At 35.0% G+C, this 72,089-nt stretch overlaps 1 protein-coding gene and 2 long non-coding RNA genes across 3 annotated transcripts; 2 read left to right on the top strand and 1 right to left on the bottom strand.

Annotated features, from left to right (window-relative positions):
• The first annotated feature begins 11,780 nt into the window (after nt 1–11,780).
• On the top strand, nt 11,781–20,116 carry LOC124441971. Its single transcript, XM_046992453.1, has 3 exons — nt 11,781–11,941; nt 19,496–19,751; nt 19,881–20,116. Exons 1-3 carry the CDS (start codon nt 11,873–11,875, stop codon nt 20,018–20,020), a joined length of 465 nt encoding a protein of 154 aa, XP_046848409.1. The 5' UTR covers nt 11,781–11,872; the 3' UTR covers nt 20,021–20,116.
• Nucleotides 20,117–25,365: 5,249 nt separating this feature from the next.
• On the top strand, nt 25,366–26,915 carry LOC124441089. The gene is made up of 3 exons (XR_006946866.1): nt 25,366–25,391; nt 26,269–26,290; nt 26,830–26,915. It is a non-coding gene; the product is annotated as an uncharacterized LOC124441089 (long non-coding RNA).
• Nucleotides 26,916–58,858: 31,943 nt separating this feature from the next.
• LOC124441911 lies at nt 58,859–60,365 on the bottom strand. The gene is made up of 2 exons (XR_006947032.1): nt 60,325–60,365; nt 58,859–58,964 (listed from the first exon to the last, which is right to left on the bottom strand). It is a non-coding gene; the product is annotated as an uncharacterized LOC124441911 (long non-coding RNA).
• Nucleotides 60,366–72,089: the final 11,724 nt, after the last annotated feature.

Here is a 72,089-nt window from a genome sequence, read left to right as displayed (position 1 = left end):
ATGTATATAGAATAATATTATGGAGAGTTGTTTTTCGTAAGCTTGACGGGTTTTGATTCACATATGGACAACAATTTTAATGCCTTTAAGCAGGATATAAAGGAAATAAGGTAAGAAATAGTTTTGATACAATCTATGTTCGTATTCTAAGGTTTTATAAGTTTCTTTCATTGAATTGTATTGGTTACGAGATCAATGTTTTTACAACGTGTATGATATTGAAGGCAATTTCACAGTAGATTTGTCGTTTAGGACTAATAAAAGTTTTTTTAATGTATTTTGCCTTATTACTTTTCTTTCTATTTTCTACAATAGATTTCCTTAATAGAATGGTCAACAGATTTATTACTTAATAGTTGACATTACACGACCTACTGTTACATGAAGAATGTTTTTGTGATGAAGACGCAGGTATTTTAGAATGTGGATGACTATCTTTATAAAACATTAAAGTACTTCTACGTTTGATGTTTGAACTCAGGTTTTTTGACTTGTTATCTTGCATTGCATCTTTATCATTGTAATTGAAACTTTGTAATTTCATCTTCTTTGTCAAATCTGTATATGTTTACCAATAAAGTTCTTTTTAACTCTTTTTTTTAATAAAAAACTTAGAAAGTTTTCACTGTGTGAATTTGCATGTTTAATTAGTAACCAGGACAACCATTCATTTTGTGATGGAAAGCTATACAGTTATTGCAAGGTTTTTATGTACTACTCTCTGCGTCATTCATACACAAATATTTCATGGCAAAAGAGAACAAACTAAAGGTGGGTCAAGAACTCATTGTGCTGCCATCAACTGCACACACAGCAAACGAACTCGTCTTAATTTAAGTTTTTTTCGTTTTCCAAAGGATCCAGAGAGGTAAGGGTATTTTTTGTTTGCAAGTCTTATGGAAATTTTATGTGATGCTGCTTGCACAATTAAGTTTTTATTTATGCTTTTCTTTGTATTTCAGATAAAAGGAATGGGTAAACAAATTGTCGTAGTGAAGATCTTTTAGGCAAAAGTGCAGAGTATCTACAAGAATTGTAAACTGTGTGCAGATCATTTTGAGGACGGCATGTTCACCAGCATGGAAAAGAAGAGATTAAATCTTCAGAGTAAGCCAACTCTATTCAAAATTCCTAATCCTCCACCCCAAATTGGGAAAAAACGAAGGGCAATTGAATAAAAAGAAATTCAATATGTTCCATCGGGTAAATAAGTAATTTTTCGCATTATATATTCCAATAGATTTCAAGTAAGTTTAAATAAAACAATGAAACACTATTTTTACAAAAAATAAGGAAAAGAATTCTTAAAAATTTTACATATAATTTACTTAGCAAGCTATATAGATTGAAGTAGAAAAAGAAACAGGGAGAACTGAATGATTATAAAAAATTTTGCTTACAGCAAAGAAATCTCGACATGAAGAAATAGCCAATGTTATGGGTTAGTTGGTGACATGCAATACCATGTACATAAAATTGTTGATACTGACTTAATTCAAACATTTTGACGAAATAAGAGAAGAGCAACTTAGCAAAGAGTGCGACAATAAGCATGAAGAAAGTTTTAATACTGATGAGATGGAAGGTTGGAAAGTCTAGCTTTTCCAAATTTTTTATGTGGCATCTAACCCTGTAGCTGCACATTTCTTTATAGAAGAAAATGAAATAACTGAAGGCAACCAAATGTATAATATTCCATGAATCAATCAACTGAAAATAAAGAAGGTAAGGTGTAATGGCTTTGCAACAGCTAGATTACATTAAGACTTTACACATAAGCTAGTTAACAAAGTTTTTCAATGACCACAAATTTTCTTTACACAACGCACCTGAGTGCTCAAAACGAGATTTCAGTGGTCAAACAAACCGATCTCTCTCAAATAACACCCCTAAAAAGAGAAAACAAACAATAAAAATTCAAACTAAGAATAAAAAATACGAAGGCTGAGCAAGAAGATAATAAAATCTGGTGAAAGAGAAGGATATTGAATGCACATTAGAAGCTGCACTAAAAAACCTGCCTGAGCACCTAGCCAGTTCTATAAGGCTACAAATAAAGCTCCACTCAAAAAAGAAACATGGTCAAAGATACTCACCAGAATTACGATCATTACCTGTTTCTTAATGCCATGCTTGTGGAAAAGCATACAAGCTTCTATCAAAGCTTTCTATTCTGCAATCAATGACATCAATAAGAAGATTTGTTTCAAGAATTCCTATGAAAACAGGCATACCACAGGCAACATTAAACCTATTAAAAGAGAAAGTGCTACATATGAGTGAAATGAAAAGACTTGTACATTATGTGTTGATGAGCTATCTTTAAAGACACTCCTTTACTACAATCTCACAGACGACAACATAGTAGGTGTGGAAGACTTTGGTGGTGAGTACAGAACAAACAAATTTGCAACATCTGATCTTGTTCTCATGTTAAGAATTGCTTCTGCAGGGTGGAAACAACCATTAGGTTATGTACTTGTCAACGAGTCCTGTCCTGTTGATGTTTTGGAAAAAATAGTCAAAGAAGTCGTTGATAAATTGAAGAATTGGATTGAATGTCCTTGCCATTATATCTGACATGGGTCCAACTTCTATAGCTTAACTCTTCGCCTAAATGTAAATTGTGACCAACCATGGTTTCTGCAAAATAACAAGAAAGTTTACCTCATGTCTAGCACATCTAATAAAGTGCACAAAAAACAATCTGATGAACTACAATTTCCAATTTGGACAACATGTTGCCAGTTGGAAGGATACAGAGAACTTCTATGCAAAAGACAAAATGTTATCCATCGGAACTGCTCCGAAGTTGACAGATAAACACATCCATCCAACTAACTTCCAAAAAATGAAAGTCAAATATGCTACGCAGATTTTTAGTCATACCGTTGCAGCAGCTATTTGCACATATGTTAGCTTGGGAGGATTATCATCTTGTGCTAGTGGAGCTGCAGAGTTTCTCTTGAAGTTTGATTCCCTCTTTGATTGTGTAAATAGCTCCAATCTAAAAGCAATCAAAGAGGTGAGAAGACCAATCACAACAAAGAGCTCACACAGAACATTTTTGCAAGAATCTTTAAAATTTATTAAAAAATTAAAGTTTTCAATGGCAATAAAGATGTAAAGGCAAGATAAAGTCCCTAAAAGGTTGGTTGGTTACAATTAGTGCCATTATAAACATCTGGAGTACATTGCAAACAGCCCACAACTTTACTTACCTACTTACCAGAAGGCTGAACACCAACCTACTTGAAAACTTTTTTCGGAAGCATACGACAACAAGGAGGAATAGCGACAACCCACACCAATATAGTTCACAAGAGCATTTCGAAAGTTGTTTTCTAGTGCGCTTCTTAAATCATCAAAGGCAACTGTGCGAACGATATGGATGACCTCTTGGCTCAATGCACAAGGCAAATATATCAAAGCCAAAACATGTAAACAGCATGCCACAATCTCATCCAAGCGTTCTTTCAATTGGACCGCACATTATAGAGAACAGAATGTGACTTCCAACATCATTCAAAATAATGCTGTAGTTAATGTTGATGGCTACTTGCTGGAAAAAATCATTCAAAATGTACAGCTGTGATGAATGCAAGAGAATTTTGAGATCAAATGATATTGACAGCTATCAACAGCTTTTCTGCTATTTTAAAGCATATGATAGCAAATATTTTGGTGGGTTTAATGTCCCATCTAGAAGATACCTGGAATACATAATGACACTGGAAGATACTTTCGTGAATTGCTTTTCTGCTACAACCAAAAATTTAAACGTTGGGGCAAAGATATTGAAAGTCCTTCAATCAATCCCACCAGTTAATGTATGTACAGAGTTCCCACATGATTATTTGGTAAAGCTTTTTGTCCGAATGCGTATCTATTACGCGGTCAAATTTACCATCACCAAAAAGAAATGTCGGAAATATATAACAGTCAAACATCTTTAAACTAAACAATATTGAAAAATTTAATGAAGACCAGGTTTATTCAAAGTGCAAGAAAAAAACATAGACAAATAAACTGACCCTTACCTTTAGAGCTTTGATGAACAGCCAGAACAGACGACATGTCGTCCGTATTCAAGTTCTACTTTGAATGCTTCTACCAGAGGCGTGAAATTCAAATTACTTTCAAAAGAAATCAGTAGGGCACAACGGAATATATGAATATGCACCCCCCTCCAATGAACGTTCTAGTTACGCCACTGGTTTCTACAAACACTTATTTTTCAAAAGCGATATCGAATTGACCGATAAGACATAAAAGACTTGCTTCAATTTGCTGTCTCTACTCGAAAAACGCAAAAAAAAAGCCAATATGCCGAAATATTTTAGTTTTTGGTTAAAAACGTTTCCTTGGCACTATAAATTATGTTGCGATCTGGCTGCATTTATCTGGCTGGAAACATGGCCGCCGTGTAAAGTTCCGGAGTAACAGAACTGAAAACATGAGACACGAACATCGAACGTTCCGACATTGAGTGGCGGTTCTGTTACGTATCTATTCTGTGGTTTACAGGCTATTTTGTAAGATAGACGCATGCGTGTTTGCTACTGACCGAGTTTCCTGTTCAAACCAGTGAACTGTAATATAAACTGGAACGAAAACTCCTATAGTTTTGTTCCGTGATTGATCGAAGCCAAACATGCAACTAAATTTTTATCAACTCCCCCCTGAAATAATGCGTGTTTTAATCATTGGTTTTGACGGTTTTCTTCGCGACTAACGTTTGCTTTGGCTTTTTGGTAGTTAAAAAACGTGAAAAAATTATTTATTGTTGTATTTTTAACAGATTTTATGCTTTAAAACTAGATCAACCATACTTAGTGTATGCTACATCAAGATAATTTCGAGGAGAAAAATCGAGGACGATTGATCGACCAACTTGTACTATAAATTATAACGAGCTAGATGCCAAGAAATGCATAAAAGTATTTCAATATTTAGAGCATTTTATAAAACTAGTAGTGTATGATTCATATTCCTTTTACGTTTTAAAAATGCTCTAGTGATATATCTAATTTGATAACCTACAATTTTCCTTGTTTATTTATTGTTTTCTTTTAACAATACATACCAAGCTTACCGGGTCGTTTTATGAATGTGTTTTATCTTTTCTCTTTTTAAGCTTTACACAGATAGCACAAGAGTTGAGTGTTATGTATTTATAATATAATCTTGGTTTTATGCATTTATGTCATTAAAAAAAGCTTTTTAAAACTCTTTGCGAAGGTCTGGAATTTTTCTTAATGACACTGACCTGTATACATATTTGTATTGTGTTTGTCTAATGACATGAAAAATTCTTCTACGCAAAGCATTTTTCTTTTTAGCAAACGGCTCAATTTTCACCAAAACCTTGTAAGTTTGTGTATTTAATATGGAACTACAAAATTTTGGTGATTTGAACGCTTGGCTATGCCTGGACCTTTCAAAACTCAGAAAAAGCAACAAAAATTGCGCGGACATTTTCTGATTTTGGACTTTGCTTTCAAATTTTCAGCAATACTATAAATTTTAATCAATTTTTTCGACAATCTGTAAATTTGATTAATATTTTTTTAATTTAATAGTATTTAGAAAAAATATTGCAAAGTTTACTTTTAAAATTTTATAAATATAAAAATTGCATTTAGTTTACAAAAGTACTGGAGCGACATGCATAGCTGCCATCATCTGGCTTCCATTCCCCCCCTGACTTATCGCTCCAGTTGTCATTACAGTTCAATGGTTCAAACGTGTTTACTGACATACAATTTCATACTTCCTGTGTTGCCGCGCCTTGGGATTTCCCCCAAGATCTTGGGATCTTCGAGTCAAACTTAGGATCTTGGGAGTTTTTGTCGAAATATTGTAAAATCTTGGGATATTTTATTTATATATTTTATACGTAATATTGTCTCTCTTATTATGCGTAAAATTGTGAGCCAACCTTCCATCATAAATAACAGTCAAAAAGCAAAACAGTATTGGTAATCAAGCTACTGGAAAACCTGCAATACTAAATGGTAATAGCTATAAAATCTGTTATACGCACACGTTTTATATTTTCTTATGAAGTGAAAACGGAGATAACAGTTAAATTTGGAATGATTTGACTTCCGGTAGAACAAAAACTTATTTTCGAAGCAAAATGTATGATGACGAAGAAAGCGAATCAAGTGATCAGAATGATCATCCTCCATCAAGAAAAAAAGCTAAACAAGGAAATGGAAAATGGTACAAGCAATCGTTTAACGGTGCATAGTTAAAAGATCCAGAATTACAAGACTGGATTTCTAAAGACCCGGAAAGAAATTCACAGTAAGATGCAAAGTTTGTGAACATACATTCAACGGTCCCAACAAATCAGCTTTGATGAAGCATAAAACCACAAAAAGCATAATGATGCACTTAAAGCCAAGCAAAACACTTTGCAAGTAAGCAAATTTTCAAAAAGCAAACAGGGCCAGATGTTGACGAAATGACAGCAAAAGCCGAAGTTTTCTTTGTTTAGCTGAGCACCAGACGCCTTTCATTCAGGCCGATCATCTCAGTGAGTTAATGAAAAATGTTTCCAGACAGCAAAATTGCGCAGACAATGCAGTTGAAAAGAACAAAGGCATCATATGTTATTCAAGAAGGAATTGCGCGAGAGGAAATGGAGTCGCTACCAGCAATCTGTCAAAAAATCAAATCTTCTCGGATCGTTGACGAATCAACAGATGTTTCGGTATCCCAAATTCTTGCTGTTGTTGTCAGATTTTACCATGAAAGGAAAGCGAATGATGCTTTGTTGACTGCCCTTGAAGTTGAAAATGGCTCTGCTGATGGATTGTATACGGCTGTTAAAACTTTTTGAAGTACGAGCAATACCACTAAGTAATGTCGTTGGTTTTGCTAGCGACAATTTTCGACAATGTTGGGTGGAGAGAAGGTTTCCAAACTCTTTTAAAAAATGTACTTGGTGCATTTGTCTTTGATTGTATTTGTCAGTCCTTTGCTCTCTGCGCGCACCATGCAAGTAGTCGCCTACCTTCTTGGTTGGAAGGATTTGTGAAAGACGTCTGCTGTTATTTTCCCGTATTAGTAGGGACAACACCAGTTCCGTCTCATACAAAATATTTTGAAAGCACCTCGTCATGAAGCTCTCAAACTTTCACAGACATAGTGGCTCTCTCGAGGCCAAGTTGTAGCAAAATTTTAGAAATGGGATGCATTAAAACTTTTTTTAATCTGAGTCTCAATGTGATCGTGTAGACGAGGCTGTCAAGATCTATGAAACCATGACGAAAAATTGAACAGAAACATATTATGGCATTCCTAAATTACATATTGTCAAAAGCTGATAGTTTAAATGCTGAATTTCAAGCTCAAGATTTCAAGCTGCACACTCTGTACAGTTCTATATCAGATGAGTATAGAAGCATTTTAGCCCTGTTAATCAAAGTCAAAGTAGTACGAGAAACACCGTTGGACGAGATTAATCCAAACAACGTAAAGATATACAAGCCTCTCGATGATATTCATCTCGGAGGAAGATGCGTAGGCCTGTGCACTCAACAGTCTTTGGGTAACCTAGAACAATGTTTCATAAGCGATTCTCCTAACTTCCTCGTTGAGTTATGTAACCAAATAAAAAAGAGGTTTTCTTTCAAAATTGATGGAGTTCTAGCTTTGCTATCAGCTATCAAATCTTCAAAGCCATTGTCCACCAGGCGATTACTAAACTCGATAGCGGTATTAGCACATATTTTCCGTCTTTAGTGTCTGAAGATCAGTTGGATGAACTTGATGATTAGTGGAGGCAATTGTTATATGCCACAGATTCTCTTAAGGGCATGGCTAACTCCCCAACTCAGTTTTGGGATGAGATCAGAGTTATTAAAGATGGTAACGGAAATAAGTTTGAACTTTTGGGAAATTTTATGTGCAACCTTCTTTTACCTCACTCATCAGAATTTTTTCCAAAGTTAGCATGATAAAGACTTCTCAAACCAACCGCCTGCATTGCTCAACTTTGAAAAGACTAATTGCAAAACAAGCTATTGTTCGACAAGGTGCACATTGCTACACATAGGAGCCGTCAACTAAACTTATAAAAGACATACAATTTGGTCATTGTCGGAGAGAGTATTTTAATAAACAAGGTCAGCGTCAGGAACAGGAAGAAAATCCAACTGATGTTTATGACAATAATAGCAAAGAGATTGTTGAAATAGGCTCTGGTTAGCATGTTTGATAATTTTATGTACTGTTATGTTTCACGAATTTTTGTTAGTCACGTAAAAAAATTGTATTAACTATTGTTTTTTTTTTTAGAATTTTTGATTTGACGTGATATCAAAACAAAAATGATGCGTTAATAGCGTACCAATGACAAAGGAATTCCCCGGAGACAACTGTTTTGCTGTACCTGGGGGATCTTGGGATATTTTAAAGGACCTTGGGACTTTTATCCCCAAAATCTTTGGAATTTCTAAAATAGTCAGTGGCAACACTGCATATTTCTCGACTGGCTGATCTTGAAGAACCAGCAATAAGTTCTCTCGTTCAAGTCAATAAGTTGGTAGTTCCTTGGCGACCAGATCGGTAAAATTCTATTTCGCTTCTCACACATTCACGACTAAGTTAATGAAGTTCACTAGACGGTAAAGTCGAGTATATATACAACTCTTTACGCCTTCGTCCTCCGTTTTGAATCATTTGGCACACGAGCAAGCAATACCAGGGAAAATGGTTTGATTTTGACAAAATATCAACTGTATGTACGGAATATGAAATTCCTTATAAGGAATTCCTGTATACAGTCCTCATGGTAAGTGATTCCATGCGAAAAATTTGGGAAGCAAGGCCAAACTTTCATTTAACTATGTGTGTTAACATAAAATTAAAATGCAATTTTGCCATTTAAGTAATTAAGCTTGCTATATTTTGGCTGTATTTGATATCTTTATTGCTCGAGTTAGTGAATAAACTGTGCATTGTATGATACATTTACCGCAGTTATGATGCTTCTGATCGTATGATGCTTATCAATGTGAACCAAACGCATCGAAAAACTTGCATTATGTGAAATGTTCTTCTCGTTTTAAAGATGAAGCAAAACTTATTATTTGCTATCGGCAAAAATCGTCGGAGGCATCTTTATGAATCGAACAACAACAAAATCCAGTCATCAATCTCTTAAGGAATGAAACATGATGAAATCTGATTCATGAATTGGGCAAATAATTCTTATTTTCGAATACATGCTTCGCTAGCGATCACAACTTTCAATAATTTGTCGGGTTCTGTACTTATTAGCTAATTAACATTGTTTATTGACTGCTTGGTTTCAGATCATCGTGGTTTGTTGGCGAGTTGAAACGAATTACGCAAAGGAAAATATATTTATTTAGGTTTCGAGCTTTGTACAACTTACAAATATTATTTGTGCCGGATTTATTCCAAATCATAACGTCAATTGATTATGAAAGTTATTAAATACGAATTATGGGCGGGAAATACATATTAAGTTCGATTACTTGCAAATGTACGAAGCCTTATTGACAGCTTTGAAATATTAAACATTTCTTATAAATTACAATTGGCACACTATCATGGGAAATATAGCTATCCTATATATGTAAAACAAAAAAGTCATTCGAGTTTTGAATTATAGGTTGAGTGTAGGATATATGCGTCAACAAACTGTTTTAAAATTTGCCGTCAAAGTATTTATAGCAGAAATGGTTTTTGAATTGTAATATTTCAAATGATAATAAGTTACTCATCAAAATTTGTTAGAAGTTTTCTGGAATTTACTTTTTCAATGTATGCACAATTACGTGACATGCAATATAAGAAAGGGCGTTTGGTGATTGTAGAATAGGTTATTAAGTTACTGGGTCATTTGACTGATGGCCCAGTCGGACTATTATACAACTCTTTACGCCTTCAGCCTAAAGCCACACTATCGTCCATATCGACGAAAATCAGAACGAAAACTGCCGCAACGAAAATTTTGAACGAAAACTCGACGAAAATTTCGTTTTCGTGCATATTAGAAGAGTTGAACTTTTTACCTTTTTCGTTGACGAAAACGCATACTATTGGCTAATAATATCAGACTTTGTACTCAAACATGGCGGAGTGGAAAGAGGTTCTTATAAATCAGGGCTAATAGACTTTCTAAGATGTGTGCCAGCTTTAGTGATGTGAGGTCTAATTAAATCCAAAATGTAGTCAAAATTTGTGGTTGTCATTCGCAAGTATTTTATGTGTCTATTTTCATTGTTCGGCTCTCGTAATTCTTTAATCAAGTTGTTAAATAGTCCAAGACGATCACGTCGCTTATTAATTGGATGAATCCAGTATCGACGTTTGCTGTTGCTTGTTTTCAACTTTAAAAGCAGTAACTTTTTCTTTAGAAAAAAGTAATCTTTCTTTTAGAGATCGCTATTTTTCTAATCCGTCAAAATGCCGCTTGCTTATTGGCCAAAAGTTTTGCTTTGCAAACATGCTTGTAATTTTTGTCGTGTCTGGCATGCATTTCGTGCACGAATTTTCGTTTCGTTTTCGTTTTCGTCAATATAGACGAGTGTAGTCCAAGCTTTCGTCCTCCGTTTGAATCATTTGGTAGACGAGCAAGCAATACCAGGAAAATGGTTTTGAGTTTGTTGACAAAATTTCAACTGTATGTCGGAATAGGAAATTCCTTACAGTCCATATGGTAAGTGATTCCATGCAAAAATTTGGGAAGCAAGGCCAAACTTTCATTTGACTTTGAGTTAACATAAAACTAAAATGCAATTTTGACATTTAAGTAATTAAGCTTGCTATATTTTGGCTGTATTTGATATCTTTATTGCTCGAGTTAGTGAATAAACTGTGCATTGTATGATACGTTTACCGCAGTTATGATGCTTCTGATCGTAAGATGTTTATCAATGTGAACTAAACGCATCGAAATACTTGCATTATGTGAAATGTTCTCGTTTAAAGATGAAACAAAACTTGTTATTTGCTATTGGCAAAAAATCGTCGGAGGCATCTTCATGAATCGAAAAACAACGAAAACCAGTCATCAATCTCCTAAGGAATGAAACATGATGAAATCTGATTCATGAATTGGGCAAATAATTCTTATTTTCAAATACATGCTTCGCTATCGATCACAAATTTCAATAACTTGTCGGGTTCTGTACTTATTAGCTAATTAACATTGTTTATTGACTGCTTGGTTTTCAGATCATCGTAGTTTGTTGGCGAGTTGAAATGAATTACGCAAAGAAAATATATTTATTTAATTTTCCAGCCTTGTACAAGTTACAAATATTATTTGTACAGGATTTATTCAAATCATAACATCAATTGATTATGAAAGTTATTAAACACGTGTCAACAATCGAATTATGAGCGAAATACATATTAAGTACGATTACTTGCACGAAGCCTTATTGACAGCTTTGAAATATTAAACATTTCTTATATATTACAATTGGAACACTATCATGGGAAATATAGCTATCCTATATATTTAAAACAAAAAAGTCATTCGAGTTTTGAATTATAGGTTGAGTGGAGGATAAATGCGTCAACAAACTGTTTTAAAATTTGCCGTCAAAGTATTTATAGCAGAAATGGTTTTTGAATTGTAATATTTCGAATGATAATAAGTTAATCATCAAAATTTGTTAGAAGTTTTCTGGACTTTACTTTTTCAATTTATGCACAATCACGTGACATGCAATATAAGAAAGGGCGTTTTGTGATTGTAGAATAGGTTATTAAGTTACTGGGTCATTTGACTGGTGACTCAGTCGGACTATTTATACAACTCTTTACGCCTTCGTCCTTTGTTTTGAATTATTTGGAACACGAGCAAGCAATACCAGGGAAAATGGTTTTGAGTTTGTTGACAAAATTTCAACACTATGTCCGGAATAGGAAATTCCTTACAGTCCTTATGGTAAGTGATTCCATGCAAAAATTTGGGAAGCAAAGCCAAACTTTCATTTAACTTTATGTGTTAACATAAAATTAAAATGCACAATTTGCCATTTAAGTAATTAACCTTGCTATATTTTGGCTGTATTTGATATCTTTATTGCTCGAGTTAGTGAATAAACTGTGCATTGTATGATACATTTAAACGCATCGAAATACTTGCATTATGCGAAATGTTCTTCTCGTTTTAAAGATGAAACAAAACTTATTATTCGCTATCGGCAAAGAACAACGAAACCCAGTCATCAATCTCTTAAGGAATGAAACATGATGAAATCTGATTCATGAATTGGGCAAATGAATTCTTATTTTCGAATACATGCTTCGCTAGCAATCACAAATTTCAATAATTCGTCGGGTTCTGTACTTATTAGCTAATTAACATTGTTTATTGACTGCTTGGTTTTCAGATCTGCCGTAGTTTGTTGGCGAGTTGAAATGAATGACGCAAACAAAATATATTTATTTAATTTTCCAGCCTTGTACAAGTTACAATTATCATTTGTACAGGATTTATTCCAAATCATAACGTCAATTGATTATGAAAGTTATTAAACACGTGTCAACAATCGAATGATGAGCGAGAAATACATATTAATGTCCTTGTATGACGAAAACTTAAAGATAAAAAATCATCGATTTTAGCATTCAATAGTTTAAACACATATCAATTATTGCTTTCGTAAAATGTAAGAAAAAATAATAAGATAAAAAGGGAGTTATGAACATTTGAAATGTCTAATTTTCCTGTCCGCCATTAAAATCGGCCATTTTGAATATATGCAATAAGCAAAGTCTGTGACGTCATAGTCTTAACACAAGAAGCGCACATTGGAAAGTATACAAAATAATACATAAATAGAGCAAACAAATGTCAAATTCATCGAGTTCTAGCTCGCTCTCAGAGTCTTCGATCGAGACAAACGCATCGGTTTCTTCATCCGGAATTTGTGACGACAAATTCGAACGAATCTAATTCGGAGATTTTGCCATTTTCCGATAATATTGAGCCGCTGGCTTCGCCCGATGAAATTGCTGAGTACGAAGCTGCAGTCGCAGAAGACGGTGGGTTGAAGACATGCTGCAAGATCGTTTTGATGCCCGTGTTGATGTTACTTCATGGAAAGATGTTATTCTTAGAGTGTTACATTGATCTGAATCGTTTGCCGTTAGCTATGATAACTTTATGGAAACATACAATTTGGCCAATATTAAAAGTGTGAATGTGGCCATTGTTCGTTGGATTTCGTTGTCAACCCTTAAGAGTGCCGATGCTGCATGGAAATAGAGCAATGCCGTGGTAAAATGTATCAGTACGAAATCGATGAAAGGAAATGCACTTAGCAGCTTCGTTAGGCTTAAAGCCAGTTAGGTTTAAGTCTTCTTTGTTCATGCTGGATACTGACACTTCATTTTGTATTTCCTTTAAAACCTTAGCATAAATGTATATTATATATTCGAAGTTTGCCTGGATATATTATTGCTTCTCTCAAATTGTGTGAATTTATCATCTGCAATATATGTAGGTATATAATAGTTGTAACTTGTGATAACGCCGCTCTCTTGACGTTGTTGGTGTTGGTGATTTCTTCCAAATAGTAGGTACGGCACCAGGTTTCAGCCGTCTAGTCATACCACTCAAATGGAATAAACGTTCAAAACAATCTTCGAGAAGTGATTCGACCAAATCACAAATCGAATTTCGCGCGAACTCGGATTAAAGTTTGCTTCGTCTGACCAAATTTAACTCAAATTCTTCTCAAAGACTCGTCATTTGGGCTTTTATGCAAAGAAATGCCTGTACTTCAATCAGTTTTATTACTGCAATCTTGCCCGACACAGCGTGCTCGGATGTTAAAAAAATTTGTCGTGCCCATCTAACGAAACAAGCCATAAAGGTCCTTCGGATGAACATGGAACTTTGAGCTTCTTAATTTTCTTGTTGACTCCTTCAGGATCCATATCTGTTAATATATTTTACACCAAATGTCATGGGACTTTAATGTTATGCTGCGTTCTTAGTATATGATCTAAAGCTCGATATCCCAAGCATTTACCAGGTCCCTCCAGTTCTTTAGAAATTACGTCGGTTACATCTTCCAAAAAAAGTTTCATAATTGATATACTTAAGCCTAAAGTGCTTATACCGTCGACTAAGTGTTGCCATGCTCCTTGGACATTGGGGATTGTCACGTTTAACGAAGTCCAGAATTTCACATTTTTTTAAGTTTTCGCGGACGTACTTATACAGAACGTTTTTTAAACTTTCGTTGTTTTCCTACTTGAAACTGCACGCCATTCTTAAACACGATATCGATCTTCAAATACCCGCCTGTTACATATCGCAAGGACTATGGGACGTTTTATGATACTGTATCGATGGGCCCGTGAAAATTTCACTTCTTCTTGTCCGTAACAGTGATACAAAAAAAATCGAAACCAAGCGTAATCTGATATTATAATGAAAATATAAATTAAAGTCAATCTTCAAGTAGGAAACGAACTGAACTCGTTTTGTACGATTAAATAAAATTACGTTGAAATTAACATTGAGAATAATGTGATCTTTAAAATAAAAGCAATATTACGCAAATTAAAGCTAAACTAATGTGATACTGCTGGGCCGCCATACATTTCCCACATTCACAGCATTCATTCATTCCAATCATTAAATTGCTAGTTGAGGCGTTGTACTACTACTGTTTTAGTATACTGTACATACAGTATGATAAGGCTCCAAATCTGTACTCATATTGCAAGTAATGACGCAGACAAGAACGCTTCTGGACAGAAATATAGACGACTTTTCTTGTTGACAACTTGACAACTAAACGTAGTCGACAAGCAAAAACCACCGTCTGTGGAATAAGTTGTCGACAACTAAACGTGTAAAATTGTAGTTGTCGCGACAACAAGCGGTTTCCCTATTTTTCAATCACACAAAATTACACAAAAGTGTTGTTTGTCGACTACATTTAGTTGTCGACTACGGAAAGTTGTCGACGACAAAATACCTAGTCTGTGGAGGCCCTTAGCAATTTTATTAACAAACCGATGTAGAGAAATATATATGGACCGTGATATTGATGATTTTTGGTTCAATCAAGCAGAGAAAAATGCCTTTTTTTGTTTGTTCAGTGATATAATAGTTAGAAAACGTTAATATAGATACTTTTGAAATATTTTTAAAAATATACTATTAAATGTTTCATAAGCCGTCTTTTTGTCACATAGATTTTTCATGTTTCTCTTGGTGATGACAATCTTAAGCTGGTGCACTTCATTTTTTCAAAGACTACTTTAGTTGATTATTGGATTTCTTGTGTGATATTTCCGAGGCTTTGTGCAAGTGTAGCATGGCTGTTATCGCTATGCAACAACGCAGTCAAACAACGCTCATTTTCTCCTTACTGTGCAACCTTTAGGTTTGACATACCTTCGGAAATGAACTACCTATTTTGTAAAATTCAGCTGGTTCCTCCATGGACGCATTCCGATGTTATTTATGACGAATTTTAGCGATTGGGCTCAATAAGGCCAAGAAATAATAAGAAATAACGAGAGTTACAGCGGCTCCTTACCTTTCATTTCTTAATCTAAATACATCGGAATATAATTTGTATGCTAGAGCTAAATGTATATCCAAATGCTTTAATTACGGCTTTATGGTATTTTGCATTCAAAATCAAACAAAACAAGTGATGCTTGAGAAGCCCCTTCGGTTACAAATCTCAACTAAATGAAAAAATTTGCTTTTTTAAATTGTGCTACGAAATATGTGTTTCTAGCTCAAACATGGTTGAAAAATGCCTTCATTTAGGTTTTTCACACATAGTTTTGCGCTTCCAGTGAATGCAAAAAATGGGCAAAACTGAAAGCATTTACATATTATCTAAAATATGTTCAGCATTCAATAAAAATGAATCAACATAACTGGCGAAAATTGGGTACGAAAATTTTTGAAATACTTTTGACACGACTGAAACAGGCCAAATAAAAAAGCTCAACATGCATTAGTGGTGAACACTGCCCCAATGTAAATACGTTCTTATCACAAATTGGAGACGCTAATATATAATTGCTAAAAAAATGCATTTAAGAAATAAAAGATGTTTACTGTGTTTTCTCAGGCTTATGCAAGCCGAGGAGACCTTAGGAGAACTTGAGAGCAGATCAGTGCAAGCCGAGACCAAAGGTCCAGGGTTGCACGTGCTCGAGAGTTCTCACAAACGTCTCAGAGGTTTGCATCAGCCTGTGCAACACAGTAAACATCTTTAATTTCTTTATAAAATAACAATAATGCGAAAAAAGACAAACATTTCAATTTTTTTTCTTAAATGTATTCAAGATTGATTTGCAAATTCTCTTTGACTGATTGATTCTTTAGATTGATTTGATTGGTTGAGCTCAGATGTGTTTTGCATAGGCTAATGCAAACTTAGCTCTAGACCAATTAGCGTACGCGTTTCATTGTGTTTTTTATAACAAATATAAGTAACAAAACTATCATTTCTTTTCTCCGATTTGTATTGAGCTACTAAATTTTGTACATACAAAACGAGTTTGCGCCATTGGTTTACGCGGACATCCTTTTAAAGTTGGCACAATTTAAAATGGCTTGAGGCAATCTACTTTACATAAAATAATAATGTTTTCAGATGCAAATTATCACCGCTAGAGTAAATTCTGTCTAGTCGAGAAGTGAACTTTGTAAAAACGTTATAATTTCAGTCTCAACTTAAGCCACATTAACCATCTTATAACTTGAATTCATTCAATAAACATATTTTTTCAGTACGGACCCCCTAGACGGTAAATGAGTTGTATTTGAGTTTGATTCGAGTCAAATTGTTAACATTAACTGAACGGTTACTATGTTTGGATGGTTGATCCAAACACACGAAATTAAGCGAGAGTTAATACAAGCGTGCCAAGAAAGAGCCGAGCCAATATTTGCAAGTGTTTGTATCAGGCTTACTAAACACATAAAAATGATGAAATCTTGTAGTAAATATTTCACAAAATAACAACTAGAAGAAAATGTTGTAACTTGTAGCTCTATTTATGCAACTGAAGTAAGCTGCAATATGGCATCAAGCTATCGTGGATGCGTTGTAAACTGTCTTCGCACTGATTAGGTCAGCAATTACTGCGATACGAGGAAGTCGATCTGCCTCAACTCGCGAACACACTTTAAATATTGACCTAGGTTATTGGGAAAGTTGTCTTTACACCTGACTTTCCCTTTTTTTCTTTCTTTTTCTTTTTCAAGCTAGTAATTTGAAAGCTATCATGGATTTTTTAAACATTGATATTAGTTAACATTTTTATATTTGTATGCTGTGGTTATAAAAGTTGTACCATTTTTATCACTAAGTTTCAGGACTTCTCTATTTATGCAACAGGAAATGTGAAAGCCAAACTCTAACACTCTTTGACAATAATTTCATCAAATTTTAAGCTCACTTATTTGAATATTGACAACCAATTAAATTGACGGTGTTTAAAGCGCACTAGTTCATGGTCAGTGATGGAATAAAGAAATCCCCGTCTAGCTATTTTATTGTGAGTTCTTTTGAATTGGTTCAGTGAACCTGTGTATGAAATTTTCTTCGCAAATATACATATTGTATTTTTATTATTGTTGAAGTTATCAATTGAGGGTTCATCACCGGTTTTCCCAAGTTAGCAGCTATTCACATGAGGCCGGTATTCAGCGAGGCGTGGAATGATTTAAGTCATTGAAAGGAGTAAAACTACGAAAAACTTACAACCTTTTCTTAAACGTCATAAGTCATTTAGTCGTAATTTTCAAATCAAGCTACCTTATTTGTTTTATTTTAAAGGTTTTGTGAATTTGCAAAGTCAGAGCATACAGAAATTGTTCAAATAAGTTTTTGTTGTGAAGTATTCTTTTTCCATTTGCCAAAATGATTTAACGCTTCGCTGAAGTCGGCTACTGGAACAGCCCCTTAGTGACAAGAAAGTTTCTGACGCGAGTGTAAAACGATTTCTGTTACCACTGAACGACATGAATTGTGAGGCACTAAGGCTTGTAATAATAAAAGTTTGGCGGTTTTGAACCATAGGTCGAAAGATTTACTCATGTCTGAATCTGAAAAATTAACGATGTAACAACAAACGAGCACTTTTGACTTGGTAAACTTACCCTCGAAGTATTGTGGGCTCAAAGGACTTGCCAAAGATATCATGCTATTAATCATTTTCATATAGCAGAAATGAAAATGATTCAGCAGTGGAAAAGATAAGATGCAAGCTGAACCAATTTCTACAAGACGAAAATAAAATTTGAAAACAATATAGGCGTATTGCTTTATTGATGAGGGATATTTAGTTTAAACGTTCCTAATGAATATGTTGATGAGGGAAATTTGTCAGTAAACATCCCTGTGATAACAAAAGATCACGAGGCAACCATGTGATAAATGTAGTAAGTATATTCTTTAATTCATATGCAATGTTTGTCACGCATGCAATCTTGCGTGTGTTACGTATGAATGGTTTAATAGGTCTTATGTTTTGACAAGGTAGGCAAATCGCACCCAAAATTAACGGCCGTTAACACAAACACTTTCACGAAACCGTAAATATCTTATAAGTTCAACACGAAAAACAAATACATCTCATTAACAACGAATAATTTTACTGTATTTTTGCAGTTTTTGAACATTAAAATATGTTTCAATGCATATGGAAAATGCTAATATTTTTATGCTTTGTGCCAAGTATTTGCAAAACCTATGCTGGGGGACACTCTCCTCGTAATTCGTCATATTTTTGAATGCTCAAACCCTCGTAATTCGTCAATCTGCGATGCGTTTGAGCATTCAAAAATATGACGTTTTTTTAAATAAGTGTCCTAGCATAGGTTTTACAAAATATTTTCCACAAACCCTAAAAACATTCACGTTTTCATATGCATGCATATATTAAATTAAAAACCAAAAATACAGTAAATATTAGTGATAATGAGATGTATTTTATTTATTTTCCATGTACTGAAGAGATATTTTACGTTTTTTAAAGTGTTTGTGTTAACGATCGGTAATTATTGTGCTGAAGAGTTGCCTACCTTGTCAAGATCTAAAACTTTAAGACCATACAAACATGGAATTAACGTGAGATAGCGCGCCTGACAAACATAGCATACGAATCAAGTAATATATTTACTACATAAATCAAGTGCATAAAAGCCTAAACAGTAAAATAGATTTCTCGGCCTAAAATAGATCTATATGGAATTACTGCACAGTTCCTGATTTTATTTATTAACAAAAATCACTAACCTTCATTTAAGTTGGCATTTACTTCGCCAGAATTTCACTCTAAGTTATTTAATTTAGGCAATAAATCGTTTCAGCAATTTAAATTTCCCTTTTTTTAATGGCCTGGCTCAAGACAGACAAACGCAAATCAGAGCAAGCGTTTTTTGCTTATGCTAGTTAATAAAAATATTTGTAAAAAGTATTAAAATGCGTGCATGTTTGTTTTTCAGCGACTTTTCCAGCTGTTGATCATACCTCGCATTATGGCTACTGTCGTATTTATAATTTATGATATGCGTTGCATGATTCGCGAGAAGACGTCCGTCCTTAATTGTTCACAGAATCATAAGTTTGGTGATGCGTTAATATGGATCGGAGCGTGGCTTTTGATGTCCATCCTGTCATCGCTGATGCTTATCATTGTGTTTATATTCGATGATGATTTTGAAATTGAAAAGGAAAAATGCAAAAATATCTATAAGAAAGGTTCTTTCTTTTCTTTGGTTTTCCTAATGATACTGACATTAATATTTTACATTATACGCATATTTTCTGGGACAAAAATTTTTCAGTCTCTCCTTTTTTTTCTATGGGTTCCAATTACTACAACACTAGTTTGTGTTGTGAATTTTGTACCTCGGGTTATGCCACAAACCAAAGAAGTAAAGAAGATAGAGAGAAGGAAGAATTTGGTTTTGCCACAAACCGAAGGGAGTAAAGAAGGTGGGGAGAAGGGAAGCAGATGGAGCAAATGAAAATGGTGGAAAAAGTAAAGCAGATTGGAAAAATGGAGAAAGTGAAGTAGGTGCAGCAAATGGAGCAAGTGAAGATGGTATAGCATGTGGTGAAGGTGAAGAAAGGGAAAAAGTGGAAAATGCGTAGGCAGCAGATAAAATAAGGTGGATGCAAAAGGGCTTATTAAAGTGCAGAACTGATTCTAAGTTTTGGTTCTATTGGGTTGCAGTTTTAATCTACTTCTTTGAAGTATCCACTAAGTTCATGTCTGTATTGCTGGATACCGTACAAGACCTTGCACCTATTGTTAATGCCGCTATTCCTGAAGAAGCAGTTAACTTCAAAGGAGAATTCTCATTTGTTGTTTTGTAGATTGGCATTTCACGTTCGTATATTTGAATTTTTTACGACAAATTATTTCACGGTGACAAAGATCTGTTGTCTGAACCTTCTGACAGACTTAAAGATGATGGAACAAATGAAAATGCAAATATGTGGAAAAGGTGGAAAATGTAAAGAACGTGAAAAAGGTGGAAAAGTCAAACATCATTGAGCTTCAAGATGTTTGATGCAGCAACTACACGGGACCAGACAACTGAGCACCAACTTTTTAATATGCAAAGGCTGTGTAACAAAATAAATATTCGCGCAGCAATTTTAAACTAATAATAATATAATTTACCAGCTCATATCAATTGCAATTCTTCTTTTAATTAACACTAAACTTTAACATTGATATATCACACACGAGGAGTAACAATAAGTTTGTAACAAAAAATTGAGGATAATATGGCATGTAAGATTTGTATTAATAAAAAAGGCTTTTCTGCTGGAGGTTTTACTGAAAGTCATTTTGAAATATGTTCAATAGCGCAAACTTTATATGGTAGTTGTTCATCTTAGCAGGCATGTTACAAACAACTGCACAGTTAACCAGTTTCTGCTGTTTTTACAGGGTCAACCATTAGTTAGCTAGTAGGTTGATTGACTGTGAAACATGTAGAAGTATTTAAACTTTATACACAACTAAACAATGTTAAGGCCCGTTCACACGCTCCAATTTTTCGGATCCGATTGTTTCGGTTAAGACTTTTGGTTACTTGTTCAAACGGTCCGATAGTTTTGTTGACATTTATAATCGTTTAGATATTTATTGTCTTGAGACGATACAGCAGTCAGTTGCACAGCTAAGTAGACCTACAGTATATCCTGTACTGTGCTTCATTTTAGTCGGCTTCCTTTGATGTTGTCGGGGATGAAAATAGAACAGGTTTTATTGCCATCCGATTTTTGAGACGGATCCGACTGTCGGATGCTCACTCTAAACGTGTTCACACGATCCGTTTTGGGGATCCGAGAAATTGGATCGTGAACGGGACTAGTGGGACAATATTTACACAATTTCCCTATAGTCCTTACCCACCACTTGCTCTCATGTGTATTCGTCCAATAGTTTTGAACAATAAGTAAAAATAAATAGCCGTTTGGGAATAAAATCCACACAACTATGGACTCTTTCACTAACTTTCCTGGAGTTAATGCTTAAATAGGCTTGTAAACATAAGATGCTTAATCACCAATCAATCTGAAGCCATGCTATAATTTATTACTAAAGGTTTGAAAATCTTACTAAAAGGAAAAAAACCCTCCAAAAATTTACCAGGACCCAGCACAATCGATTCTGGTGTATCTTCTGAAGTGCAATATATAACACCTATTTCATGTGCATCTAAAAGTAGACTGTAACTCTAATGAAGATCCTTGAGACTAAAAAATGCATTCTATTAAAGCCGATTAACTTAGAAATTGATATTTGTTTATAACAGTGTGTCCTAATCGACAGCACTATCATACTAACTACCTAAAGTACTGTTCTTTGATTTTCCATGTGGATTCTTCCTTTATCAACAAAATCACACAATGCTATTATTGGCAGCTAACTAGAACAATGGCTCAAACCCATATTTCACATAACAGATTCATCTTTTCAATAAAACTGTTTATATAAAGACAACATAAAGATTGGCGAATTCAATGAGACGAAAAGTGAGTTTCATACATGAAGTTTTGCTAATACATGGCAAATGTATATACAGTCAAGTGAAACCTTGTTTATTAGATGAATCTCTGAATCTCTGCTATTGCTGCGAAAATAGAGCCATCATTCAAAATCATCATGAATTTGATAAAAATTATTACTAATCCTTTATTAACCAATTGAAGGTCTTTGATAAATACGGCAAACTCAGAGAAGCTAATGCAAATTTTGTTAAGTGTTTTTTCCACTAGGAGGGATTTTTCAAATTTGCAAGATCATTGGTTCAAAAACAATGACTATTCGTACGATATATTTCAACAGAGAAAGCATTTTGAACAAAAAGTAAGTTTTTATTACGATAAAAAGAAAAACACAGCGAACGTACACATGCGCCCACAATATAACTAATAAACGTAGTTAATACTTCATAACAACGTAGTTAAGAATGTTGAGTGTAATTTACAATACTCCACTCACTCAATATGTCATAATGTTTATACAAGTCCCAGTTTGCATCGCAGATATTCAAATTGTTCTTTTTAGTAATGGTTTTAGTAAAAATATCTGCCACCATTTCCTTGGTTGGACAGTACTTTATTTCGAGTGTTCATCTTGAACTTTCTCGCGCACGAAATGGTGTTTAATATCAATGTGCTTTGTCCGCTTGTGTAGCACTGGATTCTTTGATATAGCGATTGTACCTTGACTATCTTCATGTATGGTTGTACTTGAGTACAATCTATTTGTAGGTCTTTCATCAGTTGTCGCAGCCATACTAATTCTTGGGTTGCATAACACTAAAGCAATGTACTCCGATTCCGACGTTGAAAGAGCAACTGTTGGTTGTTTCTTGCTTGCCCAACTGATTGCACCACCTGACATTAAAAACATTTCCGGAATTTGTGCGTCGATCGTCTGTGTCAGAGGCCCAGTGTGCATCAGAGTATCCCTCTAAATCGATACTGGTTTTTTGGTACTGCAGGCTTAGTTTACAAGTTCCTTTCAAGTAACGAAAGATGCGCTTCACAGCTGTAAGATGTGCTTCATTCGGTGCTGTGTTGAATTTAGCTAATTTTGTTACTGCTTGAGCTATATCTGGACGGAGTAGCAACTGCGCGTATATCAAACTTCCTACCATTGACTGATATGAGAGGCATCGACTGATTTGCTGTGTCCATCTTCTTTATAAGTTTGACGCTTACATCCATTGGCGTAGACACTCTCTTGCGTCTTGTAATTTATACTTTTCAGAATCTTGTTGATGTATTGCTCTTGATTAATTTGTAACACACCGTTCTTTGTAGTAATACTAACTCCTAGGCAGTAGTGGAGTACGCCCATATCTTTCATCTTGAATTGGTTTGCCAAATTGGCCTTTAGATCATTCATCTCTTCTTCAGTTTCAGTCAGAGTATGAGTCATCAACGTGAACAGTGATAATCGCCTGCTTATCTTTGAAAACGAATGAGATACGCAAGGGTCTTGCTTCACTCCTGAACAAATCCTAATGATAACATAAACTCTCTAAAACCGTATTCCAGCAACGTGGACTTTGCTTTAGTCCATAAAACGATTTTTGAGACGACACACTAACTTTTCTTTTCCTGGTTTTACGTAGCCTTCGGGTTGTTGCATTTATATTTCCTCTTTCAATGTTCCATTGAGGAATGCCGTTACTACATCCATTTGATGGATCAACATACCTCGAGATACACCAAAGAAGCCAGAAGAGTGCGAATTGACGAAAAACGAACCACTGGAGAGAATGTCTCTTCATAGTCAATTCCATATTTTTGCAGAAAACCCTAGCCACCAGACGACCTTTAAATCTCTACCTTTCCTGTCTCATCGTATTTAACTTTAAAGACCCACTTGTAACTGATAGGCTTACGACCAGCTGGTAATTCGACTAATTCCCAGGTCTCATTCTCTAGTAAAGACTGGTATTCTGCATCTGCAGCAGCTTTCCATTCCGTTGCATATTCACTATTAGAGCATCTTTTAGGGTTCTGGCTCTGTGATCTCAGATACGTAAAGTGCTGTATACCTCGATGTAGTGATCCCAGCATACTCGTCGTGGTAATATATTGGTGGATTTCTCTCTCTTCCTGAGTGTTGAGGCTCATTTGGCGGATCTTGTTGTTCATTTCTGGCTGCACGAACTTGTCCTTTATTTCTGTTTCATCTTCAGCACACTCGGTAATATCTTCACCACTTCATTTGAGCTTTGTTGATCCAATCTGTTTTACTAAATGTAACGTCCCTCGAATAAAGACTTTTTGTCGATTCTCATCATACAGCCTGTATCCTTTCTGTAAGGCTGTAACCAGCATAAATCTCATCTTGACTGCCTTTTTGGTTGAATTTCTGGCGCCCGCATCACGAACATGAGCATAAGCAGTACAGCCGAAGAACACGAAAATGGGACACATTTGGCTTCTTTCCATACCATCTTTCATACGGAGTTACCGCAGTTGCAGTCATAATGACTCGATTTCTTATGTAGAATTATATAAGAACTCGTGTTTAAACATCAGATCACACCTGATGAAGACACTAGACTGAAGTATATATGAACTTAAGTTTCAACATCGATCACTCCTGATGATGACACTAGACTGGATTTTATAAGAACTCGTGTTTAAACATCAGATCACTCTAATGGAGACACTAGACTGGAGTATATAAGAACTCGTGTTTAAACATTAGATCACTCCTGATGAAAAACTAGACTGGAGTATGTAAGAACTTAGTTTCAACATCAGATCTCCAGATGAAGACACTTGACTGGAGTATATAAGAACTCTGGTTTCATGAGCAAGAAATTAATAAGTGTTCAACCATATTATATTGTTTCCAGGTAAGGAACAAACTCTTGACAAAATGGAATAAGTTCGTGAATCACTGGAATCTTTAGCTCAACTACATTTTGAATTAGATGTTGATGAATCACTTCGGTAAGTAGGGCATTATTGAAACAAAATTTTTGAAATGAAAACACTGTTTTCATGTATTCACCGTTCATATTGATTTAACTCAAACTGGTTTTAAATATCCATGGTTTGAGGTTCACCCTCAGTTTTGGGTTCAAAACATCACTATTTCATAAGCAATAAAATTATATGCAAAATGTAGAATTGCAAGTAAAAAATTTAATGCAAAATGCATAGGCTTTAATGTTTGCTCAGTGACTATAAAGTTTGTTTATTAACTGTGTAGAGCTTTCCACTGGCTGTAGAATTTGTTCAATGGTTTAGAGCTCAGTGGTTGTAGAGTTTGTAAAATTTTGCTCATGTTTTAGAAAAGAACACGAAGTGTGAAGAAACCGTAATCTTGAAAAACTCATGAAAGATGTGAGTATTTGAAGGATAGTCATTAGTAACCGTACTTTTAAAGTGTTTCAAGAACAAATGTACGTACATATCAAGTATTGGCAACTTTTTCCAAGTCTTCAGTTAAGTAGAAATCTTTGAAAGAACCGTCTTTAAACAAACGTTAATTTAGAGGGGGGACTGTTTTCATTTATTCTCTTATGCCAGGCTGATTTCTTATGAAAGTGACATGTTTGAAAGAAATTAGTCAAGCATAGTAGGATGTATGTTAACATTCGCTTGACGCCATGCTTGAAAGATATTGAAATGAAAAAGTTCATCAACGGTACTGCTAGACTGGTTTTCAGTCCTGAATTCCTAATCAGTTGCCTTCCATTGCTGGCTCAGATCAACTGTCAGCATGTAACAATAAATATAAATACATGAAACGCTACCTGTAATAGAAATGCTCATAAAAAAGCCAAATCTTTACATTCAGACACGCGAGGATTTTGGCATGTTTTCATGGATGTGTTTTTCGTTTGCGTGGAAAGACTGGTAACGACGTATCATGTTTGGTATTTTATGAAACTGCATCCACAGTTACTTACTTTTTCTCATTTTTGTGAGAAAATGATACACATGTCATTCCTCTTGGTTTTTTTTCGTATATCTGTGTAAAGTGTGTCAATGTCAATGGTTTAGTGGGTAGCCAGCCCGCATGTTTAATTAGGCTATGTAAATATTCCTCTTTACTCACTGTAAAACAATGTATTTCTAAAGAAGTAAATAACGATCATAGAAATTTACCTGCGCAAAATAATCTTTTCAATGTGTTTTTGAATGATTTTATGAGGGTAAGAAATTATAGAATACAGATTTGTCAAAGCTCAAAAATATGTTTTCTTTTTATTTTCAGCTTGAAAGTTAAGCTTATCGATGTATCCTTTTACGCTGCTGTTCAAGCATAAAGCTTCACTCCATCTTAGTTTTTCTGCATTTAAAATCGCTGACATAGGCAGCCTGCAAGATTACCATTCTACTCATTTCAGAATATCATTATTCAAGTCCCTGCAATCAATGCTGGTGATGCATCAATTTCTTTAAAGCGCACAGGTATGCGCATGCCTGACGACAACGGTTTCACCCTGTTAAAATATACTTTAAGTATACTAAACAGTTACCTCTGAGGGTGGGGTGGAACCGTGATTTGTGGGTAGCGCCAGTCCTTTTAAAAACTATTCAAAAACTATCACTGTAAGTTTTTTGTTTATTTGAAAAATCCTCTTATTTGGGGGTGGGGGTGAGGAGGGTTGAAAAATTTCAATGTATACTTGGCTTTGACCAATCATGGGACAAATGTGTAGGAGTAAGCGTTCCAGATGTATTTTAGTTCAATGGGCTAGGGGAGATAACCTTTCGAGCAAGCGTTTAGTTTTATTATCTTCCTTTCTATTTTATCCATGACTAGATTTGTCAGACAAAATCTTCATCAAAACGATCAAAGCTAAGTTAAAAATTGCTTTTTTTCGCCTTATAGTCCTTAGAAGAAGTTTGTTGCAACTTTTCAACATCAAACGTTATTAAGAATGCGTGAAAACTGTGTATATTTGAAAATGAGCATCAATGATCAAAACCTGAGGACAGTGGCTTTAATAAATTTAGTGTCAAAATTCATAGATGGCAAAGAAAACTTGACTTGTTGTCCCTCTAAGTAATACTTCAAATTAACTGATCAATTGACTAATTATAGACAACCTTTATTAGTAAAATCAAGTTTTTTGCTGTCTGCCATTCTTCTGTGTGAAATGCAAACTGTCAGATTAGTCGTTTCAGTTAGTTTGATATGTGTTCTTTCACATGAAACATGACATAGCCTTGCATTTAGTCGGAGACATACTAAAATTTGGACCCAGATTTACATTTAACTTGCGTTAAATCTTGTAAAGAATTATCCAGGAAAACATTCGTACCAAGTTTTGTGAAAAATTAGCCCACGAAACAAGTCTGACTGACAACGAGGCAGAAAATCTTTTCTCCTATCGACTTTCACCTGAGAGGTATGGTTTGATGGTTGACATGATTTATAACGGTTGTACTTAAAGAAATGTGGAACATAATTTCCATAATTTCGTGCTCTACATTGTCAGTCTTTGTACATTAAGAGTGGTTTTGAAATGTAGATGTGTAGCCAGTTCGCAAGTTATTTCGTGCTATGTACAATATGTCTGCGTTCATTCACTACATGGAAAATAGATTTCTAAAGAAAAAATGACAATCTTCTGTAATTCACATTGCGCGACCAAACTCGCTACGTTATTGTCTGTGTATATTTCATGTATTTTTCCAGCCCATTAATTCTCGATAAAGACCGAGCAAAGAGAGGTTAGTAAAAGGTATGTACATTATATGTCATGAGACATTTGTATATTTTCTGTTTGCTTTAGAACTTTAGAATTTTTTTCTAATGGATCGCTAAGTATGTGTTTAAAGTCAATCAAAGCATGCTAATTCATTTGGAACTAACGCTTACAACTGTATAACCGATACCATTGGCAAGCTCCTTCTCTTTTTCTTTTTCACCATATTTTCTCGTATTTTCGTTTCCAAAGATTTCATCTTTTCCATAAGCTTCTGTACTTTTCTCTTCCAATGATTTTACCTTTACTTCCTTTGGATGACTTTTTATACCAAGCTATAGAGATGAGTAAATTATTGGGCAAAAAGGTGTCTTTATCTAATGAATAACTTTTAGTTTTGAGATGGCTATACGGCGTCAAGCTTTTATTTCTTTGAAAAATGGAGAGGAACTGTTTCGAATCATCAGAAATATTCCAAAGAGCTCAGTGGGGTTTAAATGGCTATGTATTATATCCAAACAAAAAAATAAAATTAACAGGTGTTTATTCTCATTTCATATATATTTATTAAACAAAAATAATTTCTCAACAGAAAAACTGTTACTAACACTATAGTATAGTTAATTATATTATATGGTATAGAAAAATTACATGACTGTGGCTATACAAACATATTGAATATTAGCAACATGATTTATACTGTTTATATTTATTTTTGAATATGACTGCCAGAAATCTTTAACAATCTGTCAAATATGACAGCTCGAAAATATGGGTAAAATGGTCTCTACTATCAGTAATCAACTCTGTAGAGTTTTTGCATTAAGGATTGACTTCAAGTTGATTATGAACCAATTCTAATTTAAGCTCATCACTTATAAATCATTATTAATTTTCCAGCATCATTCTAGTATGACAAAGCGCAGCCAAATTAGCTCATCTGACATAATTGTTATCTTAATTCATATTTTTTAAATGTAAAATTGATACGAACAACTTACATTCTTAACTTCAAAACCTGTTTATATTAGATGTTAGTACTTTGTTTTCCACGCAATTTTGAATAAACATTCATTTGAATATTGACTATTATGTACTTCGTGTATTATTTATGCTTATGTAAGATCATTCTGACAAAATTTTACGAGTCAATAGTTCATTTATGCTGAGGTCTTACAATTTTAATTAATCTATGGCTAATTACATTTCTTCGAGTAATTTCAATAATAATGTGTTATATTTCATAACTAAAAGCCATCCTTTGTGGTTAGAAATCGATCCATTCTAACAGTATATCACGATCAATGTTCACTACGGAAAGTGTACTGGGGTAAATGTCCCAAGTAGTTATATAGTTCTATAGTTCAAAATGGCCTGAAAGAACCAGAACTTTGTATACCAGAGTTTGTTTACTCCTAACTATTTGCTTTTTACGATTTTACTGGCAGTTTTATGAAAGCTCCATCGAATACCCTTTGCACTTTTACATAATGACTAATTTTACATAAACATGGACAATACAATACTTAATCAAACATACAACACAAGTAGCTAAAGAAAAATCTAGGCTAAAACGTTCATTCTCAATTCTCAATGGTGATTTGTGAAAGAGCGCAATTTTACAAAAACTTCCAGGAGCTTACTTGCTTATTTTTTTATAAATGCATCAAGCAACATAAAATTCCAAATACTAAAAACACTATTATCTTTAAATATTTCAAAACTGCTTTGTCTGATTTATAATTTAGAGTATCATGTTTGTAAATGATTATCGTCAGGTTAATAAAGTCCTGAAAAGGACTGTGCATTGTTGTTGACTGGCGTTTCAACAACCTTAGCGGTAATCATCTTAGAGTCAAATGAGGAGTAAACGCCAGGTTAGCCGTATTTGTTATCTGGTTCTTACGTCATTGTATTTATGTACAGGAAATGTGTATTGTCATTGTGAATTAGGTATGAAGTTAAATATTTATTTTTAGTTGTGATGTGTGATTTAGGTGAGATTGTTTTTTTTTAGTTGTAATGTGTAGATTGTCAGTTGTGTATTGTCATTGTGAATTAGTGTGAAGTGTAATGTTTTAGTTGATCGTTTTGTTTGTATTGTGAATAAGTCGTTTGTAAAATGCCGGTAATTGCTGTGATCTGTTCAGGTGGGTTTGTTCAAGTTGGTATACCAACTTTTTAATGTAAATAAAATTGTCTATAGTCAGTGCTGTAAGTAATGCATTTTGCCGAGTCCCAGTCAATGTTGTGCTTTGCGATTCGGTGATGTTCGGCAATGTGTTAGATTTTGTCTTGTTTCTTAGCAGCTCGTTTGTTTTGAGTAAGTCTTATGTTTAAGTTCCTGTAGTTTCCCCGATATTGGAGGCGTGGCAGTCAGACAGTTTATTTTTGTAGAATGCACCTTGTCGTTCGTTGGATTTTTCTTTGTCCCTTATGGTACTTCCAGTACTTGTCGTAACGTTGTGATTGGTTTATGTGCGATACGTATGTTGTATGGTCGTAAGTGCAAGACCAGTCTCAGACGTACCTTTGATGTAAGGTGTCGTTGCTGTTGTCACCTGAGTTGTTCGTTTCGTTGGGTTCGACTGCTTTCCGACTGCCGCCTCCTATATCGGAAACTGCCAGGAACTTAAACGCAGACCTCAGACAAACGAGCTGCTGAAACAAGACAAAATTAATCCACGTTGCCGAACATCACCGAATCACAAAGCACAACATTGACTGGGACTCGGAAAAATGCATTACTTACTGCACTGACTATGACAACGGCTTACATTAAAAGTTGGTATACCAACTTGGAACAAGCCCACCTGAACAGATCTTAATTACCGGCACCTTACAAACGACTTATTCACAATACAAACAAACGATCAACTAAAACCTTACACTTCCACACTAATTCTATGACAATGCACACAACTGACACTTACATTACAACTAAAACAATTCACCTAAATCACACATCACAACTAAAAATAAAATGTTGCTTCACACTAATTCACAATGACAATATACATTTTCCTGTACACACAATACAATGACGTAAGAACCGGATAACAAATACGGCTAACCTGACGTTTATATTCTGAAGATGACTACCGCTAAGGTTATCAGAACGTCGATCAACAACAACAAACACTCCTTCTCAGGTTTTATTAACCGGACGTTCATCATTTTACAAACGTAACGATGCTCCCGGGTTCCAACCATTTATTTAATTTAGAGTTTAACACATACCAAAGTGCTGAAGTTGGGTTAACCTTTTCTAAGGACATCTCCAAACATATTACGACAGTCCGGGCTCAAACTATTCACTTTAAAAGATGGTGTACATAATTGCTCTTTCATTAAACTTCATTTAAGTTAACAGTAAAAAATTGCGCTCGCTGTTGTTAAATTTTGATGAAGGATAATAAAATCATTGAACCAACCATCTGTAACGACAGGAAAATTGGAATGAGGAAATTAGGCAGTTTCATTTCCAAAAGATATTTGTCAAATCAAGATCACTAGACTTGAGTCAATGTTCTCCACCAAATAAGAAAATAAAAGAAGAAAGTCAAATTTTAAGATTATTAAGGTTGGTTAATATGTACTTTTATTGCTTGTTTTAATACTTTATACCATTATGTATAACGCCAGTAATAAATAATATAAAGATTCACAAGTGTATAATGCACAAAATACAGAAGTACACAAGTAATAAATGAAATACAGATATTTTCTCATAAAGAGATTTTTCCTAGCTATATTGTTTTATGAAAAAATTTAAAGATAAAGTTCATTTATAAAGAAATATATATTTATCATTTTAACAAAATATGATGGCGGAAGTTAGTTTCATTAACATACACATAAAACTACAGAAGCCTTTTAAATTTGCAGTAATATCAAATTTTTTTTCATTATTTAAGTTTTCATAACACTAGTTATAAATTATACAGCCTACAAAGTCCGTTTTCGCAGCCAGTGAATATAGACACTTTGTTAAAAATGTCGAAAATGAGAACTATTGTCAACTTTAGTCGTACTTCGGAAGCTCAGAAGCTGGCAAGCAAAAGCCAAAAATGTTTCCCTAAAAATAAATCTAAAACAAACAGCTTGAAATAAAGATAGATACAAAATAACTTGGCTTAAATACGTAAATTATTGTGTTAAACGTTAAATGCGTTTACGCTCTTTATAGGATTGTCAACAGGAGGTTAGAACATGCATTTCTCCGTTGTAAACGCAAAATCTGCCACTAGCGTTGTGAGAATGCATTATTCAGTATTTACTTATTAGTATGCGTCAAAAATAAATGCTACATTCAATGTTAATTACAATATCTACTTCGATGTAACGAGGCAGATTAAAAATTTTCCTGTTGCAAAATTCCGGTCTAAAGGCAAAATGGTTTCTAAAGGCTTCTTTGTACCCCAAATAGTTCTGAAACAAATATCGAATTACATCTCTTCTTGGAGCAATGCTGTAAATAAGTCATGAAAATAGTCATAACTAAAAGCTCAGGAGACAAGACAAATGCAAAAGCAGCAGGCAATCACCAATTTCAATTATATTTCGTTCGTGCATACGGTACTTAAGAAAAACTTAAACTTAGTAAGAGCAGTATACTTGTATTTAATCAGATTAGTGTATTTACCGTAAATTATTTATTGGTTGATTCATTTCGCTCACGGCAGAAAGCAAAATGAGCAAATTTCTTTCAGTCTTACAATTTACAAATATTTTTTTGTGCAATTTACATGATCTCAAATTACAGCAAATACTCACACAATATACGAATCAAATATATGAGCAGGAAATACAATTAATTATTTTCAGATACTTACAAATGCGTTAAAGGACACATGCAACATAAAATTCAGTTGTTATATTTGTACTTTACATGAAAGTATAGCTCCAACTAAAGTTTAATAAGTTTGAGACTCAAAGGATAAATATTTTTTGAAGATATGGAGGTTTAAAGTTGATGCTTTACTGATAACGTATTGAAAATACCCGACGAGTAGCGACAATACCGATGTCGTTGTGACGTAATAGTTGACATTCGCTTAACGCAGTCAATTTGCGCGCTAGGTAAAATATATTGGTAACTTCTTAACAACGCGACAATTTAGCATTAGAAATATGGTTTATTGTGCCGCATTTAGTGTAAAACGGTTCTTCAGAACCACGAAACACCAACAAAAGGTTTCTTTTTCGTTCCCGAAAATAAGCGTATGCGAGATATTTGGATTGAAAAAATCCGACGCAAAATTGGAAGCCAACAAAAGTAAAATTGTTCACAACATTTCGAGAGTTCGTGCTTCGTGCAAAATTTTGAAGCGATGCAATCAGTGGGATGGACAGCAGGACGGCTTCGCCTTAAGAAGGATGCTGTACCCACGATTTTTTGAATACTCTTTGGAACCCACAAGTTTAGCATCCTAAAAGGAAGCAGCCAACAAATGTTAGAACTGCATTTGAAGAGACGAAGGCAAGAATTGAATATTATAGTTATAGTCAGCAATATTTGTTTTACATTTATCAAAACTAGCTATATAATCACCATGTCAAAACAAAGACCAAAAATCGAGCACTACTTTGATGTATGGCATGTAGCAAAAGGTATAGATTGTCATAACAAACCAACCTTTTACATTTCATCAACAATCAAAATCAACAGGAATCAAAAAGAAAATTTAGCAGCATCAAAAAAGTGGTTTACAAATTATTGTCAATTAGGCCCAATCAATTTCAACTGTATACTGGTAATGCTGCTTCCAGCAATGGTGATGAAAGAACTTGTCAAGGCAAAGTGGTTGTCAGTTCTCAATCATATATGTGACATCCATGAGGGACATAGTGATGTATTCCCAAAATGTGAACATGATATGTTAGAGCCTAGAATGTGGATAAAAAGGTATTATGTAAAATATAAATTTCAAAGTAACATCAACATTCTTTTCTTTTGTTAACTAACTTCTGATCTTAGGTTCAAAGCATGTTGAGCGTCTTCGATTATTGAGTCAAGTATCTCATGAGAGATATTGGACTCAGTTATCAGAAGCAGACTTCATCCATCGAAGGTTTCCACCAGTGGTGATTCTTTTGCATAAAACATACTCATTTTTTTCTACAGATCAATGGAAGCAAGGTAATATATTTGCCAATGTGTATGATTACTTAAAAGTCATTGCAAAAGCAATAAGTTGCAATAGTTGTAAACATAAACTTAACATTCATTTGTAGATTGTTTTATTGCTGCTCTTCATTTCAATGAGAATGGAAATAAACCTCAGAAAACGAAATGATGGGCAAACAGAAGAGGCATTGATTTGGAGAGTGAAGCATTCAAAGTCAAAGAAGGACAAGGTGTCATCAAACCAGTGAAAGTTAATGGCACTTATGGTTAGCACAGAAAAATAAACTTACCTTTTCTCAAAGTGCAATGCAAAGCCAACATAAATAATGATTTGCTTTTCAGGATATGTTAAGGACTTGATGAAAGAAGTTTTGTACTGCAGACGCATTAATCAACACTCTCCAAAGCTCTTGATATCGCTGGAGTGAAAGAAATACCTGTCCCATTGACTCACCACAAATCAAAAATCAACAAAGCTGAAGCCATTAAGCAACATAAATCTCGCTTTAATAAATAAAAAGAAATAACGTCCACATGAAATAAACATAATTACAAATGAACAGACTTTGTCATACGCCATAAGCCCTACCATTCAGTAGTGTTGAGCATATTCAAATCCTTTGTATTCTCAGAAGGCAGAAGAAGCTCGGATTTTGTCCACAGGTATGGGTAGTCGGTACTTTTTTCCCAACCTGCCATGCACTCAAGCCGTCCACTGTCGGTACGCCGTGTAGCGTAATGCTCTGAACGATACAAAATTTTGTCTAAGATACTTATCGGCATTATACACTTGTCGACATACACGTAATTACACCTAGGTAATATTTACTCGTTTTCTTCACTCTCAGGCATAGGTCCAATGTCATGTGTGTACACGACCATAGCTGTTTTAAAGACAGCTTCGTTTAGTACATACTGCAAACTCTTCCTCTTGTGTGATGCAAATATGATCGCCATGTATCAGAGGATCAGTGTTGTTTACCTCTTGGCAACATATACTTTCCCGTCCTGTACTCATGACCACACAAAAGCCACACTCGCACACCTAAAAGATAAAACATTCCTTCTGCTTTGGGAAAAACAATGAAGCATCAATAAAATGCAACTAACCATTCCAACATTTCCAATTCTGTGGATGTATTCATCTTCGCTTTCCGATGACGAAGAATTGTCATTACTATGACCACCTTCCGCGTTGGCCAAGGCTCAAACATGTAAGGTTGTACCTCATTTATTGACGACAATATCATAATCGGCTTCTTCTTCAGAAGAATCCATTAATTTTGTTAAATAAAAACAGTAATAGCAAATTACCGAAAGCCGTGCAAGAATTGCGTGCAAATCGTAGAACGATGAGAACGAAGCTTGTTTATGTAACTATTACGTCTCTTTCCCAGTTCCCAGACTTAAGCAATCTCACGGCGTTTTAGCAATGGTAATCGAATATCGTGTTTTTACCGATTATAACCCTAAATATCTTTTTAAATATTTCGCGGACGACTTTGAAACTTGGTACGTCTTATTTTTACGCTATAAGGCATTACAATAAAATAAAGTTGTCTTCCCAGCTTGCATGTGTCCTTTAAGTATTTTTCTTCAAAAATTAAATATTATTTGCAGGACACAGAATACTGGAATGTATATTCTTTTAGAAGAAGTTACTAGAGAAAAGTAACAACAAATATCACAACCAGTTGTATATTATTTTAACCAGTACAAGTTACGTAAGTGTGTTACATTTATTTAAATGGACGACATTTCATTCGTCATCAACTATTTTAAAAGATAAGTTCTTGCCAATTTTTCATGTAAATAAAACACAGTTATCCACAAGTTAGATTTCTCTTTTCTCACCATTGAAAACATCGCACTTCCATTAAACACTTTATTGTTTATTATCAAATAAATTTGTTATTATAATAAAGTTGATGCTAAGTTCACCATGAAAGTCTTTGTGCATATAATTATGCAAGCCTGAATATGTTCTTTGAGACAACAGAATTAGAACATGCATTTCTCCGTTAATAAACGCAAAAAATCTGCCATGGCGTTGTAGGATGCTGTAGTAATGTTTATTAGTATACGTCGAAAAATAAATACTACATTCAACGTTAATTACATCTACTCGGATGTAACGAGGCTAGATCAAAGAGATTTTCCTGTTGTAAAATTCAGATCCCATACTTTTAAAATACAACACTTTGTTGCTGGGAAAGCAACTTTCAAATAGTGGGAAAGTGCAAGTCATACTTAAAATCTACACTTATGTATATTTATAATTATTTACCATATACAGCATTTATTACTCTCTATTCGCGTTTTACCTTCTATTCCGCTTGTACCGGTCCGCGCTATTATTCTGTTTCCGCGTTTTACACCTACCCAATTTTACGGCGGAAACTCTCTTTTAAATTCTCGTTTAAAAACGTTAATTCACGAATAAAACGAAGAACTTGACCTATCTTTATAATTTCAATGCTCTGTCACTAACCTTTGCCCACGACAGGATAAAACTTTGTCATCTAAATGCATTTATTACATATCTTTGTTATAAGCTTTGTTTGCCTTGGAATGTGACCTCTAAAACCAAAATATAAAAATAATGTAACTGTAGAATTAGCTAAGTGATCAAGAATTGAAATTTCAACAACAGGATGGTTTCCTGTACACCAAATAGTTCTGAAACAAATATCAAATTTTATCTCCTCTTGGAGCAATGCCTGTAAAGTTTTACCAGTATTATGGTTTTGTAAGTGGAAAATCTAACACTTATACATTGTAGATTTATATACACGAAAAGGTAGTCATAAAATGTCTTAAACGTCACGTCACATGAGTAAAAAATATGAAAACTGTTTATCACTCTTAATATACTTATATGGTCTACAGAAAAGCTGCATCATTGATTTTTTTTCTTTTTAGATCTGATATTTCTCAGCTCTTGTTATTATAATTTCATGAAAGTTTATTACCAACTTCTCAAGCTCTCAAATTTTATCCTATAAAAATCATTTGCTAAGGTGTACCAGCTTTTCCACTATAAAGCATGCATTAAAACACGAGTCTTTCACCCCCGCGCATAATTTTTAAGTTCAAATAACTGTATACATGCCCCAGACAATACAATGGAGCTCAGCTTTTGGTCAGACAGAATTTGGTGGGAATTAAGGTTCTGGAATTTACCTAATATTATATCACATGTTGAATGCAGAAACTTGTTCCACCCGCTGATATGTTAAGGAAAAAGCCCCTGTGTCTATCTTTCCCGGATGAAGTACTCAGCTCATAATCCATCATAGTATTTAAATTTAAAACTTAATTCTGTATTTTCATTCTTAACAAATTAATCCTTATGGCCTGCTTGGATGAATAGAATAATATTGGAATCTTAATAACTAACTTTTAACATTTTGCACTAATAAATTCTGATCTATCTAGATTTAAAAGTCATATTTTTTGACAATAGAGACAGTGTTTTCTTTAACGTTTTTACAAAAATACACAGTCGAAGTCAATGTGGATCAGGTTGGTCAAATGAATTACTGCTGCAAATTTTTGGAATATATCTACATTATTTTTTACACAGCATCTGTTATCTAAATCCGCGCTTGAGATAGCTGCTCATTTATTAAAGAACTCAAGTGGTCACCACTAATTCTGACAATACAGGGACTGTCTAAATTAAACCAAATATCTTTAACTGATGGAACGGGATTGACTCTTTTACCAAGTTATAGAAGAAAAGGTAAATTAATGGGTAAAATGGTCAACAACAATGGATGCATTTCTAATGAATAACTTTTATAGTTTTGAGATGGCTACGGCGTTCAGCTTTTATTTTTTGAAAAATAAGAGGAACTGTTTCGAATCATCAGAAAAGATTCCAACGAAACTCAGTGGGGTTGAGTGTAATGGCCCATTGTCAAAACAAATATAAAATTAACTTCAGTTAAAAGGTGTTTATTCTCATTTCATATATATTTATTAAGCAAAGTAGTTTCTCAACACAAAACTGTTACTAACTACGTAGTATAGTTAACTATATTATATAATATACAAAATTTACATGGCTATGGCTATACCAACATATTGAATATTTGCAACATGATTTATACTGTTTTGCATTTATTTTTGAATATGACTGAGGAAGTCTTTAAAATCTGTTCAAATATGACAGCTCCGAAATATGGGAGACATAGTCTTTACTATCAGTAATAAACTCTGTAGAAGACTGTGTATTAAGATTGACATCAAGTTTTTATGAACCAATTTCTAATTTAAACTCATCACTTATAAATCATTATTAATTTTCCAGCATCATTCTAGTATTGGACAAAGGCAGCCAAATTAGCTATCTGACATAATTGTTATCATAATTCATATTTTAAATGTAACATTGATACGAACACATTCTTAACTTCAAAACCTGTTTATATTAGATGTTAGTATTTTGTTTTCCACGCAATTTTGAATAAACATTCATTTGAATATTGACTCTTAAGTACTTCGTGTATTATTTATGTATGTAAGATCATTCTGATACAATTTTCACAAGTCATAGTTCATTTATGCTGAGGTCTTGTGAAATTATTAACTAGCCTATCACACCGTTAAGTATATTTCTTTGAAGTAATTTCAATAATAATGTGTTATATTTCATTACCAAAAGCAATCTTTGTGGTTAGAAATAGAGCCATTCTACCAGTATATCACGATCGAGGTTCAGTACAGGGGAAAGTTTAGTGGGGTAAATGTCTCAGTAGTTATATAGTTCAATATTTTAAAATGCCCTGAAAGTGCTAGAATCTTGTATCCCAAAGATTGTTTACTCCTAATTATTTGCTTTTCTTACGATTTTACTGGCAGTTTAATCAAAAGTTCCCTTGTCAAATACCCTTTGCACTTTTACATAATGACTAATTTTACATAAACATCGACAATACTATACTTGATCAAACATACAACACAAAGTAGCTAACCAAAAATGTTGGGCTAAAACATTCATACTCAAGTCTCAATGGTGATTTGTGAAAGAGCCCAATTTTTGTCAAAAACGTCCAGGAGCTTGCACTTGCTTACTTTTTTAATAAATGCATCAAGCAACATAAAATTCCAAAGACTATAAACACTATTGTCTTTAAAAATTTCAAAACTGTATCTTTGTCTGATTGATAATTTAGAGTTTAACACATACCAAAGTGCTGAAGGTGGGTTAACTTTTTCTAAAGGACATTTCCAAACATATTACGACAGTCCGGGCTCAAACTATTTACTTCAAAATTGTGTGTACATAATTGCTCTTTGATTAAACTTAATTTAAGTTAATATTAAGAACATTGCGCTTCGCTGTTGTTAAATTTTGATGACCTATATAGAATCATTGAATCAACCATCTGTAACGACGTGGAGAATGGAATGACAATATTGCGCAGTTTCATTTTTCCAAAAGGGTTTGTCAAATCAAGATCACTAAACTTGCGTCCTCATTTTCTGTACCCAAATAAGAAAATAAAAGAAATCAAATTTTAAGTTTATTAAGGTTGGTTAATATGTACTTTTATTGCAGCGTGTTTAATACTTTATACCATAGTTTGTATAACATGAACACAGCAATATATAGAAATTACAAATGTATTATACACAAATAATAAGTACACAAATACAGAAATACACAAATGATAAATGAAATACAGAAAATTTTCTCTTAAAGAGGTTTTTCATAGCTATATTATTTTATTGGAAAAAAATTAAAGATAAAGTTCATTTTATGAAGAAATAAATATTTATCATTTTTAACAAAATATGATGGCGGAAGTTAGTTTCAAACCCGATATCGCATCTTACCAAATCCATAACACTTACACTAAACTACACAAGCCTTTTAAAGTTGTAGTAATATCGAATTTTTTCATTATTTAAGTTTTTCGTAACACTACTGTAAATTATACAGCCTACCAAAGTCCGTTTTCGCAGCAGTGAATATAGACACTTTGTTAAAAAATGTCGTAAATGAGAACTATTGTCAACTTTAGTCGTACTTCTGAAGCTCAGAAGCTGGCAAGCAAAAGCCAAAAACTGTTTTCTTAAAAAGATCAATCTAAAAGAAACAGCTTGAAGTAAAGATAAGATACAAAATAACTTAGCTTAAATACGTATAAATTATTGTGTTCAACTGCGTTTACGCTCTTTATAGGGTTGTCAGATTCATAATGTGAGATTGTAAATGTCATCAAAGATGTGCTTTTTGAGACACCCTTATAGCTAAAATTGAAAAATGCTGACAGAGATCGAGCAAACGAAAATTAATTGTAGGTGACGCAGTTTTCAATATGGCTAATAACGTCGTAAGAAATATTCGGTGGGAATCTTGTTTGAGATTTTTTAGCGTTTTACAAAATGATTTTACTCGAATTGTTGAAAGTAAGACGTAAAAAAGACACAAAAAGCAGTTTATGTCAAAATATGGATGACTTTATTATTCCATACAAAATATTGAAAGCTTCTGCATTTATAATGTACAATGAAACAATTTGACTTCAGTCTGAATAGTTCTTGATATCGTTCTCAACCTCATTGGCATGACTATTTTCACATGATATTTAAAATGAGCATGTGTAATGTAACACCATCACAAAATGCTGCTTTTTTCAATGCTACGCAATTTGTATTGTATTGTTAACAGAAATTATGGCGTTTTTGATTTGAACTACGATATTCTAATTAAATTCGACGTCTTAAACGCATTTTCTTTACTTCAAATTTACTTGGTGTTATTTTCAAGACGGCTAATAGCTGATTGTTTAAATTAAACAAGACTTACCTATAAGTTGATGTTTGCTTGCAACTCTACTAGTCTCATCATTCAGGAACAGAAGGAGTCACATGAGAAGCGCGCGTCCTTGTCGATCGAGTTTTTCAACGAGGCAGTTGCAGAAATTAAGGAATCGAAGAAGTCACTGGAGGATGGGTAACGCAGAATGTGACTCCTTCCTCCTGAATGATGACTAGTAGAATTCCAATCAAGCATCAACTTACAGGTAAGTCTCGTTAATTAAAATTCTACAACGTCTTCAGTCACGTCACTACGGAGTCACATGAGATTTCAAAGTTCTGCGGCTGCGGATGAAATTGATATGTTTGATGCAATGTCATCAATCAATTATGTATTATAGAGAGACTCAGTTCGAGAGAGATATTAGTAAAGTACCCACTTTAGGTGTATTTAACAGAACCTCATAAAAGTTAACTTATGGTAAAATTTTGTTAGTAGTATGCAAAGTTTCATTGTTCTCTGTCCTGTCTAGTACCACTTTACCAAAAGTGTCTGTATCATCATATTTTTCATAGTACTTTGCAAACATGGTAGCATTTGACCATCCCACTGATAGAATGATTTATCTCATGTTTAGTCCAGGTGTTTTAGCATATGAAGTTGAGGCAGCCCGAGTACTGTGGCATGTAAATTTCTTGGTGTTGATTACAGACTTTTCCAAAGTTAATTTGACCCATCTGGCAATGGTGTCTTTGGTCACTGGACTGCAAGGTTTGGTGAAACTGATGAAGTCCCCTTAAAGTTTCAGTACGGGTTATGTATTGTCTAAGGTACTGTATAATGCAGAGTTTTTTATCTGTTGGGTAGCTTTGTAATCTTATAGGTTGTTGGTGTTTACGTGCCTTTGTGTGTTTAAGTATTTCACTAATCGTGATCGTACATTCTTCATCTTAAAATTGTATGAAATTTAAGTTAATTTTTTGTATAGTCTGGCATTGCTGTCCTGTTAGTAAACAGAGTAGAGTTGCCGGATTTGTTGTGACATCTTTTAATGCCATCTCCTTCGTAGAATCAAATGTTTTTAAGTAACTAAGAACGGTGTTAGTATCCCATATGGGGGTATATTTTGGAAGGCATGCTTTAAGTTCAAACACCCCTTTCAAAAACCAGCAAACTAAGGGGTCTTTGCCAAACGTAACACCTGTAGTAGGTAGTATTATTGAAGAAAGTGCAGATCTTGCCGTGTTTATGGCTCTGTATCCTAGTGATTTGTGCATTTCAGTTAGAATTCAATGGCATTCGCCATTCAGGGCTGTATAACGATAATCCCTTACATCAACAAAACTCCTGCCAGCGTAATAGGTAGGTGCGGTTTTGTTTAAAGTACCTTTTCTCCATGATGATATGATAATGTCTTGAGCAGCCCGTGAAAGATTTTGGTTTCCTACTTTTTCTCTGATAAAAGGCAGACAATCAATGTGAGTTTCTTGAAAAGGGTGTACTTCTGTTGGATGACTGGGTAGTATGAGGAGACTCGGTGATGCTTTTAGTTCCATTGGTGGCTTCTCTAGCATTGTAAGAGCTATAGGATACCAGGGTTGAGTTGGCCATTTTGGCATCACATATATTTCTCGCGCTTTGTCGCTCCTTATTTTCTGTAGAACGCTGGCTATGATACTGAAAGGTGGAAAAGCATAGAATGAATGTTCTGACCAAGTTATGCTAAAACCATCTACAAATAACGCTTCCGGATCTGGTCTGTAAGAAACAAATTTCTTGAATTGTTTGTTGATTCTTCATGCAAATAAATCAATGTCCGGCTTAAATTCGAGCTCTTTACAAGCATCATGCACATATTTTTTATCAAGCATTCATTTAGAGGCTCGCACATTTCGTCGAGATTCAAAATCAGCAATTAAGTTATTTTTCCATGTAATGTGTGCCGCATTGACCCAAAGTTGCCGGGCAATACAGCATTCCCATAATGATTTTGTCAGATTGCTGCAACGTTCAGAGTGGCTAGTTCCCATATTGTTTATGATGCTCAGTGCTGAAGTATTGTCAATCATAAGACGGATGTGTGCATTGCGTTGGGGGTGGGAAAATGTTTGTAGTCCTTGGTAGGAAGCAAGCAACTCTAAGTAATTTATGCGTTTTTTTATCTCTAGGTGTGACCATAGGCCTCTTTTGCTAATGCCTTGCGATCCTGCCCCCCAACCTTTGTTGAAGCGTCTGTCGTAATAGTAAGCGACGGTTCCCTTAAGAAATGGGATTAATGGCATTCATCACATTATTCGACCACGAATGTAGTTTAACAAAGCATCAGCAGAAACCATCATATATGTGTCGAAGTTTCCCTTACTTAGAGTTAGTGCAGATGTTTGTCCCTATCTAAATTTCTGTAGTTTAAGGGTCCATGTAACACACCAGAAAGCTTGATAGTTTACCCACTATTTTGGCCGTGTCTTTAATTTTTACTCCCATTTCGCCTTTTCTATAAATTTTATACAATCTGTTTTTATTGCCCAGACCTTTGCTTTTGTTAATTTCACAGTCATTGTGACGGAGTTAATTTCAAATCTAGTGTTACTAATTTCCGGGAAGGGATAAATATCAATTTTTTGGATGCACTAAGAATAATGTCACTGTACGTATCACATTGTTCTGACATGCATCGTAAGTTTTCCTTGTAAATAGAAATCATCCAGATGTCGAGATGATGTGCTCTTTTGAGTGTAATGTAGCTAAAGGGGTTTTAGAGTTTTAGTGAACTTCCGTGGTCCACTAGAGAAGGTTTTTAGCAAGCACGTAAATTGACATAAAACACCCTTCCAGTAGAATCTCAGGTATTTCCTGTCAGTGTATTTTATGGGGATTGGAGTAGTAGGCGTCTTTGAGGTCAATACTACATGTGGCACGGTTTTGTTCAACAAGCAGTGATCGTAGTTAGTGAGTCCATTTTGAAATGGAAATAAGACAAAAATTATTAAAACTTTAAGATCTAGTATGACCCTATGTGTGCCGTCTTTTTTCATTTTAGTGAAAATATTGAGAATTTCATCTGGTTCGTGTTGTACAGTTTCTATTATGTTTTAGCAATTTTATCATTCTATAAGTCTCAGTTTCTATTTTGCAACAATTCAATTTCATTGAAGTTTGTTGGGCAAAAGTGATGTTGGTAAGGCGTTTTCCGACAGATTGATTGGCATACCTTTTACATTAGACAAGATCTCTTTGTCGGATGTAATATCGGTCCATGCGGAAAAGTGATTTGTTATTCTGCCTCTTTGTAGCTGTCATAAAAGTAATTAAGAGGTTTCTTTAACTTTGGAATAAAATTTTCCCATTTGCTTACCGATGTATTTTTCATATGTTGTAATTGGTGAATTTTTTCTTGTGTGTTTGTCGTTTCACATTTTTCTTTGGGAAGTATGATTTCCCGCGCTTGTGAAAATTCGACTTCACTCCACCTTCATAATTTGATCCATGTTGGCGCTAATATCGTTTATCTTAATTTTTTGATTATATAGGCGAGATGGGGTTGATCGAGGTTGATTGTATTTGACTACCTGACTTACATTGCTCTTTTCTTTTGCTTCTTGCAATCTTTACGGTAAGTCATCCCAAAGAAATTTGCTGCGTTCGCCGTTATTTGAGCGGATGGGAGCATATTCTGGTTTTAGAAAAAATTTTATTTTATTCCTGCGAGCACTTATCAGTTCATGGCTGGTGTGTCCCAGCATTGCTATTAAGTTGACTTGTTGACTTAACAGCTCTTTAATGTCAAGATCGTTTGCCTTTGTTGTGCTCAGAGGGTGCGCTGTTTGAATTGGAATAAGATTTGTTTTTCGTCCTGCTTCTGTATATTTGATATGTTTTGGTCTGCTCTTTGATAGAATGTCAGTTTGCCTCATGTTTTCGGGGTTAACTGTGATGGAACATACAGAAGGGCAATTGGCAGGTGTTTGTATTTGTCTTGGATTGACTTAAGTTTGTCAAGAGCAAGTTTTTTCTGCAAACTTTCTCGACAATGGTTGCAAGATGTGGTTTAATATGTCATCCCCTGTGGGCTTCGATCGTCAAATGTTCAGCTAGCTGTTGAAGTGTGTCATCGGTTGAACTCGCTTTGTTTCTGTTTATCATTGTCAATAAGCTCAGAGATATTATCATCGTCGAGTTCATCAGCGCAAACGCTTATTTTGTCATTTTCATTCGAGTTGTTTTCAGGTGTAGTATCATTAACTGATTTGTAAGATTTAGATTTTCTGTTTTCTCCTGACGGATATCGTCTTCACTGTCCGTCGAAGTAGAGTTTGATTGGCGCCGTTTTATCGGCTATTAAAGGTTTCCTCAACGTCGGGTTGTAGAGTAAAGTTTGTATCATCCCTTGTTTGATGTGCTGCTACATTATACGTATCATTGATTTCAGTTCAGCTAGCTCTTCAGTAATAGTTTGAGTATCAGGCTGTTGTTTGCCTGCTGATATGTCTTCTATGTCATTAGGTGTTTCTTCAATGTTAGTCATACCTGCTAAAATGGCAAATGTTGAAATAAGGAGAATTCGAAAATATGGTTATACTCAGAATTCGTTACCTGTCCTCTTCTAAAGTGTTAGGGTTATATAACTTAAGTGTGTATTTGTTCCTCTCTGATCAACGAACACGCAGGTACTGATCGACAAGCGGCGCGCACTTCTCATGTGACTCCGTAGTGACGTGCTGATGACGTTGTAGAATCAATTTTTATAATTTCGTAATAGCTTTGATTGAAATTGATGCATTTAACGTAAACGATAACTTTTTTAAATTTTTATTGCAAACATGTTTTGGAAACTTATGCCATCTTCAGTGCAGTATAATGAATGAATATTTGAATGGTTTAATATATAAAGAAATCTGACATAAGACATGTGTATAGACGACAGTCTCAAGTTAAAGTTTTTGTCACATTCATGTCCATTCTTCAATCAACTCACATTCATGTGTTTTTAACACTTTTTTCACGAAGAGGGGAGATATCCGCAACACAGGTTTCCCTCAAATTCTTCTTGTACGTCTTTTCGACATAGGATAGTTGAAACGGAACGAAATTCGTCAAATGCATAAAGTTGATAAGCTTTGACGAGAAACAAAATATTTTGCTACATTAACATATATCTACTCCTCGTAAAAATAGCTATAATGTTTGAAGGCAGAAAAGGCAAAATTTGGAAAAAAAATTAATAATTTTATGCGCTTATGCACAAGACATTTCAGTTACATTCGCCACTTTGGCTGCTTTATTAGCATTCAGTTCAATATTTTTCCATTCCGCATAATTTGCCTCAGACAGTCAAACATTTACTCAGACATGGAAGACATACTGGGAATACGTATAGATTGCAAGTCATGTGCAGGAGAATGTTAACATAACAGTATTGCCATAGTGATGGATTTTTTATTGAAAACAGACCTTGATAATGTCGTCGCGTTTATCTTTGCTCATGGAAGAAGAAGAAGGAAAGAAAAAAAGTGAGGAAAAAAAAGAAGTAGAGAAACCAAGTCAGATTTCATGTTTTAAAGCTGGATGTCAATTGATAATTAAGGTCTTTTGCTGTATAATTTGGGTTATTTATTTTCCTGATATTGATTATATCCAGAATGAAGCGTTTGTTAGTCATTGGCGTCAGGACAATCTGCAAATGGGGATCCGAACGTATGAAAATGAAATGCGATAGAATAATAAATTGTTTTCAAGAAAATTGCAATTGTCGCATATGTTTAACGACACAGCCGAAACCACGATTGGACCCTTTAACATGCCTTAAGGTAACTTTTGCTTTACTCTGCCTTAATGATGTAATAAATAATTGCGTAGTTTAAGATTTTGATGCTTTTCAGTCAGGGGCGGATCTAGGATTTTTCAAACATCAGTCATAAAACGTCGGAGGCGCTTCGCACCTGGGGGGGTCTGAGGCATTCTCCCCTGAGAAATTTTGAATTTCAGAGTCTTGAAAATGCCATTTTCAGCGTTTTCGAGCAATACAAAATGTATTTTGTGGGCATCGTTTTTGCGTAAAAACAACACATTTTTCTTACGTTTTTTCAAAAAAAAAAAAGTGAACAATACTTGAATGTTTTGCCAAATATTTAGGCTCATTATCATGCCAAATATATGGCTCATTAGCATGTCTAGGAACGTAAATTTATTTTACAATAATGCTATTCAAAACAGATATATTCTTTAAAATTTCTACCAAGTTGTCAGGCATAGACCCCCTAGAGACCCCCATTCAAACCTCTATGTAATATGAGTTAAGTTAGAAATTTGGTACTACAAGGGACAATTCATAGATATAGAAAAGCTCAGACTTCAAACCATGCAAGTTTATTGTAACTTTACCCATCTCCACATCAGTGCCAGCAAATTCACCTTTGAGAAAAACTCAAAATTTTTTCTGCCAAAGATTAAGCAAAATTATCAGAGTGAAAATTTGCAGTTAAGGACAGCTTAATGCCATAAATGTTTATTAGGCATTTCACTAGACTATTATCTTCTGCAAGGTGTGCTATATAGCAATCACTAGTAGCATTGTATTATCAAATACAAACAGAATGTAACCAACATGTCTTTAATTATATAATTACATGAATGTTAAAATGGTTCATGTGTCATGCTTACTGGTTATGATAAATATCTTTTCATATGATCAAAGCTTGTTTAAATGTAAATCTAAAATAATTTAGTTTAGAAATTATAATGATCATCAGAAAAATTACCTAGTGATCATGAAAATACTTTGCTGTTTTGCCAAATTTCAAGGTTTATCTGCATACATAGGAAGACATTTTTACTTTATAGAAAATGCTTTTCATACATCAATAGCCCTTTGGAATTTATGGCAAACAATCTGGTATGAGCCGTAGATTAACACACCTTTACATCTCTACATGAGGTGTTCAGTTAGAAAAGGGGACAATATGTGACATGGGACAACATTTCATGTATGTGAAATACTCAGGTTTAATACCATTCCAGTCAAATTGTCAAAATAAAAGCTTCATGGATCATAAGACTCAAAATCACAGGTTATAGTAAACAGCTTCTCATGTAATCAATGTTAGTTTTCTCAAATCTTAAACAATATGGAGTATAACTGTCTAATAATTGAATGATCAATGATCATAAACTGAAAAGCCCCAAACATTTGTTTACGATAAAGTAAATAATAGTATGGCACCTTATGGCTACAGATTTTTTGTCCATTGAAATATATTTGCAGAAATGTAGGATTTCGCTGCCATATAACGGCCACGATTCCCAAGCATTAAAGAAATCATAGCTAAAAGTCTTTCGGCAAGAACAATTTTAGAAGCATCAATCTGCTTACCATACGCCATATTGACATAAATCGCATCACATACTCGCATAAATTGACTTTGATATTTTACATTCATGCATACACTTCACTTGTCCTTTACTTACGATTTTGGATGTAAATTTCTGCTGATAAAACTCAAAACAATGTTGGCTTTCTTTTGAACATCAATGACTGAAATGTCGCTCGCGAGATCGTCTTTGCCAAGCATTTACAATTCATCCATAAATTTTTCACCCTCTTGAAAAATTTCAGTTTGGAAAGCAGCATTCATGTCAACATATGAATTTGTAAAGATTTCCATAAATTCCATCTGATTGTAGTTTAGTTTCTATCATGCTTATAAAATTACTATGAACGATCAAACATTCAATTCAGACAGTGAGCTTGACTATGTTAGTTCAGTTGGCTATCAGTCGAAATCGGTCAAACCAATCACAGTAAGACAAAATTCAAATGAACCAATTGTAAGATAGCAATTGGACTCCTTATAGGTCCGGCCACCCTTATTATCGGTCGAGATTATTCCAGACTGTCCACTGATCTGGCCATTGACCAATAAAATAGCGTTTCTGGCGTTCATAGACTCCTTTATAAGTCGAACCAGTCAAGCCACCCCGCTTATCAGTCGGTTATTCCAGGTCAATTAAAATTCAACTGATCTGGTTACCAAGGAGATATTCATTGCATTAGTCATTAGTTTTCAATAATAAATAAAGCTGGATTTTATCACAAAGTAAATGCGATAATAAAGTAAGAATAATTAATGATTTTTAATTAACATGAATAGGTAATTTTTGAATTTCAAACATCAGTCGCGCGACGGATTTGACATACTCTAGATCCGCCCCTGTTTTCAGTTACGGCTTTATGATCTTCAGGATGAAACTTGTACAATGCAATTGATACCTTAGGCAGTTGTTGTGTAGTTACACTCTTTAGTTACAAAACTTTAGTTACAAAAAGTAATTCAACTTAAAAGTTTCGATATTTAAATTGCACAATGTTTTTTCAGCTTTGCAGGTTTATTTAAGCATTTTTTACTTGACAATTTTTATATTGTTTTGTTTTTGTACTTTTGGCAGACACACGAACAATGAAAGCTGTCATTGTTTATCAGCATAGGCAGCCAAGAAATCTGTTCATATTTTTTATGCAGTCGATTTATTTAGCAAATATATTCCTTGATTTATATGCAATGTTTGTTACGCGCGCTATCTCACGCGAATTCCACGTTTGTATGGTCTTAAAGGTCTTATATTTTGACAAGGTAGGCAACTCTCATCACAAAATTAACGACCGTTAACACAAACACTTTCATAAAACCATAAATGTCTTATAAGTATATGAAAGAACACGAAAAGGAAATACGACTCATTAATCACGAATAATTTTTTAACATTGAAATGCATTTCTATCCATTTGAAAAATGCGAATGTTTTTAGGGTTTGTGCCAAATACTTTTTAAAATCTTTGCTGGGGATACTTATCTACACATTCGTCATGTTTTTGAAAGCTCAAACGCAATGCAGATTGGCTAAAATTGTTTTTTCATACATTTAGATTGGCTACAATTTTTTTGATTATTTTTACAAAAATTCCGCCAATCTGCACTGCGAGAACATACATACGTGTAACCCACGCGAGAAAGCGTGCGTGACAAACATTGCATATAAATCAAGGAATATATTTACTACATAAATCGATTGCATAAATTGCCGCCTATGGTTATAAAAGCTATTCTTTTTTCTATATCTTACATGAGCCATCAAAATAAAAACATGGCGATAACAGTCAACTGTTAAATGTAGATATGATCTTTGCACTTTGCTGGACAATTGTCTCAAGAACCTGAAAAGTTCAGGTGACTCAACGGGATTCGAGCCCCCTCTCCACTGTGTGACTTCAGAGCTCAGTTGGTTAGAGCACTGTACCGGCATCGCAGAGGTCATGGGTTCGAATCCCGTTAAGTCACCTGAATTTTTCAGGTTCTTGAGACAATTGCTTAAATTGTCCAGCAAAGTGCAAAGATCATATCTACATCTAATTTCAAACACCGCACTGCATATAAAATTCTTGCATATAACAGTCAACTGTAATCTCAACTGAAACGATACATTTACGAAATCGATTAATAATTAGATTGGTGCCATCTGACCATTGCTCCAGATGTCGACCTGATGTTTTGAGGTGAATCTGCAATTTCCATAGCAATCTCGTAAGCTCATTGTGTAAACAAAAAAGAACTCGAGCGACCTACGCCCGTTGAGCTAAAATACATTTAACTCTACATTTATCCTTAAGTATAGTGTATTGAAGTTTTGATTTTGAAATTTTAAATTGATGTTTAAAGCGTACACTAATTTCAGTGAAACCCCTTTTTGATTTAAGTCGAAGGCAGTCGACGGCCTTTGCAAGTGTCTAACCTCTGCTTCTTTAACTATATTTTACATTTGAATTACATCCAAAAAATATTACGTAATCTAGTTTGCTAGAAATTTAATTTGCTCCTAATTCGCTTGACTTGACATAAGTAACGAGGCGTAATTATTGCCAAACATTTATTTTTTTATTATTTGTTTACATGTATGTGTTTCAGCAAGTTTTTCTGTTGTTGATCATACCTCGTATTATGGCAATTGTTGTATTTGCAACTTACGACTGGCGTTGCATGATTTCTATGGAGATGCCGGTTCAGAACTGTACATTAGATCGTGTGCTTGGATTAGGTGATGCTGTGTCGTGGATTGCAACATGGCTTTCTCTATCCATCGTTTCATCACTAATACTTATCATAGTATTTATATGCGATGATGATTTCGAATTCATCAAAGAAAAGTGGAAAAATATTCATAGAAAAGGCTCTTTTATTTCTTTGCTGTTCCTAATGGGACTGACATCAGTGTTTTACATAATACGCTTAGCTTCTGGGAAGAAAGTTTTAATGTCTTTACTTTTTGTTCTTTGGGTTCCAACTATCACAGTACTCATCTGTGTTGTAAACTTTGTACCTCAGGTTTTGCCACAAGCCAATGGAGTAGGTGGAGCAGGGAAAGAAGGTGAAGTGAATGGAAGAGGTGAAGCAGGGGAAGCAGGTGAAGTGAATAGAGGAGGTGGAGTAGGGAAAGCAGGTGAAGTGAATGGAGGAGGTGGAGCAGGGGGAGTAAATGGAGTAAATGAAGAAAGAGAAAATAGGAGCATATGTCAACCCTTTTTGGACTGTCTAAAAAACTTACGAGTGGAGAAAGTTCCTAAGATTTCGTTTTATTGGCTTGCACTATTGATATATTTTGTTGAAATATTGGTTAAATTTTCGTTTGTATTACTGGATACTGTGGAACATCTCGCACCAATCGTCAAAGATTCATTTCCAGATGGCTTTAACGGAGTAATTCTCATTCTTATGGGTTATAGACTCGCATTTCACGCTCGTATATTGGGATTTTTTTATGAAAAAATTTTTCAAGGTGACAAAGATGTGTTGTCTGTCAAACTGTCAAAATTGAAGAATGCCTTGTCGAAACAAGTTTAATAACAGCATAGCTTGTATATAGCATGCATTTTAACATGTTGATGTACATGTAATGCGCATGCATAACTTACGATTTGTCGGATCCTTAAAAACGGATCGTGTGAGCACATAATATAGTTCATGTATTTTTTTTTAGCAATTCCCTTAACTTTTTACTTCTAAAAATTCTTCATCAAATATAACATGACAAAATTAACAAATAGATAACATTTAACCGTTGTATATACGGTTATAGATACACGTGTATGACGCCATTGTGTTATAAATTAAAAATGTGGCCACGAGCCGTTTATATTATTAAAATAAAAAATCTCAAATCAAACGGTCAAAGAGTTTGCTTTCTTTGTCCCCTAAAACTTGGAACATTGAAGAATAAAGTGATCTTTGCTTGCGTGATCTATAAGATTGACGAAATGCTATTGGCTAGCTTAATCACGTGATAAAATGTGATTGGCTGACAAAATAAACAAGCAATAGGTGATCAATTTTCTTGAAATTTTGTTATCGAAGATGAAGTACAAATCAATGCTTGAAAATTGGGTTTTTCTTTTCTTTTTGCTCAAATACGTCCACTGCTTCAACTTAGCATTTTTAAATTTTTTACTTGTCCATTCAGGGATGAATTCAGATAAATACTCAAATTAATTTGCTGTTCGTTCTTCATTTAAAAACAAGAAGTTTTCTGTGACATCAATTCCGTGCGTCTGTCCTCTTTTAGATCATAGCTCTAGACCAATGAAGTTGCTCAAATTCTTCTAGCTGTTATATAATATTGTATCTATCATGAGTCTGTATGATTGTAAATAACGTCGAAGCCTGGGGCGATTGGTTCACGTAAGTTAATTTATGACAAAAAACTTTCTTTGGAAGCTAAAGATTAATCGAAAATTGTAATATTATTTGTTGATTTATTTTACTGCTCGCCTTTGCCCTTCACCCTTCCAAAACAATTTCATCATGCGTCTCCCCTGCTGTTGAATTCTTGGTAATATAATTTAAGTTATTTTTAATGTAACTTAAATGAAGACGTGAAATAAATTACAGACAGTTCTGTGAGTTTTGTGCACCAATTACCAATACGTAACCATGCTTTTCATAGATTTAAGAAGCAAAAGATGTTTATTGTGTTTGCACAGGCTTATGCAAACCGAGGAGACCTTTGGGAGAGCTCGAGAGCAGATCAGTGCAAGCCCGAGACCGAAGGTCGAGGGTTGCACCTGCTCGAGAGTTTCCTCGGTTGGTTAGAGATGTTGGTTATAGTGATGGTTGTGGAAGTGGGGATGATGAGTAGTCTTACTAATTATACAATTAAGGCTACATGTCCTTCGGATTCGTGCGATTTTTAAAGTTTTTGAAAAAATCGCTCTTTCATGTGTTTTCCACTTGACACAACATAACGAGATTTGTGACTATAATTATTGCTAAAGATTATTTAATTACTTACATGTCTGCCTTTCTGCTCATGATCATGCCTCCTTTTATGGCCACTGTCGTTTGTATAACTTACGATTAACGTTGCCTGATTTTTGAGAAAAAGTCGGTTCTATAAATAATAAGCTAGATCATTTGTTTAGATTATAGGTAATGCTGTTTCGTGGATTGCAACGTAGCTTTTAGGGTGTGTTTACATTATTTCGGAATGAATTAACACAAGTATTGACATTTCGCTAGAATTTTGAATTTTGGAAGATAACGAACATAAACAATATAACAGCCCTTTCTTTTCTATTGTTTCTGCTTTAATACAGTTTAATACTTGCATGAAATTAATTGTTGCTTTTCTTCGCACTCATTTTATACCATTTAGCAGCCTTATTTCCATACAAGCTTCATTTCCCAAAAGACAATACGCATGGTGCATGCTTGCTTCGTCATTAATCGTAATCTCATTCTAGAATGAAACTCAATTCGCGTTTACACAAGGTTAAAACTAAATTTCGATCCAGAATGAAATTTTGATCCGGATCGAGTTGTAACTCATTCCGGATTCATGTAAACATGCAATAGGATTTCTTTTGAAATGGAATAACTTCATTCGGGATCGAAAGTCATTCCGGGCTCATATAAAAATCCCCTTATTGTCCATCTTATCATTGCTGTTGCTTATCACAGTATTTATATACGATGTTGAGTTGAAATTTCTAAAGGAACACGTACTTTTGTTTGGATTTTTAAAGTTCGTTCAAGATAGCCTTTGGCTTTGTTGTGGTCTTTCATGTAAAGGTAAACCGTACCCAGGTTGTAAAATGTTGTTGCGATATCAACATTGACACGACTAAGTACTTTTATTTGGATTTTTTAAGCTCTTTCAAGATAATCTGTTGCTTTGTTGTATTGTCTCAATTCAAGATAAACAATACCCAGGTTGTTTAATAAGGTTGAAGTATAAAGATAGTCGGCACTAAGTTTTTTAGTTTTTATTTTCAAAGCCTAGACTGTGTTTAAATAGCACCAAGAAACTCGGTTTACAGTCCGCTACATCGCTATTACATAAAGACCATCAATAGAAGTATACTTTAAATCACAAAGTCTTAAGCATCAAAAATAATAAAATGAATCGACGAAGCTTTCAAAAGGTGTATTTGATGTTTTGTTCATGCTTTTGCGTTATCATTGTTTAATTCACAGCACAGAATAGATACGTAACTGAAGCGCCACTCAGCGAAATATCTGTCCCCTACTTGTACCAAATGATATGTATATTGCAATGGATAACGCACCATGTACAAAATTTTATTTAAGATAATTGAAGCCGGAAGTTGGCTCATCTGAATCCTAAAAAGTTTGTCTTCTTGGCTTTATAATGGCAGAAAATTGAGATAGTACAAGGTCGACCTGCATTGTTTTGAAACAAACCGAAGGTTATATGATGCTGCTGCTTCTTAAAAAATGTAGAAACATTACAGAATTCTACTACTGCTACCAAAACTTCATCTGCAATGACGTTTATCGAAGATTGCTACAAATTTACTTGTTCAACAACACTTTGTTATTCACATCTCTAATATCATAATAATTTCAAATTACGTCTTTATTATATCAGAGAAGAAACAAAACAAATTGACATAGAAAAATAATCAGAAAGACATTTTGATGAGCAATAGTAAGTTGAAAACGGTATCATCAAACTCCACGAGATGTACATCATCAAAATATACGAATTAAATTACCTCTGTTGTCATTAAGCGAAGCAAAGTTTTCAACCAGTTCCTATGTGAACAACTTCAATATCGATGAATACAATGAAGACATGAATACGTTTGTTCTTACTTTGTTGTAAATTTGTAATTTAAGTATTCATCTTCTAAAAATGCCTCGCACGGCTGAAATTGTCCTCGTCACCTTCAACTTTCAAATTTTAATACAACTTGCCATATTATTTTTCAGTCGTTACAAAGCCAAAAAAACAGAGCTTTAGGGTTAAAACACTTTAACGGTTTTCCTCTACACGTCATAAAAATTTTGCCTAAATCAGAAGTTTGTAAAAAGAATAAAAGCGCGAAAACTGTGATTTTGTAATACAAAAGTATAGTAAAGACGCACCGATACCACATATGAAGCCAACAGCAAATGATCGATCTTCCGGCTTTGTTTTTTGCAAGAAATGCGTTACCACTCTAATATACATATCAGTGAGTCTTACGATTTTTCACTGCAATTTTACAAGGGTAGGGGTAAAACGCGGAAATAGAATGGCTAAGCGGAAAGCCGGAGAGGAATGGCGAAGCGGAATAGGAGGTAAAACGCGGAGTAGGAAGTTATAAAATGCTGTAAATGGTTAAATAATTATTTGCCACAATAAACATATGAATTGTTCAGTTTTAGATAATGAGCGCATGTGAAAAATAAAAAAATTGAAAATTCATTCCGTGCGTATTTGCAAATTGCAATTGACTCGAAAATTAACGGAGGCATAGTCTTCACAAAACGTTGTAGATAATTCATGAAAATAGTCATAACTAAAAAGCTCAGGATACAAGACAAATGCAAGCTTAGCAGGCCATCCCCAATTTCAATTATATTTCGTTCGTGCATACGTTACGAAAAACTTAAACTTAGTAAGAGCAGCATACTTGTATTTAATCAGATTAGTGTATTTTTGGTAGTTTATTTATTGCTTGATTCATTTCGCTCACAGCACAAAGCAAATGAGCATATTTCGCTTTCAGTCTTTTACAATTTAAAAATATTTTTTGTGCGAATTTACATGATCTCAAATGACAGCAAATACTCACACAATATACGAATCAAATATATGAGCAGAAAATACAATTAATTAGTTTCAGATACTTGCAATGTGTTAAGTATTTTTCTTTAAAAAATTAAACATTGTTTGCAGGACACAGAATACTTGGAATGTATATTCTTTTGAAGAAGATACAAGGGAAAAGGAACAACAAATATCACAGCCAGTTGTATATTATTTTAACCAGTACAAGTTACGTAAGTGTGTTAATTTATTTAAATGAAAGACATTTCATTCACTTCATCAACTGTTTTAAAAGATAAGTTTTTACTAATTTTTCATGTAAATAAAACACACTTATCCACAAGTTGGATCTCTCTTTTCTCACCATTGAAAACATCACACTTCCTTTAAATATTTTATTGGTTATTATCAAACCACATTTGTTATTATAATAAAGTTGATGCTAAGTTCACCGCAAAAGTCTTTATGTGTATATAATTTTGCAAACCTGAATACGTTCTTGGAGACAACAGGAGATTAGAACATGAATTTCTCTGTTGTAAACGCAAAAATCTGTCATTAGCGTTTTGAATGCATTATTCGGGTAATGTGTTTATCAGTATACGTCGAAAAAATAAATGCTACATTCAACGTTAATTACATTATCTACTCGGATGTAACGAAGACCAGATTAAAGAGATTTTCCTGTTGTAAAATTCAGGTCCCATACGTTTAAAAATAAAACACTTTGTTGCTGGGGAAAAGCAACTTTCAATCGTGGGAAAGTGCAAGTCATACTTAAAATCTATACTTATGTATATTTATGATTATTTACCCTATACAGCATTTATTACTCTCTATTCCGCGTTTTACCTTCTATTCCGCTTCCGCAATTCCGCCATTCTGTTTCCGCGTTTTACCCCTACCCAATTTTACGACGGAAACTCTCTTTTTTGTTGAGAAATTCTCGTTTAAGAACTGACACCACAATCATTTGTCCCTTTGTCAAATGTACTAGGCAAATATACAGGACGAATAAAAACGAACTTTACCTATCTTTATAATTTCAATGCTCTGTCACTAACCTTTTTCCACGACAGGATAAAACTTCGTCATCTAAATGCATTTATTTTATATCTTTGTTATAAGCTTTGTGTGCCTTGGAATTTGACCTCTAAAACCAACATACAAAAAATAATGTAACTGTAGAATTAGCTAAGTGATCAGGAATTAAAATTTTAACAACAGGATGCTTTCTAAAAGTTTCTTTGTACACCCAATAGTTCTGAAACAAATATCAAATTACATCTACTCTTGGAGCAATGCCTGTAAAGTTTTTACCAGTATTGCGGTTTTTGTAAGTGGAAAATGTAACACCTACACATTGTAGATTTATATATGCACGTCAAAGGTAGTCAAAAAAAATATGAAAAACTTCGTTTATCACTCGTACTATATATGGTCTACAGAAAAGCTGCATCGATTGATTTTTTTTTAGATCTGATATTTCTCGGCTCTTGTTATTATAATTTCATGAAAGTTTATTACAAACTTCTCAAGTTCTCAAATTTTGTCCTATAAATAATCATTTGCTAAGGTTTACCAGCTTTTCCACTATAACGCATGCATTAAAAACACGTGTCTTTTTGCCCCCCGCATAATCTTTTAAAGTTTAAACAACTGTATATATGCCCCAGACAATACAATGGAGCTCAGCTTTTGGTCAGACAGAATTTGGTGAAATTAAGGTTCAGGAATTTATCTAATATTACCATCACATGTTGGAATGCAGAAACTTGTTCTACCCACTAATATGTTAAGGAAAAAAGCTCCTGTGTCTATCTTTCCCGGATGAAGTATTCAGTTCATAATCCATCATAGTATTTAAATTTACAGCGTAATTCTGTCGTTTCATTCCTAACAAATTAATCCTTATGGCCTGCTTGGATGAATAGAATAATATTTGGAATCTTTACAACTAAATTTTAAAATTTTTCACTAATGAATTCTACAATCTATCTAGATTTAAAAGTCCTGTTTTCTTTTACAATAGAGACAATGTTTTCATTGACGTTTTTACAAAAAAACACAGTCGAGGTCAGTGGCGGATCTAGGCTTAGTCAATATGAATTACTGTTGCACATTTTGGAATATAATTACATTTCTTAGCCCCTCAGAGACAAGTCAATTGGTGCAATTATATTCTTTAAAAATTCAAAACCAAAAGTACTTTTCTGAAAGTACTTTGAATTTGAAATTACTCAGCTTTACTATATTTTGCTCGCTGCTGCTCGCTGTGACTACCCCTAGATCCGTTACCGGTCGAGGTGTCTTAAACAGGTTTGAATGAAATACTTATAGTTTTCGTCAAACCAATTTTAGGTCCGTTTGGAAACATAAACTTCAGTGCAATGTTTTTGTCGAACGATGGCCGGATCAAGTGCAGTTTTAAATAATATAAGTAAATCGTCAATAGTGCAAATTTTTTGTTTCATTAACCAGAAACACTTAAAAAACTGTTAATCAACAATCGACGCACAATATAGGTAAAAATTACTAAAAACCAGCGTAAAAATGAGTGGAGCTAGCACAGTTGATTTCAAATTTCCTATATATCTTCTATCTTTGTTTAAAATTGCCCGAATCTTTTCCAACTTCTGCCAAAATCTGCCCGACCTTCAATTTCTTAAAAAATTATAGACATTGGAGCTTTCCCAATGCCCCATAAACCCCAGCAACAACAACATGTTACGTCAAAATTCCTTCTTTCCATCAATAAAATCAAAAGGAACTATTGTGAAGTTCAAACTAAAATGAGATCATTTCTTTATGCCAGCATGTAGCAATAGCATTTTTCTAAATTTAGATGCTTTAATGCATCGCTTAGTCCAAAGACTAAATAAGTAGTTTCATCGCCTCGTTCATGAGCGAAAACTCCATACCCAAAAGCTGTGTGAAAGTGTAATGTTTGTTTTCTTTTCCACGAAATATTGTGAATGTACCTTTTGCTCTTGTTTCACAATCATCGTCAGTTTTTTCACTTGATGGATGAGGGCTGTTCTCTTTTTTACTACTCCAGGCCTGACAACCATCAAAATTGCGATTTCTTTTGTTCTGGTTCAAATTTAAAGTAAGGAGATTCTTTCCATCAAAAACTTTCGTCAATTTCTTTTCTTAAGTTATCTTCATTATTTTGTTTTTCAGCTGCCACCGTCACATACAAAGAAAAGCGAGGTCTCCATCGTACACCATATCCACCACAAATCCAAGAAAAACTGAATAATGTCATTCAATATAGTTAGTTATATAATAACGTTAAAATTTAAGCAATTTTATTGGTCAAGAACTCAGAGCAGTAAGCAAACCAGTGAACTCAATATTTAGATAACTGGAATGATACCTGAAGCCAAAAATTGAAGCAAGAAAAAAATCTTGGAGAAAATTCTTACCGGACAGACATCAAATCAAGGTGTTTTACACATTGAACGAAAATACATGGAACGCTACCTATAATACAAAACCCTAATAATGTGTATTCAATCAATTATTACTCCGCGAGAGAGTTTCAAAACACTACACACGCGTGTCTGGGGTAAAATCTCGCGCGTGTTTGAATTAAGATTTGGCTTTAATTATTTGCTTCAGGTAGCGTTCCATGTATTTTAGATCAATGGTTTTACAGTATATAGCTCGCGTAAAAAAACTGGGTCGAGTAAAATGGGAGTCAAAAATGGTATGCTGCAAAAAGTTTTCTGATGTTATTTTGTCTTCCAAAACAAAATTTCAACGAAATTGATTAGTCATCTCTTGTTCATTCTGACAGTCAATCTTATATTGTAGCACGTGCCTTAGGCTAGCCAAAAGCATTTCTTCAATCCTATAGACCAATTTTCTAAGAGTTTGAAAGACGAAAACAACTTGTTTGCCAATTAAATCTTGGGATTTTTTGTTTTTAAAACACAAAAAAATAGATAACATTCAACCGAAGTCTGTTAAGCTATAGATACACGGGTATGACGTCATTTGTGATAAGAAAAAAAGTGGCCACGAACCAGGATAACACGAACACCATGTATTCGATTTAAGTTCAATACAGTTGTTTTGAACTAAAGTTGTTGAACTTACGTAGATGACTGACGTTTTGACAACCTTGGCAGTAGTCATCTTTAGGGTCAAATGAGGGGTTAACGTCAGGTTAACCGTATTTGTTATCTGATCATGCGTCATCTTATTGAGTGCATAGAAAAGGTGTTGGTGTGTCAATTGTGAATTGTCTTCGTGGATTAGTCTAAAGTTATGTGTTAATTGTTCGTTTGTTTGAGGTTGTGAATAAGTCGTTTGTATGGTGATTGTAATTGTTTTGATATGTTTAGCGGGTTTTGTTGAGAACTGAGAATTTGTAATCTAAAGAGAGTGTTAGCCTTGTTGAATGGTTTTTACATATCCAAGGTATAGTTCTTAAAATTAATAATTACAGATGTTGTTTGTGAAAATGCAATGTGCAATTCTTATAAAGTTCTGCTTAGTTAGTTTTTTTAGAACTACAATGGTTATAGTCGTTTTCACAATTTTTATTAGACTTTTTAATCCAATATTTTTAAGCACGATACTTCACAAAGATTTATTGAGACCAACCTTTTTAATAAATCATGAATCTCGTCTCGAATACTATAGTATTCATTCAAAAAATTTCCTCAAAAAGTTTGTCGACACTCTCTTCATCATCATCAGGAGGTGTAACTGGTGTCTTCATATCTGTGGTTGTATTAACTGTAAGAGTTGAATTTTTCATTGCTTTTGACGAAGAGTTGATGACTGCTGCTAAAATGAAAACAATCACAAAATGATATAATATTTTAGGATGATTACCTGGTCTATGGTAGTGTGTTAGTTAAACATGCACTAATGTAGATTGAAGTGAATTTTTAAAAAAAAATTTCACAAACGGATAATATTTTTGAGTTAAGTAAATACTAAATCTTATGCTGCATAATCCAAAAAGCAGGAAAGTGAAAAAAGCATTTGTTTTTCTTGTAATTAATCCAAATTATAAACAAAACAAGTAACACAGTATAAAAATTGTTATTAGATACCAACGAAGCCTGTTTAGGGAGTATTTTTTTAAAAAAATGTCACACATGAGTTATCTAAGATATGCTAAGACGTTCCATTATTACATAACCAACAACCCTTAAATACAACTAGTGACTTTGTACCTATGACTCATGATTTATAGTAGAAAGGGTTTTTTATGAACGTAGAAGCAGGGTATCAGGGAAGTGCCGCTTGTTCGCAGCTACTTTGAATATAATAAATGCTGATTTTATGATTGGAAACTTTGAACATATGAAACTGATTGATGGCAGAAAGTTAACAAATAAGTACCAATAACATAACACTTAGCCTAGATATATCATTCTTAAGTAAAAATATCTTTGTGTGCAAAGTCAATTTTGTAAAAAAAACTTCTTTGTTGTCCTATATATACCTCCAATGCACAATAATCTAGCCAAGGAGCCTGGATAGCGTTATCCACTGGATAGAAAATTTTTCTGAACGTTCATAAAATCTCTTATAACTGAAAAATGGACGATTTGAACTGTGCAATCACTGAAATAAAACATTGTTTATAAGACTACTATAAGCTTCAACAATTCCAGGCTTATGTGACCAGCAAGATACTCGTACATAAACTACTATTAAAACGACGACCGGTATACAGATAAATCTTTATTTCAATGCAATGCGTCAAACGTACGGTTCTAAACGACAGAGTATAGATATTAACATAACCGACAAGGAGGCCTAAAGCCGTAATCATCGTTACCTCGTAATTTGGCCACTAAATATAAACATCCATGTACAAAAAATACACCACTATACATGAATTGTGCTCAATCTCAAAAAGACCCCAAGAACCATGCTTTTATACGGGTCCCTTTTGTTTTCATAATAATTAGCATAATAATTAGCATAACCTAAGCTCTATGCATCTCGATCCTACATACCAGCCCCGAACGACCTACTATACGTCGTTCAATAATTCAAAAAGGATCGAGAGCTACAATACAAATGTTTTCAATGTTAACTTGCGCAAGTTTTAAACAATGTGTCCACCAATCTTGTCGAATAACCAAACATAAACCAATAGATACCGTCGTTTAACGTAAACAAAATAATAATAACAGTTAAGTGACAACAACAATAACGTTCGTTTTCTGAAGAATTTCTCGCTTTACTTCGCAGTCTCCAATAGGCACAACTTCCTGACATCTCGACGATAACGACTTTGATTCGCCGTGCGGATCTCTACTTGCCGAACATGTCCGTTGCTATCGGGAAATGTTTCTTCAACTATCGCTAGAGGCCATTCACCTCTGGGAGTATCTTCCATCACCATCAAAACGACATCACCTTTGATTAAGTTTCGTTTTGGGTGTAGCCATTTCTGTCGTTCTTGCAAACTTGGCAGGTATTCTTTTAACCACCTTGCCCAAAATTGGTCAGCTAACTTCTGCGCTTGTTTCCATATTTCTCGGGGGGTTATTTGCCGTAGGTGAAGAACTTGCACTTGTGCTTATGTTTCGATAACGCAGGAGTAGAGTGTTTGGTGTAAGAGTTGATAAATCTCGAGGGTCATCACACTGCCGTACAAGAGGCCGATCATTCACTATTTTCTCGACTTCGCACATTACTGTAAGGAGTGTTTCATCATCAACAACTCGGTCTCCTATTATAACACGCATTTGCTTCCTGATTGTTCTGATCATGCGCTCCCAAACTCCCCCCGCTATGGCTTGCTTTCGGAGCAGAGAAATGCCATTGAATTCCCTTTTCTCTTAGACGATCTAATATTCTAGCTTGATTCCAATTTTGCAACATTTGCTTAACTTCAGATTCCGCTCCTCTAAAATTCGTCCCGTTGTCACTGAACAACTCATTCGGCGGTCCGCGTCGACTGACGAACCTACATACGGCTTGAATGAAGGAATCTGTCGATAGGTCATGTGCAATCTCAATGTGTATGGCCCTTATGGCTAAGCAAGTGAATACACAGCCATATCGTTTTTCAGTTCCTCTTTATATTTGACTTTAAGAGGTCCAAAATAATCGACTCCCACAGATGAAAACGGGTACTCACCAGATTTCACACGAGCTTTGGCAGTGGGGCCATTATCTGCTTCCCTGGAGACTGGTTTCGGCGACGACACGGAACACAATTATTGACTATACTCTTCACAGTGCTAGGTCCCTTTATTATCCAGAAGCGTTGCCGTATTGCTGCTAGAGTTTGACTGGTTCCAGCGTGACCTTCCTTTGCATGGTAATACCGGACAATGAGCTTTGTAACGTGATGACTGGAATCAAGAATTGCGGGATGTTTAGATTCTTCCGGCAGCGATGATTTATCCAAACGTCCACCAACTCTCACAATTCCTCCGGCGATGACTGGACATAGTTTAGCGTATCTCTCTCTCATAGTTTTCTCGTTGATAGATGAACTTCGTTGGGTAAGTTTAATTATTTCCTGGGTTGCCGATTCAATCTCTTTTACCTTTAGAGGACCACGTTGTACTTCTAATCCTGGACCGTTTGGATAACGGCTTAAGATGTACTGTTTGAATCTTAGCAGCCATGCAACCGACTTCTGCAATCTGTACCATTCGGATGTTCGATGGATAAGTTGTATTAGCGAATCAGGGTGCATCCTTTGAGTTGATGACGGCACCAACTCTTGCTTTAGGTTTCTTTACTTCCACATCTGTGTCTTCTACGTCTGGTATGTCATCTAGCTGCGTTGGCCATAATTTGGGATCTTTCCAAAGGAAATCGGGTCCGTTCAACCAAAACTGCAAGTCCCGTTGGTCTTGGCCTGTTGCGCGACCAAGACTTATACCTCTTGATGCAAGGTCGGCTGGGTTGAGCTTGGTTGGCACATGTCTCCATTGATTCGGAGTAGAAGCATCGTGAATAACTTGTAATCGATTCGCTACAAAGGTTTGAAACCTTTTGTTCTCGCTCTTAATGTAACGCAGCACTATCATTGAATCGCTCCAGAAAACAATTTGACTTATTGACAGATCCAACTCATCACAAATTTGTTTATTCAGCTTCACGGCCAATGTTGCAGCGGTTAGTTCCAATCTGGGTACCGTGACTGTTTTAAGAGGTGCAACTCTTGATTTGCCCATAACTAAGGTACAATGAATCCTTCCTTGGGTATCTTCCAGCCGAAGGTACGTTGCTACCCCATATCCTTCAGTCGATGCGTCAGCAAAATAGTGGAGTTCCGCATTCCTTGTCTTGTTAAATTCGTGCGGTTTATAGCATCGAGGTATTTCTAATTTCACAAGGGAATGGAATTCGCTTTGCCAGTCATGCCATATTTCGCTTGTCTCGATTGGGAGATCTTCGTCCCAGCCGTGATTTACTCGACACAGGTTTTGCATTATGCGTTTGGCTGGTAAAACGACAGGAGCGACTAGACCAAGGGATCGTAGACCGAAGCTATGAACGATAGAATCCCTCTTCTTGACTCTGCTTTCAATTTGCTTCCCGGAATCCCAACGTGTCCCTTTCCGTATTCCACTGAACGCCCAATGCTTTCTCCATCGGCAACTTCTCCAACTGAAGGCTGACGCATGGCGCTCTTTCTTTGTTAGGTACGTGAGATAAGACTTCTCGATCATTTGACACCCACTTTGTGAGATGGAATCCACCGCGAGACAGCAAAACTGGTAGTTCGTCTACCAACTTCATTGCTTCTTTCCTTTCTGGTAAAGACTTGAGACAGTCATCTACATAAAAGTTACGATCAACTGTGTCGACAACTTGTTTGCTGAATTCTTCCCGATTATCTGAAGCTGTTCTTTTTAACGCGTAAGAACAACAACTTGGGGAAGAGGTTGCTCGAATAAATGAACAGTCATTTGATGCTCTACTGGTTCTTTGGATAGATCTCCCTCTGGCCACCATAGAAATCTCAGTGCATTACAGTCTTCTGGCTTAACCTTCACCTGATGGAACATCTTCTCAATATCTGCCATTACCGCTATCTTTTCCTGCCTGAACCGCAACAATACACCAACTAATGAATTGGTATAATCTGGTCCTTGAAGAAGCTGATTATTTAGGGATGCGTTGTGGAACTTCGCAGCACAGTCAAAACGATTCTTGTCTTTTCTGGTTTTTGCGGGTGTGTCACAGGGTGATGAGGCAGATACCAAACCAGTTTTTTGAGTGACTCGTCCTGTGTATTTTGTTTATCCACTTGAACTACTTTAGCGTGCCCTTTTGAGATGTATTCCTTCATCGTTGCCTTATAATTTGCGTGAAGTATGGGGTCCCTCTCAAGTCGTTTCTTCAAATAAGCAAGTCTCCTTTCAGCCATAGACTTATTGTACGGGAGGAGTGGGTCATCGTATTTCCAAGGAAGACCAATTTCATATTGATGATTTTCTAGCTTGACAGTTCTATCCATTATTGCCTTTGCGCGACGATCCTCGACCGACAGACATTCTTTAACGTCAGCAGCCGACTCGCTAAACTCTGAATTGTAGAGATTTTGCAATTGCTGACGAATGGAACTCATACCATCTTCCCTTTCCATACACCCAAGAGCTTGATCAACATGAATGAAGTTCATCTGAGCTTCTTGATAAGGTTTTCCTTCAGAGGTCCCATCACCGTCCAACCGAGGATTGTCCGTATTGCGTAGGGTTGATTTCTTTTCCCAGAACGCACTTCAAGGGGGCAAAGAGCTTCGGGAACGTCACTTCCAATAAGGATAGTGACTTTCTTATCCACTAAATCGGTTAGATTAACGCCTTTAAGGTGAGACCACCCTTTACATCAGTGTTCGTGGGAATACTTTCTAGAGCAACAGGAAGAGTGTTGGTCGTCCAAACTTTATCTAGTCTGACACCTTTGCCCGTGGATACTCCAACCACATCGAGAGATAACTGTTGACCCTTACTTTTGTGGCTGCCTGAAACAGTCGCTAACGTGAATTCGATGGGTGAGCAATCGGCTCCAAGATCTTCAGCTAAACTGGTTAAGCACATGGTTGTGTTGGAGCCACTGTCTAAGAACGCATAAGTTTCTATCACACGACTACCATAGGGTGCGCTGACCTTAACTGGAATAACTTGCAAACCTATACGACAACTGCTATATGATGAATTTGTCGCGCCAACTCCAGACGTTGGGAGTGCTTTGGATTGGCTGTCGCTTTCAGATGGTTCAGGATTTGGATTACTCCTTTCACTTGATTTAGAATCCTTAGCCTTTATTTCGGATGAGTGTAACAAAGGATGGTGCCTTCTCTGACAACCTTCAACACCGCATATGCGGGCACCTCTGCAGTCTTTCACGAAATGTCCTGGGCTCAAGCAAGCATGACAAACTTTGTGCGTCTTTACTAGGTCTTGTCGTTGCTGAAGATTTTGAGCCCTGAACTTGTGACAGCGTTCAAGATGGTGTGTGCCTTTGCATAGTACGCAGGATAAATTTCTTCCCTTTGATTCACTACTGTCAAATATTCTCTGGCTGTGAGTTGCTAAGTTTGTGCTATTCCCACTAAACAAGAAGGATTTCTTCTTCAATCTGTCAGTTCCATCCTTTCGGGTTTCATTTTTCGAGGTAATCATTTGACCAAAGTACGTACTAGCCACGGCTGCGCGGGATTGTATGAATTCAGTTAAATGAGAGAAATCTGGTGTGATGTGATTGTCGTACATATGGCTTGCTTTATCAGCCCATTTTGACTTGAGATGCATTGGAAGGCGGCTAACTACCCTTCCCAGAGTGTCCATCGAATTGATACTTGCCCGATTTCCTAACTGAATAGAACCAAGGAGACACGTTTCCATATCTCTTGCTAGCTGCGACAATTTCTCGGCTTCGTTTACTCTAATTGGCGGTCCATTCAAGACTTTCTCAAGGAATGCTTGGGTTACGATGTGATTTCGACCAAAGTTTTTTCTCAGGATTTCCTTAGCACGCTTGTATCCTTGATCCGGAGGCATAATGATGCAATGCTCTATCGCTTGTCTTGCTGTTCCTTTACAATACTGAATAAGGTAATTCAGTCGATCTGCATCATTACTTTCTTTACTCTCGACATTCACTTCAAAATTCTTCATGAACAACGGAAAGTTGCGAGGTTCGCCATCAAAACTCATGTATTCCCTTTGAGGCATTCTTAATCCCTTCACTACTTCGTCCATCGTAATCTGCTGCTTCTCTAATAGATATTGTAACTGCGACGAATTGTCTCGTTGCAAGCTTTGCTGAGTTTGACATCCAGTTCCACTGGTTATTATACTTTCTTGGGGTACACAATTTCCGGTAGGAGGTATCGCCAAGCGCTGACTTAAACTGCTTCTGTCGATTGGGGTTGAAGGTTGCTGGACTGGGTTTTTATCTGGTTCACGAGCGTTACTACTACTTTCCCTGTCCGACAGTTGATGTTCAATATCATTACCAAAAACTTCTTCTTCAAGCTTCCGAAGCTCATCTCGACGTCGTTGTATTTCCCGTTTCTTCATAGCCATCTCATGCTCAATTCTCGCCTGATGCATTTCTTTCTCTAGTTTAAGCCTTGCCTCCCTCATCTGCTTGTTCAGCTCTTCTCTTCTATTAATTTCCAATTCTTCAAGTTCACGAAACCGTTCTGCCCATTTTGAATCAAGCGCGCTCGTTACTCCAGCCCCGTTGTCTTCAAAATTTGTTGTTTGCGTCGGCTTTTCCCACGCACGAGCAGTCCGCGTGACGTTCACGTGAGAAGCTGCTTGTTTACCGATATTAGAATTGACTGGAATACAGGAGCAAGAGGCGATAAAACCGAATTATCCTTCAAAATGAAGCGACCTGACTTAGACCAAGTTCAAGCTCCTGTTCCTGTTCGTCTGCTACTCGCTCCGGCGAACCCAAACTCGTCGAAGCCTCGTCAGAAACGACAACTTGCTTGTTTTGTACGACGACGTTCGGTCCGCTTTCAGCTCGCTCGCTACCGTCATCTTCAGCGGATTCAATCATGTCTTGATTCGTATTGTTAAGCGAATTCTCTCCAGATTTAGCTCGACTCACTTGACCTGGAGGACTTAACTGTTCGCCAGACGGCTGAAGTACGCGTTTTGATAAGCCTTTAATTTTCGACTTTTTACCTTGACCCTTTCGTTTCTGAGTCATTGCTGATCGATTAAACAACAATTACGAGAACTATATAAGCTTCAACAATTCCAGGCTTATGTGACCAGCAAGATACTCGTACATAAACTACTATTAAAACGACGACCGGTATACAGATAAATCTTTATTTCAATGCAATGCGTCAAACGTACGGTTCTAAACGACAGAGTATAGATATTAACATAACCGACAAGGAGGCCTAAAGCCGTAATCATCGTTACCTCGTAATTTGGCCACTAAATATAAACATCCATGTACAAAAAATACACCACTATACATGAATTGTGCTCAATCTCAAAAAGACCCCAAGAACCATGCTTTTATACGGGCCCTTTTTGTTTTTCATAATAATTAGCATAACCTAAGCTCTATGCATCTCGATCCTACAACTACAATATTTCTTTGTCCTAAGAAAAATATAAACACTTATTTTACAAGTTTGAAAATTTTTGCTGTCCAACGGATAACGCTATCCAGGTTTTTTGCAACCGGCCCCAGGTAGTTGTAAACTCGCAATAGACACATTTCATCAAAATTCACCCTCGTACAATCAAAAAAAACCAGCTAACCCGACCACGTGCAATTTCAGCCCTAAACAGACATTGTTACCATTTCTCAAAAAATAATTCTGAAGTGTGAAAGCAGCAAATTTAGCAGGTTTCGTCAAAAACCAAATTGTTTAAAACAATCATGTACATTACAAATAAATACGATAGTGGTATCTTAGCTCAGTCACTAATTTATTTTAAACAATTTATCAAGTGAAAAACTTTACATATAGAAAAAAATATGTCAATCATTCAATGTTTGTCAATGTCACTACAATGTCAAAACATAAAAACCTACCTCTATTTCATTGAAAATCGTGCACTTTTTATCCAATATGGCAATATGCCAAACAACAGGAGAAGTATAAAATGCACTAGTTCATCTTAGCAGACTCAAACATGTCCAGTGGACCCAGTGCTAGTTAGCACAGTATAAGGGCAAGTGGTGGGTGCAAGCAAGTTGTGCAGTTAGTAAGTAAAAATTATAAAATACACTCTATTACTGAGCTAATTTATTTTAAATAATAAACTCTTTTTATAGCGACTTCAATATTCTGCAAATGTATTGCAGTAAGAAAAACGAAAAGCAGTGCGAACTGATATAGTAGGTGAAAGTGCAAACCCTGTACAACAGCATGCATTTCTTACGGATTCTAGCGAGGTTAAACGAATGGAGAAGAATTTATTAGATCTTATGGAAAACTTCAATGAAGGAAAATTGCACGCATTTGGTATGGTTATGTTATTGTCAAAATATGCTTAAACTCTTAAGAGATGAATGATTGTCTTCTGAAATGATCTTAGAATTTACATAGATGTCATATAAAATTACTCAGTGATTCAAGAAAGTCAAGTTAGGAGGTTATCTCACTCGTGTTTGAGAGACTATTTTAGACTGTATACCAACTAAAGTTTCAGCATCAGTCAGATTTCTTCTGATGAAGGCACTAGACTGAAGTATGTATGAACTGAAGATTTAACATCAGATCGCTCTTGATGAAGACACTAGACTGAAGTATATAAGGACTCAACTTTCAATTTCAGATCACTCCTGATAAAGACACTAGACTGAAGTATGTAAGAACTCAAGTTTCAACAACAGATCACCCCTGATAAAGACACTAGACTGAAGTATGTAAGAGCTCAACATTCAACAACAGATCACTCCTGATGAATACAATAGACTGGAGTATATAAAAACTCAAGTTTCAACATCAGATCACTCCTGATGAAGACCCTAGACTGGAGTATATAAGAACTCAAGTTTCCAGATCAGAACACTCCTGATGAAGGCCCTAGACTGCAGTATATAAGAACTAAAGTTTCCACATCAGAACACTCCAGACGAAAACAGGAGACTGGAGTATATAAGAACTCAAGTTTCAAAATAAGATTACTCCTGATGAAAACATTAGACTGCAGTATATAAGAACTCAAATTTCAACATCAGATCACTCCTGATGAAAACAATGAACTTGAGTATATAAGAACTCTAGTTTCAACATCAGATCACTCCTGATAAAGACACTAGACTGAAGTATATAAGAACTTAAGTTTCAACATCTAGTCACTCCTGATTATGACACTAGACTGGATTATGTAAGAACTCAAGTTTCAACATTAGATCCTTCCGGTTGAAGACACTAAACCGGAATATGTAAAAACTTAAGTTTCAACATCAGATCACTCCTGTTGAAAACAGTAGGCTGGAGTATATAAGAATTCTAGTTTCAACATCAGATCACTCCGGATGAAGACACTAGACCGGAGTATATAAGAACATAAGTTTCAACATCAGATCATTCACCAGTGAAGACACTGGGTATATATAAGAACTCAAGGTTTCAGAGGCAAGAAATTAAAATAAGTGTTTAACCATATTACATAGCTGTTTCCAGGTAAGGAACAAGCTCTTACAAAATGGACAAAGTTCATTTGAATCACAGGAATCTTTAAGCTCAGCCACATTTGAATTGGATGTTGATAAAATCACTTATGGCATTGTTGGAAATAAAATTTTTGAAATAAAACACTTTTTGTATTGCTGTTCATGGTTAACTCAAACTGGTTTTAAATATCCATGATTTGAGGTTCACCCTTTGTTTGGTTCAGCATGCTATTTCATAACAGCATAAAATAAAATTATGCATAAAATGTAGAATTGCAAACTAAAAAAGATTGCAATGCAAAGGAAATTTCATAGGCTGTAATGTTTGCTAAGTGACTATAAGTTTGTTCATTAACTGTGTAGAGCTTTCCACAGGCTGTAGAATTTGTTCAATGGTTTTAGAGCTCAGTGGTTGTTGAGTTCTTAAAATTTGCTCGTGTTTTAGAAAAGAACACAGAAGAAGTTAGGAAGAAATCGTAATCTTGAAAAACTCATGAAAGATGTGAGTATTTTAAGGATAGCAACATTAGCAACCGTACTTTTAAAGTATTTCAAGAACAAATGTACGTACGTATCAAGTCTTGTAAACTTTTTCCTTGTCTTCCGTTGAGTAGAAATCTTTGAAAGAACCGTCTTTAAACAAACGTTAATTGGGAGACTGTTTTCACTTATTCTGTTATGCCAGGTGGATTTCTTATGAAAGTGACATCGTTGTGAAAAGAAATTAGTCAAGCATAATAGGATGTATGTTAACGTTCGATTGACGCCATGCTTGAAAGATATTGAAATGAAAAAAGTTCATCAACGGTACTGCTCATTTGGTTTCAGTCCTGAATTCTAAAGAAATGTTTACTTCATTGCCGGCTCAGATTAGCTGTTAGCATGTAATAATCAATATAAATTACATGGAACGCCACTGTAATAGAAATGCCTATTAAAAAAATAATGCCAAATTTACATCAGATTTTGTTGATGATTTTGGCTGTTTTAGTGGATGTGTTTTTCGTTGCGTGGAAAGACTGGTAACGACATCCATCATATTTGTTATTTTATAAAACTACACCCACAATTCCACAATTACTTACTTTTTTCATTTTTGTGAGGAAAATGTACACCATCATTCTATTGAGTTTTTTGGTGTATCTGTGTAAAAGTGTGAATGTCAGTGGTTTAGTGGGTAGCAAGCGCATGTTTGAATCGAGCTATGTAAATATTTCTCTTTACTCACTATAAAACAATATATTTCTAAAAGTAAAAAATAACGACCATGTAGCAAAATTTGCATGCGCAACAAAAATAATAATCTTTTCAAAGTGTTTTTGAATGATTTTGAGGTAAATTCCTAATACAGAGACTTGTCAGGCTAAAATATGTTTTCTTTTTATTTTTCAGCGAAAAGTTAAACTTATCGATATCCTTTACGCTGCTGTTCAAGCATAGCTTCACTTCATCTTAGTTTTCTGCATTACAAAATCACTGGCAGCCAGCATGCAAAGATTACCATTCTACTCATTTTAATCATTATTCAAGTCACTGCAATCAATTGCTGGTGATCCATCAATTTCTTTAAGCGCACATGTATGCATGCCTTGAAAACAAGTTTTTGGTTTTCACCCGTTTAAGTACTCTAAGTATACTAAACAGAATACCTCTGGTAAAACCGTGATTTGTGGGTAGCGCCAGTCCTTTTAAAACTATTCAAAAAATTATCACAAGTTTTAAAACCTCTTATTTTGGGAGGGAGAGGGTGAGGAGGGTTAAAAAATTTTAAT

This window comes from Xenia sp. Carnegie-2017, unplaced genomic scaffold (assembly GCF_021976095.1).
Source record: "Xenia sp. Carnegie-2017 unplaced genomic scaffold, XeniaSp_v1 HiC_scaffold_20, whole genome shotgun sequence".
NCBI lineage: Eukaryota > Metazoa > Cnidaria > Anthozoa > Malacalcyonacea > Xeniidae > Xenia > Xenia sp. Carnegie-2017.
Note: the sequence above shows the minus strand (reverse complement) of the source record. Positions and strands in the feature narration are given on the sequence as shown.

What these genes read in the sequence shown, in the direction of transcription:
- LOC124441971 (XM_046992453.1), top strand. Translation starts at nt 11,873, where the DNA reads ATGGTTTTGAGTTTGTTGACAAAATTTCAACACTATGTCCGGAATAGG. An exon ending in AATTCCTTACAGTCCTTATG is followed by an intron (nt 11,942 to 19,495) that starts GTAAGTGATTCC and finishes TTTGTTTTTCAG; the next exon opens with CGACTTTTCCAGCTGTTGAT. An exon ending in CAAAAATATCTATAAGAAAG is followed by an intron (nt 19,752 to 19,880) that starts GTTCTTTCTTTT and finishes CTACAACACTAG; the next exon opens with TTTGTGTTGTGAATTTTGTA.